The sequence below is a fragment of the Lactuca sativa genome, chromosome 8, assembly GCF_002870075.4.
Source record: "Lactuca sativa cultivar Salinas chromosome 8, Lsat_Salinas_v11, whole genome shotgun sequence".
Classification (NCBI taxonomy): Eukaryota; Viridiplantae; Streptophyta; class Magnoliopsida; order Asterales; family Asteraceae; genus Lactuca; species Lactuca sativa.
Window position 1 is genome coordinate 277,021,880 of NC_056630.2, and position 72,089 is coordinate 277,093,968.

At 36.8% G+C, this 72,089-nt stretch overlaps 2 protein-coding genes and 1 long non-coding RNA gene across 7 annotated transcripts; 1 reads left to right on the forward strand and 2 right to left on the reverse strand.

The window, feature by feature from the left end:
- The first annotated feature begins 5,755 nt into the window (after nucleotides 1–5,755).
- On the forward strand, nucleotides 5,756–16,216 carry LOC111902114 (uncharacterized). Of its 2 annotated transcripts, XR_002853679.3 has the most exons (3): nucleotides 5,770–6,178; nucleotides 7,250–15,866; nucleotides 15,966–16,216. It is a non-coding gene; the product is annotated as an uncharacterized LOC111902114 (long non-coding RNA). The 2 variants fall into 2 exon arrangements; XR_006185432.2 differs by lacking the exon at nucleotides 15,966–16,216 and having other exon boundaries at nucleotides 5,756–6,178; nucleotides 7,250–7,575.
- Nucleotides 16,217–20,770, reverse strand: LOC111902115 (uncharacterized). 4 transcript variants are annotated; one of them, XM_042896964.2, is made up of 5 exons: nucleotides 20,000–20,767; nucleotides 18,747–18,850; nucleotides 18,513–18,656; nucleotides 18,376–18,421; nucleotides 17,079–18,295 (listed from the first exon to the last, which is right to left on the reverse strand). In XM_042896964.2, the coding sequence occupies exons 1-5, from the start codon at nucleotides 20,136–20,138 to the stop codon at nucleotides 18,291–18,293; spliced, it is 438 nt and encodes a 145-aa protein (XP_042752898.1). In that variant the 5' UTR covers nucleotides 20,139–20,767; the 3' UTR covers nucleotides 17,079–18,290. The 4 variants fall into 4 exon arrangements, with proteins under 4 accessions (XP_023753758.1, XP_042752898.1, XP_042752896.1 ...); XM_042896962.2 differs by having other exon boundaries at nucleotides 18,376–18,656; nucleotides 20,000–20,770; XM_052766010.1 differs by having other exon boundaries at nucleotides 17,079–18,421; nucleotides 20,000–20,768.
- An 18,039-nt stretch (nucleotides 20,771–38,809) lies between these two features.
- On the reverse strand, nucleotides 38,810–39,319 carry LOC111902124 (cytochrome b561 and DOMON domain-containing protein At5g47530). The gene has a single exon (XM_023897997.2). It carries the CDS (start codon nucleotides 39,317–39,319, stop codon nucleotides 38,810–38,812), a length of 510 nt encoding a protein of 169 aa, XP_023753765.1.
- Between the last annotated feature and the right edge of the window lie 32,770 nt (nucleotides 39,320–72,089).

A 72,089-nucleotide genomic window follows, 5' to 3' on the forward strand; every position in this document is an offset into this window, starting at 1 on the left:
TGCATGTGCACTATAGGAATGTTGTAATGCTCAAAACCCATCAAAAGTATTCGATGCCAAAGCCAACCGAGGTCAGAAGTAGCCTTTGATAGAAAGAAAACAGAAGGAATTCCAACTATTGGTTTTATGTCTAGAGTGAAAATATCACCTTTCCTCTTCAACTTAACAAGACTTCCTTTGTAGCTTTGTTCGATATCACGCTTCCTTCCACCTCAAAAAGAACTTGGTTCTCAATACCAACAACGAGTTGAGCTACACTTATAAGGTTGTGCTTCTAACCTTCGAAATAAGCGACTCTGTTCACAGTAAACTTCCCATTCGTAACTTTCCCATATCCTTTCACTTTACACTTTTGGTTATTCTCAAACTTCACAACTCATGCATTATTCATCTTCCTAAAATCTGTCAGATTCTCCTTCCTTTCTATCATGTGATGCGAGCAACCACTATCGATATACTTCCCATTCGTAACTTTCTCATATCCTTTCACTTTACAGTTTTGGTTATTCCCAAACTTCACAACTCATGCATTATTCAACTTCCTAAAATCACTCAGATTCTCCTTCCTTCTGACACGAGCAAACACTATTGATATACCAGTTTTCGTTATATTGCTCATCACATAATACCTATGATTATTCAATGAGATTTAGGTCCCCAAGACTTTTTGGGTCATTGGATATTAGTGTGAAAAATTATGTGCAGTGACGAATTAAAAATCAAACTACGACTTTTGTTTTGATTTTGTCAATTAAATCAATTTCGTAAGTTTTGGGCACAAAAATATAATCATTCATTTTCAAAGTTTCAACTTTGATTTTCTCTTTTTTTCATCCTCTTTCTTAGAAAATCAACTTTTTTTTGTTTTAACTTTTTGCCATTTTGACATTTTTGACACTAATTATTGGGATGAAGTACTTCCACTCATCAAATCATTCAAGTAATTCTCATAAACCTTTTTGACTTGTTCTTGAGAATACTTATTCGATTGAAATTGCTTTCTTTTTCCTCAAACCAGTGACTGGAACTTTTCATTTCATTTTTTCCCTTGACAAATGAAACATTCGATTTATGCCTTGAATCTAGATTTGGAAAACACGGACCAACAAGTTTGAATGGTACATTTTTCTTTAAAACATTTGTTGGTTTTGAAAAACTCATTTGTGAAAAAGTTTTGTGTGATTTTTGCTGAAACAATTTTGATATCCAAAATGAGATTTATGTTGAAAACCATTTTGATTTTGTGAAAAATTCTTTTGAGCATTTCTTTGAACATGATTTTGCTCTTTTTGATCTTGTTTCATTTTTGAACTTTGATCAACATTCGTCTGTCGAGAAAAATCATTTTGATTCTTGTTATCAACCTTGTTGTTAACAACTTTGGGATAAACGTTCGAAGGTTCTTTTGGAACTTGAGTTTTAGGTTTTTGTGAAAACTTCTTTTCCTGAGTTTGTGGCGATTTTTGTTTCGGTTTCTTTTCTTTTTGAAAATCTCTTCTTTTATTCCAATAAGCTTTATTTTTAGAAATTTCGTCTTCTAAAACAGTCTTTTCATCACCATTACTTTTCTCTGCTTCGCCTTCGACATCAGTCTTGACAATTTTCACAACCCAAACACCATTTTTGTTATTTTTGTTTTCTTTAGGAAAAGATTTTTTTTACTCTTTTGACGTTGGAAAGTTTTTAACCCTTGATTAAGATTAGTTTCCTCAACATTTGATTAGAATAAAAACCTTCATCAGTCACTTTTGAATTATCTTCTTTTAATAATTTATTGAATTTAGGATTGGCATTATCCTCATTTCCTTTTGTAACGAAAACTTGGTTTGGAAGTCCTTTAATGAATGTTGGATAACGAACTGAGTTTGTTTCAAGAAAATGTTTTCCTTTATCTTTCAAAACTTTCGTGAATTCCTCAGAATCCTCAAATACTTACAACTTGAGGAATTTCTTTTTCAGATGAATCTTCATCACTTTCACTTTCATTATTCGTTATGTCTTCGAAAACTGGCTCTTAAGAAACACCAATGCTGGTTGAAAAAGATGAATCATCGTTTAGCTTCATTTTTGAATCATCATTTTCTTTGCTTTTAGCTAACTAACTGATATTAATGACTGACAATTTTGTGCAATCAACACATTCCTCTTCCTCAATTTCATTGATATTATCAGAATCATCTTCGATATCAGCAAAAATTTGTTGAGTACCATGTGTCGAATTCTCATTTTTTTTTTAAATCTTTACTTGTTCGTTTTTAGACAAGGTACCATTCATAATATTAACCAAATCATCAACATCTAAGCAATCATTGATATTAACAACACCATAAGCATAAGAATAATTAGGAACTTGGTCGTATTTAACTACTTTACTCTCACAATCAAAAGTAGTTTCATAAACTAATTCATGTTTGAAATTTATAAAACAGGAGTAACTTAATATGCTATTCCTTGCATACGTCAGATGAATGATAAATTTCATTTAATTTCCCATACAGATGTTTAGCAATGTTGCGATAAATTTTTATTTGCTTAATCAACATGCTATAATGACATTTGTGATTTTTAACTCTAAGCCTTCAATCCTAGTGTTTTTCTCTTCCAATTTATCTCTTGTTTCGTAAATCATGATCTTAGTTTTTGCCGCTTCCTTACTTATAGAAATCAACATATCATTAGCGAAAATATCATCAAAAATAAATTTCCTTTAGACAAAACTTCAAACATGGTCCCTATGGTATCCGAAAATATCAAGTTTAGTCCTTAAGTTCAAAAAATCTCACAGATGGTCCCTATAGTTTCAAAACTTTTAACAAATGGTCCTTCCGCCTAACTCCGTCAGCTTTCTACCGTTAAGTGAGGGGCATTTTCGTCATTTCAATACACAGGGACCATTTATGAGGTTTTCTCTATTTAAAAAAAAAAGAAAAAAAATATAATTATTTAATTAAAGGGCCCTACCCCTCTCTCTCTCTCTCTCTCTCTCTCTCTCTCTCTCTCCTGATTTGTGACCCCATCTGCAAAAAAACAATCCCTGTGTCTTCTTCACCGTTTTCTTTTTACCATTGTTGGATCATTCTAGCTTCAAATGAAATCCGGTTAATAAGTTTCGACCAAACAATCACCCACATCATCTTCTTCCTCGCCACTACGACTCAAAAATAAAGAAAACCCCAAATATATTTTTCCTCTTCCTCTCTCATACACTATCTCACGCAGGATTTGGAAAGTCAATCATCTTCTTCCTGGATTTGGTTTCACGTAGGAAAGTCACGACCCATAATATGGGTCTCTTGTGTCGACTGATCAAGATAAGTGAACCACAAAATAAATATAAGGAAACGATGGTGGTGGTGGTCGAATATTCACAGTGGCAGGATGTGGTGGCCAGTCGAAGTCCTTACGGTGGCAATAACCCAAAAAATGGTAGCAGGTGGTGATGGGTTGTCGAGCTCTGGCGAATCCAAGTCGCCGCCACCGACGAGTTCAACAAACTGAAATTCCTATCATCTTCATCCTCAACCACCTACACAATCAATTTTGATTTGGTTTCTTCGTCAACCACAGGAAATGGCCTAAATCTTCGCCTCCACCAAGCACCAAACATCACCGCTAATTCGGTGACAATCACCATGACCACTGATTTCACTTATGATCAACAATGTGTTGTTTATTTAGTTTTTTTTGATTTGGGTGTTTGATTCATTTCCACCGGTGTAAATTACTAGCACCATGTTCTTAGAAAAACCTAAAACCTCCAACAACAATGGAGGCAAAACCAAATCCAACAGGAGAAAAGAGTTTATCTAAAGCTCTATCTGAAAAACTATCTGAAAAATTGTTACCTGTATCACCTTTTCTTTCCCCAACTTTGTAGTTTGTAACCTCACAAGATTCCAACAGTTAAAGTTCTTGTAACAGTAATGATAGATTCTGAAAACTCATTGGATCTTGTAATCTTTGACAATTGCTTCAAAATTGGGATTTTATCATAATCGGATCGAATGAATTCTTTTAAGTCCTTTGAAACGAATCATATTTTGATTTGGTTGTTTTTTGTTCATTTGGGTCTAATTTTCTAGTGAAATGTAAGGAAGAAGAAGACGGGTTTAAATTTCATCTCTAAAACTTGTTCTCCATCTCTAAAACCTGTGAAAGAACACATATTCCATGCAGATCTTCTTCTTCATCTGGATTCTAAAACTGATCATGGATCTCATCACTCTGTTCTCCCCTCTGTTTTATTGGATTCATCTGGGCCGTTCGTGGTATACGCTTTTGGGTATATGTGTGATCGAGTTAAAACTAGGTGTATGTGTGTGTGTATGTTTTGAGTTATAGTTGTGTGTGTCTTTTTGAGTTGTAGGTGTGTGTTTTTTATGAGTTGAGGTGTATGTATGTATATGTGAAATGTTTGTTTAAGCTTTAATGTGTTTTGAAAGGGAAGAAGATGAAGTGCCTGTGTATGTGTATGTGTAAGAGAGAGAGAGAGAGGGTGGGGCCCTTTAATTAAACAATTATATTTTTTTCTTTTCTTTTTTTTAAAATAGAGAAAACCTCATAAATGGTCCCTGTGTATTGAAATGACGGAAATGCCCCTCACTTAACGGTAGAAAGCTGACGGAGTTAGGCGGAAGGACCATTTGTTAAAAGTTTTGAAACCACAGGGACCATCTGTGAGGTTTTTTGAACTTAAAAGACTAAACTTGATATTTTCAGAAACCACAGGTACCATTTTTGAAGTTTTGTCTTTCCTTTATCATGTTTCCTTTCGTACTTTCTTTCTCTTCTTTTTGTTTTCTTTGATTAAACTCGGGACCATTTATGAGGTTTTAGGTTTTTCTAAGAACATGGTGCTAGTAATTTACACCGGTGGAAATGAATCAAACACCCAAATCAAAAAACCTAAATAAAAAACACATCGTTGATCATAAGTGAAATCAATGGTCATGGTGATTGTCACTGAATTAACGGTGATGTTTGGTGCTTGGTGGAGGCGACGATTTAGGCCATTTCCGTGGTTGACGAAGAAACCAAATCAAAATTGAATGTGTAGGTGGTTGAGGATGAAGATGATAGGAATTTCAGTTTGTTGAACTCGTCAGTGGCAGCGACTTGGATTCGCCAGAGCTCGACAACCCATCACCACCTGCTACCATTTTTTGGGTTATTGCCACCGTAAGGACTTCGACTGGCCACCACATCCTGCCACTGTGAATATTCGACCACCACCACCATCGTTTCCTTATATTTATTTTGTGGTTCACTTATCTTGATCAGTCGACACAAGAGACCCATATTATGGGTCGTGACTTTCCTGCGTGAAACCAAATCCAGGAAGAAGATGATTGACTTTCCAAATCCTGCGTGAGATAGTGTATGAGAGAGGAAGAGGAAAAATATATTTGGGGTTTTCTTTATTTTTGAGTCGTAGTGGTGAGGAAGAAGATGATGTGGGTGATTGTTTGGTCGAAACTTATTAACCGGATTTCATTTGAAGCTAGAATGATCCAACAATGGTAAAAAGAAAACGGTGAAGAAGACACAGGGATTGTTTTTTTGCAGATGGGGTCACAAATCAGGAGAGAGAGAGAGAGAGAGAGAGAGAGAGAGAGAGAGAGAGAGAGAGAGAGAGAGAGAGAGAGAGAGAGAGAGAGAGAGAGAGAGAGAGAGAGAGAGAGAGAGAGAGGTGGGGCCCTTTAATTAAATAATATATTTTTTTAAATAGAGAAAACCTCATAAATGGTCCCTGTGTATTGAAATGACGAAAATGCCCTCACTTAACGGTAGAAAACTAACGGAGTTAAGCGGAAGGACTATTTGTTAAAAGTTTTTGAAGTTTTGTCTTTCCTTTATCATGTTTCCTTTCGTACTTTCTTTCTCTTCTTTTTGTTTTCTTTCTCGTGTCTCTCTACGTTCCCCATCAACTCTATCGCCGTTCACCACCACACCACTGTGTACCGTCGTCGTCGGCTTCGCATTCGCATTCGCCTCTCACCCACCTCCGCCTTCATCCTCTCCACCGGTTGAGGCTACTTCGCCACACAACCATCGCCACCATCTGCCTCCACCACGACGCCACCTTCCTCGCCGAAGAGAGCATCACCAGTGTCGACGACATCTCTACCATTATTGCCAACGACAGCCTCCCTACCACTCCATTTTGGGGATTTTTATCGTAAGAACCCTAAATTCATAATTTTTTGGTTAGATTTTAGTAAAATCTTTGTAATTAGTTTTTGGTTTTTTGTTAGTTATCAATTTCTATGTTTCATTGGTTTTGAAACACTTTGATCAAGGAAGAGCATCGATGATGTACTTTGAATCTTTCACAACTGATTATTTGAACTGAATACCGTAATAAATTTTACTTCACGTATTTACTGAATTTTTTGATTTGGGGTTAGAAGAAACCTCATCTCAGTTCATACCTACTAGTTTCCAATGTTAGATTCTGTTTTTTGATGCAATACTTAACACAAACAATTATCAAATTAATCTGCACTCTGCAGCACTTTGTAAATACATTATTACAGCCAGCAGTTTCTCTTGATTAAAAATTCATCATAGAAAAGATTGCCCATTTGACATTCAAATTTTATGTTGATAACATATTGTTCTTACATGAACAAAGTACTTATTATTTATTGGCATTGTGAGAAGGATAAATTGTTTTGGAATTTTGTAAGCCATCTAATGAATTAGGGTAGGTGTTACTAATTATGAAATAAGTGCTAATAATAGGATTTTTTTTTTTGGTCATTTCACATTTTCTACATCCCAAATCCTTTGTATATATACAAACCAAACAAAAATATACAAAAGACCGAGTTTGAATTCCATTTCATTTCCTTCGAACCAAACACATTGTATAATTGAATTTCTTAACATTAAATGCATGATAGAATTGATCAATCTGATTTCAATTAAAAAAATCATCAGGATCAAGTAACTTTCATGTCTTAACCTCCCAAGTGTAGAATTGAGCTGCATTGCACTAATTCATTTATGCTATTATGGATCATGTTTCTTCATAGTTCTAATGCTCAATTGTTGAAAAGTCTTATAACTGAAAATATTTATATAATTATTATGCATGAGGATTATTTATTAATACCAATAAAATGAAACTTATGGTCTTGATGTCATTATAGCTTCTCTTCTTGATTGCTAATGATAATGGAGCTTTTGTAGTTTCTCCTCTCGATTGCTAAAGAACATTCCATTTTTTGTTTCTTTGGACATGCAGTGATAGTATAACAAGATGGATGACAATGATAGTCATTTTAAATCCAAGAGAATTGTTTTTGTGACTGAACAAGTGAAAGAAGAACTGTCAAAGAAAGGATACACCCACCTTGTCATTCAAATGGGTCATGAATCTCCTACATCCCCCAAAAGGTATATTTAATTATGTTTTTATATTAATTTACTTTTAGTTGATTGAATTAAATTGAATCTAATTTGATTGAAGCCATATCTAACGGACTACCGGATAGAGTTTGACTTTTACGTGTTTGAGTTGACTTGCAAGTTGCAATCAACAGCTATGTAAAAAAATTGTTAATCCCTCAATTGCCATTTCATTTTGATATAAACATATATCGCTTGAGTACTTCAATATTCAAAGCATATTACCAAATACCAAAGCATATTACCTCAGTGAAAGTTGGATATATTATTTCTTAGATCAAGGACTCGTTGCATTATTTGGCCTTTTATGCTTAGCAAACAAAATAAACTTGAACTCTTTTTCCTTCTTTTTCAAACTAACCATTGGTCCTGGAGGTATAATATGTCTTTAGAGTAAAATTATATCACATATTTCATTGTAGAAGGGTTACAAAGGGTGGTTGAATACAATATTTAGAAGAAAACATAATATTTGTTGTTAATAAACTTTAAAGGTTAAGTTGATGACTTGTCGTATAGTATATTTAGCTTTTAGATAGATGCCCTTTTATGTAATTTTACATATTTCAAAAGCTTCTATCTACTTTTGCCAAACACTCGTAACAAAAGCTCTAGCTTCTGGTTACCAGCTAGTTTTGTCAAACACGCCCTAAACCTACAAGCATTTAAAAATGAATTGTTTTACCAAGTGTTACATGATAAAAAAGAGAAACAAAATATAATAAAGATTTTAAGAAAGCATATATACATTATGCCTTTTTCCAACCTTTATGTTGTGTTTACGTATATACATGCCACTTTGTTACTTGATAAACATGAAAGATGTGAATAGTTTAGAACTTATTCTTAGAGCCGAATTAAAAAATCGATTTTGTTACTTGATAAACATGAAAGATGTGAAGACTTATTCTTAGAGCCGAGTTAAAAAATCGATTGTTTGATAAAGGTTATGGATATGACTCCTAATGGCAAAGACAAGCATATGTGGAATTATAATTACGTTGCCCATAATAAAGTTTTTAGAAGCAAAGTATTTACATATTTAAAAAACTGCATAAATTTATATTTGTAGAACAACAATATAATAAAATCCACAAGCACATATCTCTAGATTTAATAAAGCATAAACATCCACCAATAAATGATCTTTAGATATAATAAATCATAAACATTCCGAAGCATTTGATGTATTACCAGCAAAGCAAAGGTTAATACAACTATTTCGTAAACAAAGTACCGAATGACAAATTCATGCATTACATGTATTTGGGTATGTTGTACATAGAAGCCTAAAGATATAAAGTGATAGCTTGATGTGTGTTATCTAGGTCATGATTTGTGTACAATGTTATATTATTTGCCAACGTAATAACCGGGTGTCATACATGATTATATAAACTTGATATAGGTTTGCATGAGACATCATCAATTTGATTTTGTTTCTTTAGGAGGTTAACTTTTGATGTTTAGAATTGAAGTATGTAAAATACTTATGGATTTAGAACTACTTATATGTAAGTCTACCAACCTTTATTGTTAGTATTGATCAATAAAGATCTATCTATAGGAAGTATCATCTATGTACCAACTATTAATTGCTGTAATTTCTAATATTCGGAGGATACTACCAGTAAGTGCCACATGTATCTAATAGTTGAGTTGAGCATACAAAAACAATTGTATCAAATAAAATATTAAAAGTTTTGCCTTAAAAGCTATTGTAGCTTTACCCTACATGTAGATTTAGAGATCCTTTTTGTAAATTTTCCTAGTTTGACCACCCTCAAAGTCCTTTCTGCTGCCACAACAGCCCCCGCGGTGTGCAACTTGCATTTTTTCTTACATCATTTGAAATTTGAATTACTATACCACGTGACCACATAAAACACACTATTATCAAACATTTGGGAAAAAAAGTAGTGTACTATTGAAATTGATCAATTGAGAGGAGGGGCTCTTTATGCATTATATAATTAATATAGCAAACTAGTCCACTTATGTGAATGGACTTGAATCCTCAACTTTAGGAAGGGAGCACAACACTAGTAAATTTAATGGGTTACTTTTGAAATCACATCATTTTGTTGATTTCGGTTTACAAAAACGGAAGTCCTATATGAGTGGTAAAATAGTCGTTTTTTTCACTTATGTCGTTTATTCAATCCATAAAACAAATATTATTATTATTATTTTTATACAATACTTAACTACAAATACACAATATTTATCGATTCTAACACTATATTCACACAATAGTTAATGAGAAAAACAGAACAGAGCTTTTAGATGTCAACAACTAAGTATTTGAAATGGTTGTGGATTACAAACTACTTATAAATATTTTTAATTGCCATTGTTGGCATTAAGCTATGAAGATTTATGTACGTGTATGGCAACATTAGCTGGGAGCGGGTAGCTTGTAGCGTTTTGTTAAACGTTACATGAAGTAACATTTGGATTTGGAACGTTTTATTTAAACTAAACGCTAGAAGCTTGTAGTGCAAAACAAGGTTTTTTGTTCAAAATGGAGCGTTTTGTCAAACGCTAGAAGTAGAAGCTCGCAACCGCTCCATGCCAAACACGCCTTTGTGGTACAATTTAATTGCTACCCTTCATGGTAATAAACAGACATATGAGGTGTTTATATATAATAGATGTGAAATTAGCTTACTATAATTGTTGTAATTATTAATATTATTAATTTTAGTCGGAAAAGCCACCATAAAGAGAACTTGCAAAGCATCAAAACATTTTTTCCCATGAATATAATTGCTACGAGTGAGTGCGTTTTGTTTGCTTTTCTATATGTTGCACAAATTTGATCCTACAAACATTTGAAAAAATGAACTATTATACCAAGTGATCACACGACAAAAAAAGGGAAACAAAAAATAACGAGGCATTTCGAAAAGGGCGGTGATCCGTACACAAAACTTTTTAGCTCTATACAACAAATTATGTTTTATACAGTTATACAGCACAATCATATAAATCATAAATTGTTGTGTATGGTTAAAAAGGGTTATGTACAAATCACTACTCTTTTAAAAAACATACCCATATAGGATCGAGCCAAGAGTTGTAAGTATTAACAACAATATATGCATTTTGGCACGATGTTTCACAACATTATAAAATATGTGAATAATTGTGAAATTGGAGTGATCATCAAAACAGAATACACGTTGCAATTAAGTGTTGAAACAACATATCAACAACTAATAAGGAATAAAGTCGTGCTACTTAAATGTTCGAGTGGAGAAAGTGTAGTTAAATCTCCTACTTAATGAAGGGCGAGCACCATAAATCTATCATTTCAAAATCCACTAATCTTTGATACCATATGTTTTTCTTTAAAATTGGATTTAGGTATACAATGTCAATCACTTACTTACAAAACAAAAGAATTCAATGATTTACCATCTCATTTGAATAGCTATTTGATTGAAAAAAGATTGAGAACTTATAATAAATATGTAGGGCCATACCTAGTTAGAGTCCCTTTAACCATCAAATCCAAATAGAATAACAATATGATCTTTAAAAACTACCAAAACAAGAGGTCGTTCTGAGCAGAAACTAATTACTTAAAGAGTCATCCTGTCATGTGGTAGTTATTGTGACCATTTGTTGGTTGTTGAAGGCATCTAGATGTGTCTAGGTGATGCAAGCAATAATCAGTTCATTCATAACTATTCCTTCTACCTCTTTCGGCTTCGTGTTATTAATAAAAAATCTCCCTAAGTATTTTATTCCTTTGTTAAACAATAATGTCAATTTTTTTGCACTTACGAGTTATTTTAAATTGTGTAGTCGGAGGAGTTTACACTATTGTTTAATGAATGAATAAGATGTTTAAGGAGGTTTCTTATTAATAATACGGAGCTGAAAGAGGTAGAAAGAATAGTTATGGATGACCTGTTCTTTTTCGCATTACTTAACTGTATCTAGCTAGGTGCCTTCGATATCTAACAAAATAGCCACAATAACTGCCATATGACATGTTAGCTCTTTAAGCAATTAGCTTCTCCTCTGGACGATTTTTTATATGGGTGTTGTCTATACGGATCATACTATATGCTATTTGGATTTGATGGTTATGGAACTAATAAGACCTTACGTATTTATTAGAATTTTTCAACCATTTTTTTTTCAATCAACATGTAATTCAAGTGATTTGGTAGATCAATGTGTTGAAGTTTGTGCTTCAGCTGCTGTGTTTAATTTCCAACATTTTAGACTTTCTTTTTATTTTTCTTATTAGTTGTTTGACTGCTTCAAATAAGTTGGTCAGTAGTTGCTTATTTTTAGGAAGTTTATTTGGTCATGGAAATATTCCATGTAATCCCTTTTTTCACGTATTATCTGTTAGTTTTTTTAGCTGTATTTAAAGTCTCTTCTGGCTCAATAAAATGTAAACTACACAACAATTTTTTATTATTCTTTCTCTTGTACTTCCATTTTCTTCAAAACTCCCCGATAAAATTGGTATCAAAGCTTTCTTCCTAAGATCCCATGGATTCAGAAGTACCTTTCACTTTATTTACTCCACAAGCTTTCAAAGGTGAAGGTTATCATGTCTCGGAAGCAAGGATGGAGGCTTATCCGGAGGCAAATGATCTCTGGGAAGCTGTTGAAGAGGACTACGAAGATCCCCCATTGCCTGCAAATCCAACCATGCCGTAGATAAAGGCTCATAAGGAGAAGAAAACAAGAAAGTCAAAGGAAAGAGCTACGTTATTTGCAACTGTCTCACAAGAAATTTTCCTCAGGATTATGACACTCAAATCGACATTTAGGGTTTGGAATTTCTTGAAGAGTATAAAAGAGATGAAAGGATAAAAGGAATGCGTATTCTCAACCTCATACCATAATTTGAACTTCAAAGGATGAAGGATTCAGAGACAATCAAAGAGTATTCAGACAAATTACTCAACCTTGCTAACAAAGTAAGACTACTTTTGAATTTCCCGATTCCAGAATTGTTCAAAAAATTCTTGTAACTGTTCTTGACAGTTTTGAAGCAACTATTTCCTCATTGGAAAATACAAAAGATCTGTCAAAACTTAGTTTGGTAGAATTGATAAATGCTTTGCAAGCATATGAACATAGAATACTCATGAGGTCTGAAGGATCTGTTGAAGGTGCATTAATTGTGAAAGCTTAGTCCAGTCAAGGAGGAAAAGGAAAAAATATGAGAAGAACAAGAAGGGACGTTCAGGTTATGATTCTCTTAACACCAATAAGGGATCAAAATCTGACTGCTCTCCTTGTAAACATTGTGGAAGAAAGGGTAATGGACCTTCCAAATGTTTTTTTTTTTTTTTTTTGAAAGAGCATGGACCTTCCAAATGTTGGAGAACCCAAACTAACAATGTGAAAAATTTCAAAAATGGGACATCATCAAAGGATTTGCAAAAGAACATCCAGCAAAACACAGTCATACAAGAAAATTTTCAGCAAAAGAATGTTGCTCAAGTTGCTGATGAAGAAGAGGAGGAGCAATTCTTTGTAGCATCTTGCTTCCAAGTAGTCATTCAAGTGAGAGATGGGTCATTGATAGTGGTTGTACATATGATGACTTATGACCAAGAACTCTTCAAGGAATTGGATACTTCAGTGGTTTCCAAAGTAAAAGTTGGTGACGGAAAGTACATTATTGCTAAGGGGGAAGGCACTGTGGCAATCGAAAGCATTTCAGGTACAAAACTTATTCAAGATGTGTTATTTGTACCCGATCTAGATCAAAATTTGTTGAGTGTTGGGTAGTTGATTGAAAACGGTTTCAAAGTACACTTTGAATTAGATCATTGTTTAATCCAAACTTCAAATAACAATGATTTACTCAAAGTAAAGATGAAAAGGAGGAACTTTGCACTTGATCCACTGGAGGAGGAGCAAGCTGTTTTTTATGCATTCGGAGTCCAGTGTTATCGATGGCGATAGCGAGGGCATAGCGACAACCTATCGCCATGCTATATAGCGATAGCGATGAAATAGCGATGACTATTTCATTTTTAGAAAATACCTTCACCTAATTAGCAATTATAACTAATAAATAAGCTAAAAACCCCAAAGACTATTAGTTCAACTAAGTTCTAAAACATGCATATTACAAAAAAAAAAAAAAAAGAACAAGTATTAATCTTAGACTTTAAAATACGATTCACAAATCATCCAACTCCTCGTATACGGGCTCATCATCCACTTCTTCTTCTACAACCTCTTTATAAGCCCCAACATCATTTTCAAAAGCAAGGTGCGGTTGTAGATGTAACTATTGACCGCAATTACTCTATCAAGTGTCTTTTTAAGATGAGGTAGTTTAAATATGTCATCACGCATCAAATCGATGCAATGCGCCGCACACGGAGTCTAATAAATATGTGGATATTTTTCTTCCACAAGTCGACCGGCTAAAACGTTGTTGCTAGCACTATTGTTACAATCTGAACCACATTTTACGGGCCGTTTTTTTTTATGATTTGGTCAAACAATTTGAACAAATATTCACCTGCAAAAAACAGGAAAAAACCGGCCCGAAAAACGTGGTGAATATTTGTTCAAGGAATTGGATACTTCAGTAGTTTCCAAAGTAAAGGTTGGTGACGGAAAATACATTATTGCTAAGGGGGATGGCACTGTGGCAATCGAAAGCATTTCAGGTACAAAACTTATTCAAGATGTGTTATTTGTACCCGATCTAGATCAAAATTTGTTGAGTGTTGGGTAGTTGATTGAAAACGGTTTCAAAGTACACTTTGAATTAGATCATTGTTTAATCAAAACTTCAAATAACAATGATTTATTCAAAGTAAAGATGAAAAGGAGGAGCTTTGCACTTGATCCATTGGAGGAGGAGCAAGCTGTTTTTTATGCATTTGGAGTCCAGTGTTATCGATGGCGATAGCGAGGGCATAGCGACAACCTATCGCCATGCTATATAGCGATAGCGATGAAATAGCGACGACTATTTCATTTTTAGAAAATACCTATTAAAAATTAATATTACTTTTATCTTCACCTAATTAGCAATTATAACTAATAAATAAGCTAAAAACCCCAAAGACTATTAGTTCAACTAAGTTCTAAAACATGCATATTACAAAAAAAAAAAAAGAACAAGTATTAATCTTAGACTTTAAAATATGATTCACAAATCATCCAACTCCTCGTATACGGGCTCATCATCCACTTCTTCTTCTACAACATCTTTATAAGCCCCAACATCATTTTCCTCTTCATCTTCGTCTATCAATTGTGGTCCTCTAGATCGCGAGCTCGACTCGGCGCCCTCTTTCCTCCTACTCGTTCTTCTTGTAGCATAAGGCTCCTCATCCACCCCCATAGCCTCCGCAACTACATCCCATGTCAAGTTATCAGAAAATTTGAACAAATTTTTTCCTGTTTTTTGCAGGTGAATATTTGTTCAAATTGTTTGACCACTTCATAAAAAAACCGGCCCGGAAAATGTGGTTTAGATTGTTACAGATAGTGCTAGCAACAACGTTTTAGCCGGTTGACTTGTGGAAGAAAAATATCCACATATTTATTGGACTCCGTGTGCGGCGCATTGCATTGATTTGATGCGTGAGGACATATTTAAATTACCTCATCTTAAAAAGACACTTGATAGAGCAATTGCGGTCAATAGTTACATCTACAACCACACCTTACTCTTGAATATGATGAGAGATTTCACGGGCCAAAGGGATATGGTTAGACCCGCAAAGACCCGGTTTGCGACTGCCTTCATAACTTTGAATTGCTTTAGAAATCATAAGAAAAATTTGAAGAAGATGTTCGCATCTGAAGCGTGGAACAAAAGCAAGTTCCCGGGCGAGGCGTGAGAAGGAGGAAGTCAAACGGCTAACTCTATATTCTCTCCTAGTTTTTGGACCAATATAGATATTGCGGTCAAAATTGGTGACCCTTTATTAATGGTGCTTCGATTGGTAGATAGTGAAAAAAAGTCTTCTATGGGATACATCTATGAAGCCATGGATAGAGCAAATGAAAGAATTGCCTCGTCTTTCAACAACAAAGAAGACAAGTATAAACAAAATTTTGAAATAATCGATAAGAGGTGGTATTGTCAACTACACCAAGATTTACACGCGGTTGCCCACTATTTGAATCCGGGATTATATTACAACAACAGGAGTGTGGAAGATGATAGTGAGGTAATTACGGGATTGATAGCATGCATATATAAATTGTCACTGTCAGAAGAGGATGAGTTGAAGATTCACACTGCGTTACCTATATATAGAGGTGCACAAGGGATTTTTGGGATTCCGATGGCTAAAAGAATGAGATCAATGCTTTCATCGGCGGAGTGGTGGATGCAATATGGATCGTCCACACCGACACTTAAGAAGTTTGCTATTAAGGTGTTAAGTCTTACATGTAGCTCATCAGGATGTGAACGTAATTGGAGCGTATTTGAACAAGTAAGTTATAATAAATAATATTATGTTTAAAATAATTATAAATATACAAATATGTTATAATAAATAATATTTACTAATGTTTATTTTTTATTTTTATAGCTCCATTCCAAAAAAAGAAACCGACTTGAATGGAAAAAGCTAAATGATTTAGGTTACATAAAATACGAGTAGGAGGAAAGAGGGTGCCGAGTCGAGCTCGCGATCTAGAAGACCACAATTGATAGACAAAGATGAAGAGGAAAATGATGTTGGGGCTTATAAAGAGGTTGTAGAAGAAGAAGTGGATGATGAGCCTGTATACGAGGAGTTGGATGATTTGTGAATCGTATTTTAAAGTCAAAGATTGATACTTGTTCTTTTTTTTTTTTTTTTTTTTTTTTTTTTTTTTTTTTTCTTTGGGGGGTTTTTAGCTTATTTATTAGTTATAATTGCTAATTAGGTGAAGGTTAAAGTAATATTAATTTCTAATAGGTATTTTTTAAAAATGAAATAGCCGTCGCTATTTCATCGCTATCGCTATATAGCGTGGCGATAGGTTGTTGCTATGCCCTCGCTATCGCCGTCGATAACTTTGATTACATCCAAAGGCCCTTTCACGGATCTTTTAGTGGTTGCAGTTGAGCCACTCGACGAAATACGCCTCTTGCCTTTCTATTGGAAAAACTCACTATTAGTTGTAGCTTCTTCATCTTCATCTATATCTACAACATCATCATCAAAGTGGGGTATTTTGTTCGTTGCTTCTTTATCTTGTTTCTTTTTATCAGAAGCATCTATAAAAAGTTTTTGTATTTCTATCGGAACTCTCGGACATTTTAGTACTTGGGCGGAATCACCAGCAAGGTGGTGCTTGTGTCTTGTAATCCCACCCTTGGTTGTTTTATTACAAAAAGTACATATCATCTTCTGATTACCCTTTCCTTCAACTGCTGTCCCGTATTGCCATCCCGGATCATTACTAGCCATATCTATTTCAAAAACAAATCAAAGATAAAGTTACACAATTAAGTGATATTAATGACAAGTATATAAAAATTAGATACATATCGGTTAATCAGTTAATAAATACATAACTGATTAAGTTAATAGATGCATAACTAAGTAAGTTAATCAGTTAATTAGTTAATAAACAAGTGAATAATTGCATAATTAGCTAAGTTGAGACACAATCACTACATTACAATATTACATTCATGCATATTTCAAAGAAACTTCCTGCATTGCATCTTTCATTAACAATACAACTTTAATTAAAAATTCAGGGTATCAATGTATCATATACAACATTAAACTAATACCTATACTAAAGTAATACTAAACCCATAACTAAACAATTAACTACACCCATACAGAGTATTAAGATTTACAGTTGAAGGCTTGATTCTTGAAGCTGATGGAAAAATACACACCTTTGCAGCTGATGGAGAGAAGGACCGGTGCAAGTCAGTTGGGAGACTTGAAGTGTCGACTGAAGTCACTGAACCGGAGAAATCACAGAGGAACTGCCGATCAGAAGAGGGGCGATCGCAATTAAAGGTCGACCGGTCGAGAAAAAAGATGCGACTGAGAAGCGAACGTTGGAGACTTGTATCGGATGCTATTTTGACTTAGTCAACAAAAAACCCTAATACGGGCCTTTTTATACCATTTAAAAAAAAGCCACCGATCGCTATGGTCGCTATACAGTCGCTATGGAACCTATGGCGACACATGGACGCCTCGCCTCGCCAAACGCCATAGCGGGCGCCATGGTCGCTATTGATAACGCTGTCGGAGTCCATGCTGAAGTCTGGCATAAAAGGCTAGGACATTTCAATCATAAAGCTGTGGTGAACCTCCAAAGAAAGGAGTTGGTTCAAGCTCTTCCCTGCCTTGAATCTCAAAATTATAGATAGTGGAACTTGCCAATAGGAAAGCAATTGAGACTTCTATTCAAGCAATCAATCTAGAGAGCTACTGAAAAGCTTCAATTGATACACACAGATGTGTGTAGACCTCAAAAAACCCCATCTCTCAATGGAAGTAGGTACTTTCTTATCTTCATTGATGATTTTTCCTGGATGTGTTGGATCTACTTTCTCAAATTCAAGTCAGAGCAAGGCTACTGGTGTATTTTGGAAACTCAAAAAATTGGATTGAAACACAAAGCGACCATAAATTTGAGCTTTGAGGTCTGATAATGGCAAGGAGTACACCTCCGATCAAAGTATTTGGATGCTTGTGTTTTGTTTATGTTCCTCAGATTAAAAGGGACAAATTGGATAAAAAAGCACAAGCAGGGATCTTCATTGGCTACAGCACAACCTCCAAGGCTTATAGAATTTTCCAGCCAAACACAAAGAAAATTCTAACAAGTAGAGATGTGCATTTCATGGAAAATGATGAATGCAAGTGGGAAGGAAATCAGGTAGCCACTGTTCCAGATTAACCTTCAAAATCACAGCTCAAAGAAGATGAATTAGTTGATGATACTCGTGTAAGAGGTATGAGATTACTTTCTGATATTTACCAAAGATGCAACGTGACTTTACTTGAACGAAATGATTTTTGGGAAGCTGGGAAGAATCCAAAATGTGTTATTGCAATGAAGGAAGAACTCATGATGATCGACAAAAATAAGACATGGAAGTTGGTAAAAAGACCCACCGATAGAAAAGTGATTGGAGTCGAGTGGGTATTTAGAACCAAATTGAATCCCGATGGCTCAATCAATAAACTATGGTGTTGACTTTTCTGACACTTTCGCTCCTGTTGCAAGATTAGGTACTCTAAGATTGTTACTAGCAATCGCTGCAGAAAAAGGATGGAAAGTCTATCAACTTGATGTTAAGTCAGCCTTTTTAAATGGTTACTTGGAAGAGGAGATTTATGTTGCGCAACCTGAGGGATTTTCTGTAAAAGGACAAGAGGATGATGTGTAGGCCTTGTATGGCCTGAAACAGGCTCCAAGAGCATGGTATAGCCGAATTGAAGAACACTTGAGGCTGTTAGGGTTCAAAAGAAGTCTAAATGAAGCAACTCTCTACATCAAAGGTGATAAAATCAATTTTATGTTCAAAAGTTGGTCGGTAGTTGCTTATTTTTAGGAAGTTTATTTGGTCATGGAAATATTCCATGTAATCCCTTATTTCACGTATTATCTGTTAGTTTTTTTAGCTGTATTTAAAGTCTCTTCTGGCTCAATAAAATATAGACTACACAACAATTTTTTATTATTCTTTCTTCCGTACTTTCATTTTCTTCAAAACTCCCCAACACAATGTTTCTTAATTTTCGTATAAGTATAATGTTGATAACGTATACCTCATCCAATTTTGAGGAAAAAAATACGACATTTTTATGGTGTAGTCACTTTAATAGTTTACTTTTCAAAAGCATGTAAGATCAAATTTGTGCAACACAGAGAAAGACAATTGTTTTCAACAAATAAACACCAAAAACATATAGAAAAAGGATTACAAATCAGCCCGACGATTATTCAATCAAAAACACATAGTAAAAAAGATTTCAACAAATAATCTAAGGTTTACATCTTTCCCATGATTATATCTATAAAAATCAAAATGAAGGAACAATTATTCAATCAAAATCAAAATTAGAACAATAACCAATAACTCATTTAACAATTAACAATATGTGAAAACTAAAAAATGAAAAAAGTAACCTGAAATCAAAAGTGATTAAGTCAAGTGAAAACAAAAATAAAAAATAAAACAATAACCAAATATATCTTTGTTTTCAGTTTTGTTTGAAGCATAACCAAATCAATTTTTTTTCTATTCCTGTTCGGTGTCCTAGAGCTTACATTAAATCATAACTGTCAACGATTAATTTAATCCAAAACTTTCAAGATGTAGTCATGTAGACATATCATTATGCTTATTTATTACACTGTAGCTAGATTTAGAAAAAGGTTATTAATTGGCAAATTGACAGCCAAGTTAAAAAAAAAACTCTAATTCCTAATTTGGAGTTTGGACCAAGAGAATCAGAAAAAAAAAGTAATGGAGAGAATTAGGGAAACTCAAAAACAGCAAACATCAGCAGCAATACAACACAACAATCAATAATCAAAAGAAAGAACAAGAGAACTAGAAAAGAAAGAACAGGATTCGGGAATCGGGATTCCATACCTGATTTCTGTGAATGGCGACTTGGCGATGGCAAATGGCAAGAGTGAGACCAGGCGGCAGGCGAGACAGCAACACAATCACACAAACGAGACAGCAACACAATCACACAAACGAGACAGCAGACAAGAAAGCGACACATCGATTGGCGAATTGGGCAATTGGCATGAATCGATTTTGATTTCTTAAAGAATCGTCGCTTGGAGAATTCGTCTATTGGAGCCTGTGAGGAATCGGGAGGGGCCAAAGCCTAAGTTTGGAAATAGTAGGCCTTTAACTATTTTTTTAAACTATAATTTCTACTTCTAGCCCGGGGAGGCCACTACCCCTCCTGTCCCCAAAGAAACTTCGTCCCTGAGCCATACCGAAGACCTGATGATTCAAAGGAACTGGCGAAGAGTTAAGGCTCAGCAAAGAACCTTTTATGTTTTGAGTTACACCGAAGAGGAGGAGTCGACCGAAGAATAAAGATTGCTTAGTTGTCTTTTCACAGATAGTACAATGATTAGCTATATGCTGACATTTCTTGTAAGACTATACAAATCAGTCGTAGGCATGGGCAGTATGGCCGCCCTAGCTATTCTTATTTTATATTTTATCATGTACTTTTTTTCTCTTTAAATAGATGATCATGTTGATCAATCTAAACACACCGGTTACTCTTATTTTATATTTTATCATGTACTGTTTTGCTCTTTAAATAGATGATCATGTTGATCAATCTAAACACACCTTCACTTCCATTATACTTCCTGTGTGTATTTGAAATATTGAAATACAAAAGCCTCTTTCTCAGATTATCTCTTATCTTATGTTGTTCATCAATTACTAACTTGGTCTTGACTGCAAGCCTTGTTACAATTCAACTAAGTTTTATTGTTTAGCTTGTTAAAAAAATCCATTGAGATTAACTTATTCCACATCTATCTCAAATATTATTCAAAAGTTAAGTTTTTCTTCTCTCAACAATTGGTATCAGAGCAATATTGGTTGCTTTTTAATTTTCTTTTAAAACCGAACTTGTTTTCAAAAGAAAAACTTTGATTTAAAAAGCGTTCTATACCGTTTAGCTCATCTTTTTAAATCTAAGGAAAATAGCACAAGCTTATTCTATAAATATATTTAACTGAGGTTCAGATAAAGCTCCAATACTCGTTGCAAGTGAATACCATCATTGATCTTAAAGAATGGAGAGATATCTAAGAAGACTTGGAAAGGACATTTGAAGATCTGTAGAAGAAGGACCACATGTTCATATTCTCAAACCCATTTTCACTGACGGTGTCCAGGTTAGGTTAGACTTGGAGGAGGTCAGATCGCCATGACTACACCCACCAACGATGATATTAAAAAAATGGAGAAAGATTCTATAGCCATCTATGAAATCTCATGTGGTGTTTCTCCAGATAGTATCGATATCATCATTAATTGTAAATTTGCAAAAGAAATTTGGGATATACTAAAAAATCTTTATAAAGGTATTGAACAAACACAAGACAAGAAGCTCACCATTGCACTCAACGAGTTCAACAACTTCAAAGCACTACCTGGTGAAAGTCTTGATGATTCCTTCAAAAGATTCAACCTTATTGTTACAAGATGTCAAACGTTGGTACAGTCAGAAGCAACAATGAAACAAACCTATGATCTTAGAATTATAAAAATTTTCGCCTTCTCTCTCTTCTTTCTCTCTCTTCCCCTGATTCTCTCTATCGGTGGTGCGATTTAGTTTGTGTTTCACCGGTGCTGTTTCTCCGGTGTTCCTCTTTTCATCGTTGAAGCATTTTCTCATCCCATTTCTGGTGTGCTGATGGGTGCTTCTTCTAAGAAAGACCGATTGAAGGATGTGAAAGTGAAGCCTCCTGATAAGAGTGCTGCTGTTCGTTTTGTGATGACGGAAGTTGATTTGAGTGAGGTTGTTCCGCCTGGGGTGGTTGAGCAATCTTCAGCTACCATTTACATATCTAGAAGGAAGCCAAGTGCATCGGGAGCTGTTGCTACTAGTATTAGCAAGTCGGAATGGAAATTTGATGGGAAGGTTTATGCTGAAAGGAAATTGAGGCGAAATGGAAATGATAATAGTAGTCCAATGGAGGCGGTGGAGTATTATAAAGAGGAAGTTTCTGAGGATGAAACTGAGGGTGATTCAGATTCGGTTTCATCTTGGGAATCAGATGCTAGCATTTCGGTATCTGGAAATCGCGCTATACTGAAGGATCTTGTGGCGGGTGAAGTAGATGTGTTGAAGACTGTTGGAATTAATGATGCCTCCATTCCTATAGTGTTGCCAAGGGAATCAAATGTGAGTTTATCGATGGCTGGAGATCGTGTTATTGCTCAGGAATCTAAAGATGTTGAGTTTATTAAGGTGAAAGGGGATGGGATTTGTGAGATTTCGATCCCTTCAGGTAATACTGCTGCTTTATTGAAGAATTGGAATGGATCTAAGTCTGATGAGGTTGTTTTAAGTCCTAATTCAGAGTTAAATCTGGTTACGAATCAAATGATGTTGGCTAATCCTACTATTACTGTTGTAGATGAGTCTAAATATGTGAATTCTGAGTCTGGTAGTGGAAACACTGTGGAATCTAGGGGTGAGGTGGTTGGAAAGGGTAATATCAAGTCGAGTGATGAATTTGTTCCTGGGATAGGATTTAGTTTTCTTAATGATTTGAAAAATAATAATGCTAAGCAGGAAATGATGCAAGTGGATTCGAATGTAGTTACTAAAGATGATCTTTCTTATTTGAATAACCAAGTTATTTGGAATGAAAGTGGGAGTGTGATTGTGGAATCTGAGAGTGATTCTAGTGATGAGGAAGATTTGATTGATGATGGCAAAGGAAATGGTTAGGAGAATTTAGAATCTTTAGAGTTTTTGAAGGCTGGCTCAGTTATTAATAGTATTAATTTAGAGCCCTCTATTTTGGGAGATGGAAAGAAGATCAATAAAGGTGTTGTTGATGGGAAGATTGGTTATGATAGAGAACAGGTAGAATTGGGGATTGATATGAAAATGCAGTCTTATGCAGGGGTGTTAAAAGGGAAGGTCCATAGAGGGAAAATTGAAGTGAAATTTATGCCTCAAGTTGATGGAAATGCTGATGGTCCGGTGATTATTCCTATAGAGAATTTGAAGAAGGCAAGTTTACCTTATTCTAATACTCTGTATGGATATTTGTTAGACAAACGTATTTCATTTCCTGCTGTCCAAAAAGAGTTAAAGAGAATATGGAGGAATTGTGGGCTGGAAGATATGTTTATGAATAGCAAAGGATTTTTTTTCTTTAAGTTCAGTGATGAAGTTGCTTTGCAAAACATTTTGGATGGTAGTCCTTGGATTTTGTTTGATAAAATTCCTTTATTTCTGCAAAGATGGAGGCCGGGACTTACCCTTACCAAAAATAGTCATGACAAGATTCCAGTTTGGGTTAAGATTTTTGACCTTCCTTTGGAAGTTTGGAGTGGGGAAAATCTCTGCATTGTTGCTAGTAAGTTGGGTATTCCATTAGCTTTTGATTCATTTACTGAGGAGATGTGTTTGAACCATAAGGGACGAAATGCGTATGCTAGAATGTTGACTGAAATGTCTGCTGATATTGTTTGGAAGAATAGCATTGATATTTGTACTTGGGATTTTGTTACGGAGAAGGTTGTTAGTCAGTGTTTCCATGTGGAGTATGCTTGGAATCCTTCTAGATGTTCACATTGTAAAGTTTTTGGGCATGAGTATAAAGTTTGTGCTGTAGCTATGATAGTTGATAGTGTGACTAAGGAAGGTGAAAAGATCAATAATAATAAGGAGATAAAAGGTAAAACAATTATGGATGAAGAGGGGTTTGTTGAAGTTTATAAAAAAAGAGGTAATGGAGGTAATGTGGTGGGGAGTAGTGGAGTAAAAGATAGGGTTCACACTAAGTATAATCAGTTTAATGGGGCAAACAATGGAAGTGGTAGAAATGGTAATAACAATAGGGGGAGAGGTGGATTTCAAGCAGGTAATGGTCAAGGGCAGAATAGGAATTGGGTGAATAGGAGTGTAAGTCAATGGAATATGGAGAAGAATAAAGTGTTTGAAGATACTACTAACTTGGTGAATGAGAGTTTAATTCCGAATGTTTCTGTGAAGGGCAAAACTGGAATGAATTCATCGAATAATAATAATATGGATAATAAGGAGAAATTAAAGGATGGTATTATTGTGAAGAAGGGAGGTGTTAAAAAGAGTATATCAAATAATCGATTTGATGTGTTAGGGTCGATTGTGGAAGATTTTTTGGAAAAAATGGAAGAGGATGATGTGATCTCTGGGAAAGGGACATTGGGTTCTATGAATCTGAATTCGGAGTTGAATAGCAAGGATGTGAATAAAATGGATGGGGTTGTTTCTCAGGCATTAGAGGAGGTTAATGCCAATATTCCAATTATTGTTTAATGATGAATATCGGTGCTTGGAACATTAGAGGGTTAAATAAAAAAATTAAACAAAAAAAGGTGATTGAGGTGATTAAGGGTAATAAACTTGGGATATGTGCTGTGTTGGAGACGCATGTGAAGGATTGGAATCTGTCTAGTATTTGTTCTAGAGTTTTTGGTAACTGGAAGTGGGTGTCGAATTCTTCTGAATGTTGCAGTGGAGTGAGAATTATTGTTGGATGGGACTCAAATCTCTTTGATGTGATGATGCTGAGTCAGTCGGATCAGGTTATGCACTTTTTTGTGAGATTTCTAGAAAATAATTGTGAGTTTTTTATTTCTTTTTGTCTATGCTGCTTCAAAATACATTGACAGAAGAGTGTTATGGAAGAATTTAGAAAAACATAGAGTGGTTGTTGATAATAAGGCTTGGGCTTCATTGGGAGATTTTAATGTTGCTATGAAGCTTTCTGAGTGCTCTATGAGTTCTTCTAAAATGCCAGAAGGGGTTGCTGATTTCTTAGATTGCATCAATGTGATTGAAGTTGAGGATATTAATTGTTCTGGGCTTCAATTCACTTGGTCTAAATCTCCTAAAGGCGGGAATGGCATTCTGAAGAAATTGGATAGAGTGATGGCTAATGTTAAATTTTTTTGATGAGTATCCTATGGCGCATGCTATGTTTAAACCTTATAGAATTTCGGATCATAGCCCGACTATTTTGAATATTCCTTTGAATTTGCATAAAAGATATCATTCGTTTAAGTTTGTTAATTTTGTTGTGGATAAAAAGGAATTTTTGCCATCAGTTAAGGAAGTTTGGGAAAGAGATGTTAAAGGGGGTTTTATGTTTAAAGTTACTCAAAAGCTTGGTATGTTGAAGAAGCCATGTCGTAGATTGTATTATATGTACAATTGTTCTGGGAAGAGATTGCATGATTTAAGAAGATTATTGGATGAGAAGCAAGTTGAGTTGGATGGTGATCCTTTTAATTATGTCATTAGGGAGGATCATACTAGAAGACTGACTGAGTATTTGGAGGTTTTTGAAGATGAGGAAAAGATTTTGCTGCAAAAATCTAAGATCAATTGGCTCAAAGAAGGAGATAGGAACTCTAAGTTTTTTCACAAAATTGTCAATTGAATAAGAAGCGTATTTCTGCGGTGTTGGATGAAGAGGGAAGATGGGTTAGGGGTTTGGGCCTAAAAGAAAGATTTTTGGGTCATTTTAAAGCTTTTTTGGGTTCGGAGCATTTTGTGGATTTGGATAGTCTTGATGATAATTTGTTTATTAACTGTTTGGATAAAAGGGTTGCTATTGATATGATTAAGGTGGTCACAGATGATGAAATCAAAGCTGCAATGTTCGAGATTAATGAGAATCGTGCTCCTGGTCCAGATTGATTTTCTTTGAAATTTTTTAAGTCAGGATGGTCGATTGTTGGTCCGGATGTTTGCAAGGCAGTGAGAGAAGTGCTGTGGACTGGGAAGTTACCTAGATGTGTGAATGCTATGAGAATTGTGCTGATTCCTAAGGTGGATTGCCCTAGATTAGTCACTGATTATCGTCCGATAGCCTGTTGTAATACGCTCTATAAATGTATTAGTAAAGTGCTGGTGAATCGGATCAGAGGATGCTTGGATTCTATTGTTGATTCTAATCAGTCAGCGTTCATTCCAGGAAGGTCTATTTTGGATAATATATTACTTGCTCAAGATATTCTGGTGGGTTATAATAAGAAGGCTGGAGCTCTGAATTGTACGCTTAAAATTGATATCCAAAAGGCTTATGATACGGTTAATTGGAGGTTTCTTGAGAAGGCTCTTAATGGGTTTGGGTTTCACTATGTTATGGTCAAATGGATAATGATGTGTGTGAAATCTTCGTGGTTCGTGATAAGTATTAATGGAGAGGATAATGGATTTTTTGAAGGAAAACGGGGTCTAAGGCAAGGTGATCCGTTATCGCCTTACTTGTTCACTCTAGTCATGGAAGTTTTTAATCTCATTATCAAAAGAAATATTGAGATGTGTCCGTTGTTTAAGTATCATAGGAAGTGCAGGTTTCAAAAAATTACTCATATTTGTTTTGCTGATGATCTGTTGGTGTTTTGTAGTGGGTAGACTAGATCTGCGAGGATTATTAAAAATTCTTTGGAGTTATTCAGGGATGTTTCGGGGCTTAATGCTAGTATGACTAAAAGTCAAATTTTTTCAGTTGTGTTAAACCGGAGTTGAAGATTTCTTTGATGGGTATATTGGCATTTGAGATTGGTAAATTTCCTTTTAGATATTTGGGAGTGCCTTTAGATACTAATAAGATGTTTATAAGGGACAGTAAAAGGTTGGTCGACAGAATCAAATTCAGAATTTTAAGTTGGAAGTTCAAAACTTTATCTTATGCGGGTAGACTTCAACTTATTGGTTCAGTTTTGAATTCTATTTATATCTATTGGGCTTCAGTGTTTAAAATTCCTATAGGTACCATTAAAGAAATTGAAAGCATTTGTCGTGGTTATTTGTGGGGTGGAAATGCGCCAGCTAAGGGGAAAGCTTGTAACACCCAAAGTTTTGAAGGCCAAGAAAGGAAAGAAAACCTTAATGTTAAGGGGTGACTCGGCGAGTCCAAGGAGGAACTTGGCGAGTTCGAGCGGGATCCGGGTTGAGGAGTAAGTGACCGACTCGGCGAGTCGGCCAAGGTGACTCGGCGAGTCTGGTCTGTGCATGGAAAACCCTAAATTCGGGACTTGGAGCCTATATAAACGTCTTAATCTCCTTCCTAGGGTTCCTTACTGCCTCTTAAGCCCTGGATATCAAACCCTAGCCGCCATATCCTCTATTTGAGCCATTTATTGCCTTTAAGAGTGCATTAAGCTTGGAGAAAGAAGAAGAATCTTGAGAGTGCAAGAAGGGGGCTGTAGATCCGGGATTGGGAAGACATTTCTGAGCTTTTGGAGGTATAAACTAGTTCCTGGACCCTTTTTGCATCTAGATTTATGTGTGGTTGTTGGCTCTTTAGCCATAATGATATTATCTTGAGTTAGGAGCCGGATCTGGAGTTGCTACTTCAGATCCAAGTGTGTTATGGACTGGAGAAGCATAAAGTATCAGCCCTTGAGTCGATTTTGAAGCCCCTTGGCCTTAAACCCTAGTTTATGGTGCTTTTTGCCTAGATCTCCCTCTCTACACGTAAAGTTTGCAACTTTTCGTGGGGATAGGCTTGGGAAGGGTAGATCTACAGTTTGGAGTCCATGCATGACTCGAAAGTCCTCTGCATGTATGTAGATCTTAATGGACTCGGCGAGTAGCTTGAAGATGAGGAGAAACTCGACGAGTGGGATGAACAGCTCGTCGAGTCGGATGAAGATGGGTATGAACTCGACGAGTTGGATGAAGATTGCCTTGTGCTCGACGAGTATGCTCTTGGACTCGACGAGTCAGGTCGCGTAGCCCCAAACCCTTCGAGTTGATATTCGAATCAGTGAGTCGGGTGGAGACTCAGCGAGTTGGTTAGGTCAGGACTCGGAAATCGTGGGACTCGGCGAGTCATGGACTGACTCGGCGAGTCATGTCGCGAATGGAAGGACCCTGAGTATGTGAACTCGGCGAGTCAGTAAGTGGACTCGGCGAGTAGGGTTGACCTGGAAGGGTTGACTTTGACCAGGACTTTGACTTGACCAGAGTTGACTTGGTTGTCTGTCAGGGGTCAGTTTGACTTAGTGTTGTATTGATATTGGTAGCTCGGGGAGCTAGTGGAGCAGCAGTTTGGAGTCAGTGGTCAGGTAGCGGTCAAAGGGATTAGCAGCAGCAGTTCAGCAGTATCAAGTGAGTTTCCCATTGTATGAATGGGTCTACGGCCACAATGCCGGCCCATGTAGTTATGAGTAGAAGACCCGGGGGGTTAGCCCTAGGCACAGTATGCTAGTATGATACTCGGGACGAGGTCCAATGATAGAGGGCGGGTGCCCAAGGAATGGTTTATGTGATAGTTTATACTTGTTGTCTGTGTGATACTTGTATGTGCCTGGTAGGGAGGTGAGTGTGGGCGAGGTCCCGTATCTCACCAATAGTAGAGTGTGGATGATGTTCCACATCTCAGTAGCAGCAGAGCAGGGGCGAGGCCCATGTTAGGAAAGGAGTGAGTGTGGGCTGGGCCCGTATCTCACTACCAGTAGGAGCATGGACGGGGTTCCGTGACTCATCAGTAGCAGGTCAGGGGCGGGGCCCAGAGATAGGCGAGGCCTTAGGACAAGATCCGTTAGTATGTGTTTAGCTTATGTGAGATGTTTATGTGCTATTATATGTTAGTGGGAGAGGCCCTGTGACAGGCGAGGCCTACGTGAAACAGATCTGTATCCGAGCGGGGCTCGAAGCAAGGCGGGGCCTGGAGCGGCGGGGCCGTTGTAGCGGGCGAGGCCCGAGGTAAGGGGCGAGGCCTAGGATAGCGGGCGCGACCCAGTATGTGCAGTATGTGGTTATGCATGGTATGTGGTAGGGTGGGGAACTCACTAAGCTTCGTGCTTACGGTTTTCAGTTTTGGTTTCAGGTACTTCCGGTAGCTGATGATGGAGCTCGGGATGATCGCATGGCACACACCATAGCTTAGACAGCCTAGGAATGTTTACTCTGATAACGAATATGTATTTTGGAAACTAATACTTTGTTTATAATGGAAAACGATGAATTTGCTTAATGTAATGTTTTATTAAATGAAATTTTTAGTCTTGAATTTTGGGACGTTACAAGTTGGTATCAGAGCCTTGGTTTGAGGGATTCGGGCATACTCTCGGGTGTGCTTGAACTCAAACTGAGGGGTCAGATAAAAAGTTTCCAAAAAAATGAAAAGACAGTTTTGTAAAAAAGAATTTTTGAGAACGAAAGACAGTTTTAGAAAAGCAAAAAGAATTCAGAAAGAGAAAAATTTTGAAAAGAGAAAAAGGGGTGTGGTGCATGCAATCAGCCGAGCTCAAGTAAGTACCCCAAAATACCCATACCAGTTTATGTTATGATTATCAGTTGGTAGAACAACATGCTAGAATAGGACTAAGGATCTAGGGATGGTGCCTTATGTGCCTGTTATTTGTGCTTTTGAGCTGCATGATAGTGCTGATTAGACAGTAGTAGGATAGCCTGTTTAGGTTATGCCTGAGTTTATGAGTTTGTGTTGCATGCTAGTTCAGATTCTTGCTATGTAGATATGATTGCTTGAGTATGTTATGGTTAGATTTTCCCTTGTCCGAATGCTGCTTGCTTTGTGCATTGTGGGATTCTGAGTGATGGGAGTTAGCCATTAGGTGGATACGACACGCCACATGTGATCAGGGTTGAATAATCTCAGAGTGTTGGATTTGGTCCTATTGCGCAGCTCTTGTTTGAGTCCAACCATTATAGGAACGAGTCTTTTACTTGAAGGATTATCTGAGCCTCGTCACATGTGACGGTATCCAGGCGATGGCTAGTTGGCATCACAAGAAGACCTTCAGCAGTTGAGGACTGGTTTGGGTTGAGTCAGAGGTTCCCTAAGGGTAAGCCTAGGATGAGGTAGTGCTGGGAGCAGTAGAAGTGGTTAAGGGACCTAGTGGAGTCGAAGCAATTCCTGAGGAAAGTACGGATAGATGTGGAAGGTAGTATGGGCCCATACTACTGAAAGCAGAGGATCCGTACTCGATTCAGGAAAGGCCGAGACAAGACCAGGAACCTGGTGGGGTATGGTTGGTCTCGCATCAGGGATGAGTATTCTGATAGTGGTTGTGTTATATGTTTCAGCATGGTGACGTTGCGAGAGAGACCAGCGGGCGGATCAGGCACCGGAGAGGGATCGGGCTCGGGTTCAGGGGCCGAGCAGCTTGAGGAGCAGATGAGAGAGTTGATATCAGCTGAGGTTACACGCACTATTCTAGCTCAGACTCCTGTGATCTTTGGCACGGTCAAGGAGGGTATATTGGAGATCTTGGATGAGAGGCTGGGAGCCTTCCGTACCGAGATGATAGCTTTGTTGGGAGCGTGTACCTTGACATTTCGAGAGTTCAGGGCTTGCGGGGCACCAGATTATCATGGGGCTAGGGACCCCATTGCTAGCAGCAGATGGTTGGCTGATGTTGCCAACGCTTTTCGTACGAGCAAGTGTCCCGAGGGGGACAAGGTTAGACTCGCCTCCTGTCTTCTGAAGGACAGAGCGAGGGATTGGTGGGAGGAGATTGGTCATGCTTTGGGGGATGATGCCGCGTTGGACGCGATGACTTGGAGCGATTTCTCGGCCAGGTTCAGGGCGGAGTTTTCGCCGATTATAGAGGTGCAGCAGCTGGCACGAGAGTTTCAGGATTTGACGCAGACTACTGAGACTGTGGCGGAGATCACCGCCAAGTTCAGAGAGAGGGCTCTTCTTGTACCGTAGTATGTCGCGGATGAGGAGATGAAGAAGGCTCGGTACCATGAGATGTTGAGGGATGACATCAGGGAGTTCGTGAGCAGATCCAGCTGTAAGACGCTGGAAGATATGATTTCTCGGGCTAGAGAAAGGGAAATTGATCTGGAGCAAATCCGGAAGAGGAAGCCGGATGAGGTTCAGGTAGCTGCAGGTTCGGGCAAAAGGCCCAAGGGATCGGATTCGAGATCGAGGGATCATCAGGACCGTAGTCGGTGCGGAAAGTGTGGCAGGGCGCACGGGGGCGCGTGCAGGAATGGTAGCGGTGGTGAGTCTGGCTGTTTCAAGTGCGGTTGGACTGGTTATTTCAGCAGGGATTGTACTGTTACCGCCGCGCAGGGAATAGACTTGATATGTTTTCACTACAACTAGCGGGGCCACAAGAAGGCCCAGTGTCCCAGTTTGTTTTTAGCAGGATGGGTGATGGCACCCGCCCCTGCAACTTTGAGGATCACGGATGGCCGCCAGGGCCGGGTAGAGGCACCTGCGGCAGGGAGTAGGGGTTTTCAGATGACTACCTTGGAGACGCGAGGAACGCCGGACGTTGCAGGTATGCAATTTTCCCATTTTCAGTTCTTTTATTTGTGCATGATTTTATTGTTATGGTTCTGCATCATTATCGGTAAAAGTATTTTATTTTGAGTGGTTGATTGTGATCGAGTATATGCCATCTGCATGCCTCGGATATTGGTATGGTAGTTAGGGGATGTGCTTTATTGGAGAAGGTTTTGGAGGATGCAGTAGCTATAACATGCTTGGGAGAGATTTGGTACGTCTCGCTAGTTCGGAATGGTGCAGTGATTGTGATGGATTGGCTAAATCCCTAGCTATGGCGGGCTTGGGTTCCTCAGTAGATGGGTTATGGAATGGTAGCAAAGATCGGGATCTCTTTTGAGTATTGAGCAGCAAGGGGTAAGCAGGATCGAAGTGGGGGAGAATCCTCCGGGTGTGCCCAGAGAGGAGCACGCAGACCCAGAATGAGTACGTGACCTCCGAGAAGGAAGAGAAGTAGTTCAACGTTTCATGGATTGAGGATTTCAGGGTTGGGAGTTTGAGAAACTCCCCATCAGCTAGTGCTTGTGATGGTAATGGTTAGTTTATGGTTGAGAATTCAGGTTGTGGATCGCTCGAAGGACTCGAGGGAGTCGGAATGAGGACCTTGAGAGCTAATGGCACATGGGTGCCTTCGTACTAGCAGTTAGCAATGGATGGTGATGTAAGACTATGGGTAAGCTGTAGCATTCCTTAGCAGTTTTGTTAGTGGAGTTGAGGCGAGGCCCTTATCTCCTAGTGATCAGATAGGGATCAGGAATGGGTAGTGGATGAGAATGATATGGAGTTTGCCTGTATAGCCCTAGAGAGGTGAGACCTTGGGAGAGGCCGCTCCAGGATATAGTTGGGTGAGACCCGTGGGCGAGGCCCGTATGAGATTAGTAGTGTAGATGAGACCTGGGAGTAGGGTTGCTCAGTAGTATGGTTGGGTGAGACCCGTGGGTGAGGCCCGAGCGAGAGTGATTAGACTAGTGAGAATAGAAGGATAGAGGCGGGTGGGACCCGTGGGTGAGGCCCGTGAGTTTTAGCAGCACAGGTAGGACCTGGTAGGGACCTTAGTGTCAAGTTAGGGGATCGAGAATCCCAAGTTTGTAGTGCCTGAATGGCAGAGTAAATTGAGCAGTTATAGGTGATCGAAGTCCTTTGGAAGTCGCTGGGAGCGACTAGCGGTGGTGTTAGGACTAGCTACCGGTAGGAGCCGGTAATCTAGTCATTGATAGGTTGGTAGGGACCAGGGTGGTCTCAGTTCATCCGGAAGTCAGAAAAGGAACAGCTGAATTGTCAGGCAGTGGCAGTGCGAGCGTGCAGCGGATGGTGGAATTCAGTTAGTTGATCGTGGGGTGCTCTGCACCAAACCATAGTAGAAAGAAATGCCCAGTGGATACTGGCGATAATGACCCGTACTGGTAAGCGGGGGTGATGGAGTTGGTGAAGGATAGGGCCTTCACAGTGACAGAAGGAATAGTTGGTTATGGGGATTTGCCTTGGGAAGGCAAGGAATTGTGCAAGGAAAGAAGGGGTGAACCCCTATAGGTTCAGTGCAGTACTCGGTGAGTACCAGGCGGATTATCGGTTGAGTAAGTCGTGTTTCCAGAATGTTCAGGGTCAGGGTTGACGCAAGATGATTATCCGCAAGGTTTGATGTTCGTCAGAATGATCGGGCGGTAGGCCAGCGAAGGAAGGCAGCTAGTGTTGGGATAATTGGTTGGGTATTGTAGGCAGATCGCAGGCGGTGGGCCATAGCAAACTTCGAGGACGAAGTTTAGTTTAAGTGGAGGAGAGTTGTAACACCCAAAGTTTTGAAGGCCAAGAAAGGAAAGAAAACCTTAATGTTAAGGGGCGACTCGGCGAGTCCAAGGAGGAACTCGGCGAGTCCGAGCGGGATTCGGGTCGAGGAGTAAGTGACCGACTTGGCGAGTCGGCCAAGGTGACTCGGCGAGACTGGTCTGTGCGTGGAAAACCCTAAATTCGGGACTTGGAGCCTATATAAACGTCTTAATCTCCTTCCTAGGGTTCCTTACTGCCTCTTAAGCCCTGGATATCAAACCCTAGCCGCCATATCCTCTATTTGAGCCATTTATTGCCTTCAAGAGTGCATTAAGCTTGGAGAAAGAAGAAGAATCTTGAGAGTGCAAGAAGGGGGCTGTAGATCCGGGATTGGGAAGACATTTCTGAGCTTTTGGAGGTATAAACTAGTTCCTGGACCCTTTTTGCATCTAGATTTATGTGTGGTTGTTGGCTCTTTAGCCATAATGATATTATCTTGAGTTAGGAGCCGGATCTGGAGTTGCTACTTCAGATCCAAGTGTGTTATGGACTGGAGAAGCATAAAGTATCAGCCCTTGAGTCGATTTTGAAGCCCCTAGGCCTTAAACCCTAGTTTATGGTGCTTTTTGCCTAGATCTCCCTCTCTACACGTAAAGTTTGCAACTTTACGTGGGGGATAGGCTTGGGAAGGGTAGATCTACAGTTTGGAGTCCATGCATGACTCGAAAGTCCTCTGCATGTATGTAGATATGAATGGACTCGGTGAGTAGCTTGAAGATGAGGAGGAACTCGACGAGTGGGATGAACAGCTCGTCGAGTCGGATGAAGATGGGTATGAACTCGACGAGTTGGATGAACAATTCGACGAGTTGGATGAAGATTGCCTTGTGCTCGGCGAGTTTGCTCTTGGACTCGACGAGTCAGGTCGCGTAGCCCCAAACCCTTCGAGTTGAGATTCGAATCAGTGAGTCGGGTGGAGACTCAGCGAGTTGGTCAGGTCAGGACTCGGAAATCGTGGGACTCGGCGAGTCATGTCGCGAATGGAAGGACCCTGAGTATGTGAACTCGGCGAGTCAGTAAGTGGACTCGGCGAGTAGGGTTGACCTGGAAGGGTTGACTTTGACCAGGACTTTGACTTGACCAGAGTTGACTTGGTTGTCTGTCAGGGGTCAGTTTGACTCAGTGTTGTATTGATATTGGTAGCTCGGGGAGCTAGTGGAGCAGCAGTTCGGAGTCAGTGGTCAGGTAGCGGTCAAAGGGATTAGCAGCAACAGTTCAGCAGTATCAAGTGAGTTTCCCATTGTATGAATGGGTCTACGGCCACAATGCCGGCCCATGTAGTTATGAGTAGAAGACCCGGGGGGTTAGCCCTAGGCACAGTATGCTAGTATGATACTCGGGACGAGGTCCAATGATAGAGGGCGGGTGCCCAAGGAATGGTTTATGTGATAGTTTATACTTGTTGTCTGTGTGATACTTGTATGTGCCTGGTAGGGAGGTGAGTGTGGGCGAGGTCCCGTATCTCACCAATAGTAGAGTGTGGATGATGTTCCACATCTCAGTAGCAGCAGAGCAGGGGCGAGGCCCATGTTAGGAAAGGAGTGAGTGTGGGCTGGGCCCGTATCTCACTACCAGTAGGAGCATGGACGGGGTTCCGTGACTCATCAGTAGCAGGTCAGGGGCGGGGCCCAGAGATAGGCGAGGCCTTAGGACAAGATCCGTTAGTATGTGTTTAGCTTATGTGAGATGTTTATGTGCTATTATATGTTAGTGGGCGAGGCCCTGTGACAGGCGAGGCCTACGTGAAACAGATCTGTATCCGAGCGGGGCTCGAAGCCAGGCGGGGCCTGGAGCGGCGGGGCCGTTGTAGCGGGCGAGGCCCAATATGTGCAGTATGTGGGTATGCATGGTATGTGGTAGGGTGGGGAACTCACTAAGCTTCGTGCTTACGGTTTTCAGTTTTGGTTTCAGGTACTTCCGGTAGCGGATGATGGAGCTCGGGATGATCGCATGGCACACGCCATAGCTTAGACAGCCTGGGAATGTTTACTCTGATAACGAATATGTATTTTGGAAACTAATACTTTGTTTATGATGGAAAACGATGAATTTGCTTAATGTAATGTTTTATTAAATGAAATTTTTAGTCTTGAATTTTCGGACGTTACAAAGCTTGTGTTGGATGGGTGGTTTCCGGGGTTGTTAGATGGGCCTTTTGAATGGTTGGAGTGATTTCCGGGGTTGTTGGATAGGCCTATGTTTTTGAATGATAGGACTAATGGAGATGGAATAGTTTGGAGGGATAAAGAAGGAGTTAGACAGTTATTTTTCTTGTAAACAAGTTTGGAAGGATTTGAATAATTTTGGTCCAAAGGTTCCTTGGTGCAAAATTGTTTGGTTTAGTAACAATATTCCGAGAAATTCCTTCATTCTTTGGATGGCGATTTTGGAAAAATTAAAAACTCAGGACAAGGTTATAAACTGGGGAATAAATGGTAATCTGCTTTGCCCTTTTTGTACCATTGGGGGATTCTATTTGGGTATGATCTTTAGTGAGATTATCCGAATGGAGTTCCCTAGACATGTGATTGACGCCATGTCTAGAATGCAACTTTTTGACATTGATGGTTGGTTTGTGTTTTTTGTTGCCTGTTTTTGGATGAATTTTATGCACAGGTACAACTCGATGATTCTGTTGCTTGGGAAGAGTAGGAGTTTGCTTTATAGGAGCTGTGAGAACAAGGATTGGATTGGTTGGCTAAGAAGTAAAAGATGGAGGACTGAATGCTGGAAGCAGTCGAATAGCAATTGGAATGAGATTTTATGGTTTCTTTTTATACATATGGTGGGAGAGTTGTGTAGTTATAATTTTGATAGACATGGTGTTTATGGTAGTTTATTCGTTTTGTATTGGTTGTTGGGTTGGGTTCTAGGATTAGTCTATTGGACAGTGGGTTTTTTTATGGGCCTTTCCCCTTGCATTAAATTTTTTGGTTTGATGTGGGCTTGGTGGTGCAAGGGGTTGAAGTTACCTTTTTTCCCACATAAAATAAGTCTTTGGACTAATTCTAGGATTTGTAAGGGTTTTTGGGGTAAAGGTAGGGGTTATTTGAGGATTAAGAAATGGCTTGGTAGTTGGCTTTGGATTGGTTGGACTTGTTAGGGTTGGGTTTTGTTGTTTGTTGTTTTTTTGTTTGTATTCTTTTATTTTTTATTAAGTTTGCTGAGCTTCGGCTCTTTCCAAAAAAAAAAAAAAAAAAAACAATGAAACAAACCTACAATTTCTAAATGGCTTGGGTAGAATAGTGGATTACAACAAAGATGATCGGCTAAGGAGATATCAAGATCAAAACGCTCTCTCTGTACAAACTCTACAGTGAGCTCCAAGCACAAGAGTCTACGGTGATGAAAGACTGCGTGGATCTCGGTGGACCACTAGCAGTTGTTGCTCAGACACCTCAGTTTCCCAAAGGATCTCAGTATCCTTATACCAGAGACTCCTCATATCAAACTCCATATGACAACTGTTCTTAGTCATATGAAGCACATATAGAGCTAGAAGATGAAGAAGCTTTTCAAAATGCTTTAGCTCTTGTCAGTTAACAACTCAACCAACTTCTACCACCCAACTTTCACAAAAACCAACAGTTCACCGGACCACCTTTTAATAGAAACTACACGACCACCTTTCAATAGAAACTACACGACTTTCAAAACAATCCATCTCACCATCCAAATCAAAGATATCACAGAAATCCACCTTATCAGTCTCACTCTCAAAAACACCTATGATGATCACAAACTCCACTAAACACCACATGAAGACAAATACTTAGATATCAACATCCAGGAAGAGAAAAAGGATGGAGTTCTCATCTGTTAGAAGTGTTATAAAGAGAATCAATTTGCAAGGGACTGTAAAGCCAATGTGGTCAAGGACAAAACATTCTACCTCAGAATGGCTCAGGAGGTGGAATATAAAGAAAAAAGGAAAAGCGTTGGTAACTCAAGTTCGAAGAGACCACCAAGTTTGGTCTTTAGGAGATGAAGATGATGAACCTGACAACAAGAGAAGAAGAGGAAATATATGTCTTGTTGCAATCGAGGAATATGGCTCAACTAATCTGAAAAAGAACTATTGTTACATAGCCAAAGAAGGAACTCTCAGCATCGTGGAACAAGTAAAAATTATGATTCAATTAAATAATTATAACATGCTTGAATGTGAACATAGCGACCCAAAAGCTGTATCACTTGAGAGGAAGACTAGAGGACAACAAACTTAAGGTCGCTAAGCTAAAAAGGAATTTGTTATTAGAAAAAGATGCTAGACTACTTTGTGAAACTCAACTAGATATAACTTTCAATCAATAGGATTTAGCGCGCAATAAAATTATACTTTTAAATCTTTTAATAGAGAAACTGTTTAATGAAAGCGAGGCTATGGAGAACCTAGTGAACAATGGATTTGTTGATAACTCTTATTACTGGGGATTGTCCAAAGGTTATCCTATCGGAGAGAAATCTCCACCACGGTTTGACGCTGATCATCCTTATGTCCCACCTGACTGGACCTTTCACTATCCCATTAATAGCAAGACCTTTCCTGAGGACTTAAGGTGTCATTTTGGAAAACTTCATGTCCTTAACAATAACTATGTAATAGAGGAAATCGTCCCATAGGAAACCTCTAAAAATTACCAGTTGCTACCCATCACTGGAACAATCCATTCAGGATCTATTTCCGAGGTAGATGAGGAAATCATTGTAGAAGGACCTAATGCACCATCAAAGTCCATCGAGGACTTCGCCATCTCATGCTCTGCGGTACCCCAGTCCTTGTCCAAAATAGAAGTCTTACCGAAGACCTCTGTTAAAACTACATCCAAAATTCAACCTCTTCCTCAAGGGGGGTAAAAACAGACAAATTTGAAATTGGTCAATGCTCTCGATGTTATGAACGTTATAGTTCTATTGACTAATCTCCCAGACCTATACTGAAGAATCAACTTTTCAAAGCAAGAATTTCAAGGAAAAATGGTTTATCGAAACCCCTAGAAGAAAAAATCTTTTCAAAATCATTCTGCGGAAGTCAAATCATTTCAAAATCACTCTGCGGTGATGCCATCACTCCATACCAGCCAGGTGATGCCATTCCGGTTGCTAAACTAATCAATTGGTATCTGGTATCTGGGTTTTCCTTCAGGTTGATCAAATCAACCTGTTGATATATTTATTATGTCCATTTATTGAATTCTTGAATACTCTTTTCCCCTTAAAAAACATTGTAAAAATTCAAATGTAAATATGTTATACCTCATGATTTTTTTAGTCATAGAATGTTGGATCCCTTGCAAATTGCAATCATCCTTTTAAAGGTCGAAATAAACAACTATTCAAATTGGTCTTATCAATAAAATAATATACTTTTTTTGTAATAGTATACCCAAATATTTCCATCTTTGTCATTATAGATTCTTTTATAGAGATTCAAACTTCACTTAAATTTCGTAAGATTCGTTTGCGGAATTTGAATTCACTTAAATTCGTTCAAAGAAGATTCAAACTTCACTTAAAATAATATGTTTTTTGTAACAACAATAACACCCAAATACTACCATCTTTGTCATTATGTACAAACTTCCTATCCTATCTATCTATGTTTTTCCTCATCGTACAAGAAATCAATTTCCCCTGTTGACTGAAGATTTTGCTGTGAAATCGCATGCATTTGAGGGACATCATTCAAAACCAAATTCCCACTTTGCCACACTTGATTAACAACAGATCCACCTGAAAACGGACCCACATCAGCAAAAATAGTAATCTCATTAATCGATGACTCAGCAGATAAACCTGAAACTTGAAAGCTAAGATTTCCTGGCACCATTGAAGGACTGTAATTATTTATCAAAGTTGTATAAACTGTCATACTTCCATTACTATTATGAAAAGCCACAAGTGCTTCTGACCCAACCATGCCTATTTGGTTCGGGTTAACCGCCCATGCAACCCACCCACGTGGGCCCTGGCGGGCGTGGTATGCGATCTGGGCTATGCCCGTTGATGAATTGTAGGTCCAATGAAGTTGTGCAGATAGATGGGGTAGATCCCTACAAGAACTATAGATTCTTCTTGATGTGAATTTGTATTCTGAACACATTTGAGCATATGATATATCAAAATGGGATACAAGAAAATGAAAATATATAAGTAGGGCAGAGCTTATAGTTATGGCCATTGATGGAGTTAAAAACTTAGGTTATTGATCTTTGTTTATGTTTAATAACAATTCTTAGTAAGTGTATGTAGGATTGTCATGAAACATTTGTTTACTCATAGAGGTGTATCATGTGTGATGAACCAACTACTTGATGAGATCAAATCAGTAAATGTGTGAAAAATCATGACTTTACGAATCACAAAAAATAGGTTTTGCGTTGAGATACTCTTGTAATTATGCCATAGCTAGATTTAATAGTTTGAGAATTGTTTTCTTTTGGGGTATAAGTGGTTGTTAAGAGAGAGAGAGGGAGGAAGCTACCTTTTTCCTTGAAAGGTATTTACTATTTATTGATGCTTGGGAATAAACATAATTTCATGCTTGTAATTAAATAAAGAATTTTAATAAACTCTTTTTCTAAATCTGTAGGTGATGGTGTAATACAAAAACTGGGATGGGACTTGCACCAGCCCTCTTATATGTCATATTTGTGCTAGTTTTTAGCTTTTATTATTATACATTTAGCTTTATAACTATAAGTTGACAAAGCCTACCAATATTAAAAATCGTAGCTCTTTTCGTTGTAGCTTCAAATTAAACATAAGATCACATTTGGTTATGAAATATTCTTACGCATGGGTGGTCTTTTGATTTTTGTAGCAAAGATCGAGGTTGTTGTGTTGAAACTAACATGAGTCACCATAATTGGATAAATGATATATGATAAAAATGTAGAAACGATGTATGACTGTAAATGCAGAAACGAACTTAAAGGAACTAAGCTAATATTAAAATAAAATTTTATTTTATAATAAACTTTGTTAGTAACTATATTTAAATTCCAATTGAAACTTTCTTAGTAACTAACATACATGAGTCATAATAATTGGACAAACGATATATGATATAGATGCACACATGATATATGATAATATTAACAATAAAATATTATTTTATAACAAACTTTGTTAATATCTATATATTTAAAGGAAATCTAAAGAAAAGTTTCAATATTTGGATCAGTTTATGAAAGTATTGAATTAATTATTTTTTTTACAAAAAAGTTGATCCTAAAAGCCGGTAAAATGGAGCTTTCTGATCATTTTCCCGGTTTAGTTGGTAACAAATTAATTGAGACTACTTCGTAAACTGACCAAAAATATTGAGATTTTTTTGCAAAAACCAAAATGATGGGAGTATTTCGTAAACTGACCCAAAATATATATAAAAAACATTTTTATATATTTTTACACCTTAAGAAACGTTTTCACACACACACACACACACACACACACACACACACATATATATATATATATATATATATATATATATATATATATATATATATATATATATATATATACTAGGTTATAACCCGTGTGATACACGATTATTAAATTAATATAATATAAATAATAATTATAACAAAAAGATTTTGACAAATTTATAAAAGGTAATTAAAATAAAAATAAAATGAGAAAAAAATTAATATTTAAAATATTTTTTTTGGTGTAAAAAAGAGATTGAAAAATAGGGTGAAGTTTTATATGAATCACTATTAACTATATTTCTCACTCTAAAGATGGAATAAAAAACAAAATGTGATTGTAGATGGTCTTAAAAAATCTAAATAATTAAGGACTTTATTTTTTGTTTGTTGAGAGAATAACACAAATTAAATTTAAATAGAATATAATCTATTGTTCAAGTTAAAACAAAAAAAAAAAGTTTAGGCCCATAAAAAAACATTTTGTCTTTATAGATGTAAATATGAATCTTAGATTGTGTCTAAATATTGTTATGACATATTTATTATTTACTATTTATTATGTCTATTGTTACTGTTATACTATTTATTTGGATCTCACCCACCTTCACTTCCTATGGAGACCCGAGTTTAAAAGTAACAAATAAAACAAATTATGTTATTATACGTAACTTTAAAAGGTTTAAAGTATCATATGATACATTTAGGAATATCTTAAACAAATGGAAATACTTTTTTTTTTTTTTTTTTTGCATTCTATTATTTGGCCAGTGAGTGTAATTTTATTTATATCCATTAGTTTGTAGGTGAGAAGGTAAAAATAAAAAGAGTTGATTCGTATACAACAATTTTTTCTTTTTATACAACAATTTGTGTGTTAAAGTGTTGTATTTTACAACTCTATAAAAAATAAATTGTTGTGTACGAATCATTTTCCTAAAAATAATGATGAATAAATCATTCACTTAAGAGGCTTAAAATAACAAAGTGGTTTTTATATTAAAAAAAATTTATATTACATAAATGGTAGCAATTCAAATAGAAATTACATGAACAATCCTTTATGAAAGCATTTTGCTGTAATTAAGAATAGATTTTATTTTATTTTTCACAAGTGTCACATACAAACATACGAAGTAACACACCATTACATACACAAACATTCATATATACACAAAATAGTCACTGATATATGAAATTACAAAAATGGTCCCTCATTTGAAGGAATTTTTTTTTCATTTAGAAATCATTTCCCCCCTTCTAAAGTTGAATCAAATACATGAATTCGAGGGAATTAGAATCTTTTTCCTATAAATTTCATTCATTTCTTGCCAACCAAACAACATCTTACTCTATAACCTATAAAGAAGAGTATTTTAGATATTTTGACTACAAAATAACACTTTTGTTGGGAGCAAATAGAAAACAATGGTTACAGAAATCACACATACGCATTACACAGTGACAGATACATGCAAATAACACATACTTTTGATGTTGAAAATTTGTAGTAAATTTGAAGATATTATAATTATAGCGGGAATCAGTTAAACCAAACTTTATTCGTTTACGTCGATTATTAGTCAATGTATACCGCTTTTCTAAGTTAAGTTTTGAATTTAAGACAAATTTTACATCCACGAAAGTTTTAGAAAATATTCATCATCAAAACTTAGATAAATAGAAGTACAACCTATAACATCAAAATACTTGGAAAATAAAATTTTGGTCCTTATGGCATGCTAATTTGTATATTTTTTTCAAAGGCAAAACCAGTTATTCTTGGAATAGCATCCAAATAGTTTTACTTTAAGATTTAAGAACCAAAATCATTATTAAATTACAAGATAAGGACCAAAACCGCAAACAAAGTCCTTTTGAGACCAAAACTGGAAAAGGTGCTAAAGTGGGAGACCAAAAATTGTAAATTACTCTAAAATCATTTCTTTGCAAATATGTTATTTATGCTAATGTTTTTCCATGAGAAGAATTGATGATGGATTACAAACTTTATTTTTATGAAACAGAATATTCCTGTTGTAAAGAAGAACGATAATATACTATATACATTATAAAACAACTAATGATTATGATAATTTGATTAATTTTCTTAAATTCAAGAAGTGTTACCTGGAATGCAGCTTAGGCGCTTACAAGCCAATGAATTGGTGCATAACATATCAACTACTTCTAAATATTCACAACAAAAGGACCTGGGGCATTAAGAAAATCAAACATCTTCCTTAGAAAATCAACATTGTTTTCCTTTTAAGCACCATTGGGTGAGAAAATACTTGTTTTTGGAAGCCTTAAAGTTTTAGATTTCACACCAACATACAACCTTTGGCTAGTCTCCTGCAAGCATAACAAATCATAAAATAAGTTATATCCTGTTTTGGAAGCCAATATATAACCTTTAGCTACTTTCTATTTTCATACCTCATAAAAGAAAATCAAACCATATACTTGTATTATCACAGAGGAGCGTTGTAAACATGTCTAGTTCCTTTTGTCGATAACGAGTTGCTATTCATGAACACTTATTTTTTAGTTTGCAAGCTCTATAAAGAAAATCAAAAGCCAATGTGTTCCAAAATTTTGAAATACAAGAACAAACTTTGATAAAAAAAAGCCAAATAGCTGATGTTCCAAGTCGTGAAAAAAATACCATACTTATGTCTTCTACTACAAAAAATGCATGATAAAAACCTATAATACACATTAACATGGATCAGGTGTAATTACATAAAAGATGGATTAAGATACTAATAGCCCTTATAGATTCAAACATGTAAGCTATAGATAAAACTAATATTCGAGACAATGAATTAGGTGTGTACTTAAATAAAATGATAGATTATTACCTTCTTGTTGGTAAAGAAGAAACATCTATTATGCAAAACAGTTGAAACAATTTCAGCACACCATGTTCATCAATCACATGGTGTGCTGAAATTGAAGCAATTCATGGAACACTTGATAAGAACAAAAAATCTCATGGTAATTTTATCAAACACAGAGTGCAACATGCAGTATGTAAGGTAAAAAAGAGAAGCACCATGTTATTTTTAAAGGTGTGCTAATACAGAACCTTAGATTTTGCATATAACCCTAATTTCAATAAAAAAAACAAATAAAGCATCATCGTATTCGAAAAAAGTCCCATATCAATATGAACAGTTAAATAGTAAAATAAAAATTGAAATTGAATATGTAAAATACACTTACATGATTGAGTTATCAATGACCATTTATGTCAGAATTTTAGTAGTCAGCTTGTAGCCTTAAAATCAGATTTTAAAAGAAGAGGAAGATTAAAGTCTCATATTTTTAGAAGAGAACAAAATGCTAAGGTAGGGTTCTGTATGATTATATGGAGACTAGAGAGTACGAAATTATGGTCGTAATTTTGGAGAGGGTTTAAAGTTTCAGTTTGGTTTTACCGAAAGGATTAGAATCCCTGATTTCTTGTGTAATTTAATTAGCAAAGTTCAAAGTGTAGCTAAAATGAAGGAGCGTAAAAGAGCGGGAAATCAAAGAGGTTGGGGAATATGAGCCTGCCAAGTGGCAAAATAAGTGTAGAAAAATTAACATGTGGCATCTTAACGGATTCTTTTATCAGAACAGAATATATATATATATATATATATATATATATATATATATGAAGCATTCTACACTTGCTATATGCCACATGTCAAAAATTCAGCCTGAAAATTAGGATTTCATTTGAATCCTGTATATCACTTATTCTTTATAAACATTTCACATCCTTGATTCATCTTCTACACCCTCCTTTATCAATAGGCAAACCCTAGATGATAATCGTCATTATGAACGTCGCCGCCTGCCATCACCTTCGTCACCTCTATCACCACCACTACTGACCTTTTAATCCACTGCCATTACCCTTCCTATTCTTCCTCCTTATCCCTCTCTCTCTCTCTCACTCAACACCATCGCAACTTACATCAGAACCTACTTCTCTGGCTAAACATAAGGTTTGAAGCTTCTTTCTTCTATTATAGTGTCAATTCTTTTAAACATTTGGAAGATACAATTGATCTTTTTATTTGTTTAATTTGTTTGTCGAGGCCGCTTTTTTATTCTCTTGTGTTTTAGTCTGTTGTGTTGCCAGAAAATAGGAGGTAATGTGAGCAACATATGTAAAAATTTGTGAGGCATGATCCCGAAACTATATTGGCTTAAATCTTTATATATATTTGCATAATGTATGAACTTTGTAGTGGCTAAATTTTGAGCTTGCAAGTTTTCTTTGATTTTTTAACTGTTTTTTGTGTGTATGTGTGTGTGTGTGTTGATAGGATGTGGAAAGAACATCGACTAGAGGCTATGTTATGGATTTGATTGTGGTTAAAGCAGTTGAAAAGGTATAACATCTGTTTATTATAAAGTAACTAGATTTATGCCAAAGGGTGTATTTTTTTCAAAACACATACCAAGGCTTATTTCTTAGTAGGACTATTTACAATTTGGGTGTTTGATTGATTTATTTTATCTAAATGCTTTGATTCGTATATCTAATTGCTTTCCAAACCACTAATTAAAAATTAAATATATAATTATTATGACTTTTAGTTGTGTTATTGGCTGATGGAAAAGGATTTGGTGCTATACCTCAAAACTCCCAATATGTTGGATGTTTTTTAAACACAACAGTCAATGTGTATGTATATATTTACATGAACAGTAACAGGTCGCCTAAAACGTATTTTATAAACCCTTGAACTTGAATCATCTATTTTGTTGCTATTTGGGGGTTTTTTTATAGTTATTTTATGTTTTGGGTTTTTGTTTTTGGGTAAGTAATTATAAGTCTCGATGGTTGTGTGATTGGTCCAATACTATTTGTGGTCTCTCCTAGCTTAATCATGCATTATCTCGGATATTTTATATGTGGTTTGTGTATCAATCTAATTTATTTTTAGCATATGCCTTATCATTTTTCGAAATATTCTTGATTGATTGAATCGATGTTCTATGTCACTGATTACGGTTGTATTAGACCCTATATAATTATAAATGTTGCTCTTCTAATGTGTATTTGTGTGTTTTTTTGATAAATCCAACACAAATATGTGATTTATATATTATACATTTGGTTATTTTGTATTTGCAGATTAGAATGTGCTAGAAATTATTTGCATTTGTTTGTGATTTTGTCTATTCAAAGATTAGGAAGTGGGTGGTTTGAGACTTTATTCACTCTATTGACTACTGTTTGGTAATCTATTAGAAATCACAACAGATGATCAAAGCCTGATTATGCTTACACAGGGAAGATAACTTTTGTATGAAAGTGATACTGAATCTTCTTATATTTCTTCACCAAACAAGTTACAAAAGCTTGCAATTTATAGACTCTTCTACATTTAAAACTAAAATAAAGTGCTTTAACAACTACTAAAACTATAACTGAAACTTTATTACCAGGTTAATCATAATAAGATAACCGTTCATTCCTTTATTGAATTAAACTCAAATTTAAATTAGAATCAATACCAACACTCTGCCCCTTAATCCTGATTTGTGTCATGCAGATCCTTAACTCCCAACATGTTTCGCATTTCGACAAATTTCACTCGTGGGAGTGCTTTAGTCAAAATATCAGCCTTTTGTTCTTCTCCACTTATGTGCCCAACGCAGATTAGGCCTTTCTCAACACATTCTCGAATGAAATGATACCAGGTGTCGATATGTTTACTTCTACCATGGAACACGGGATTTTTCATTAGCTCAATTGTTAACTTGTTGTCCACCAGTAACTTGACTTTTCCTGCTTCTTTGATGGTTAAATCCTTCAACAAACTTTTCAACCATAGTGCTTGGCAGGCCGCTGCATTCGCAGCCATAAATTCAGCTTCACAAGAGGATAGAGCTACTGTACGTTGTTTCTGGGAACACCACGTGATCAAGTTACCGGAGAAGTAAAATGTTGTTCCTGTAGTACCTTTCCCATCATCCCGATCCATGTTGTGACTACTGTCGCTATACCGAATCAGCTTTCTGTCTCCACCTGGTCTATACACCAAGCCATGATTAATTGTGCCCTTTATATATCTTAGAATCTACTTTACAGCTTTGAGACGACTGACTCTTGGTGTTTCCATATACATGTTGACCACTCCAACAGAATATGCAAGATCCGGTCTCGTATGTATTAGATATCGTAAGCTTCCAATAAGACGCCGACATTTAGTGGCGTTTGCCAATTCCCCCTCTTCATCCTTTGTTAAGGATAGCTTCGGTTCCATGGGGTACTTTGATTCATTGCAGCCATCCATCCCGAAGAGTTTTAAAATTTTCTTTGCATATCCCGCTTGACCAATTGCAATCCCATCTTTACTTTGTTGCACTTCGATGCCTATGTAATAAGAAAGCTTCCCCATATCGCTCATATCGAACATCTTCCACATCCTGTTCTTCACTTGATCCTGTAACGATCAAATCATCGACATATATTCCGACTATAAGCGTGTACCCTAACTTTTGAAGCTTGTACACGACTTGTTCTTGAGGACATCTTTGGAATCCCAAATCTTTGAGTGCCCGGTCAAGATGGATGTTCCATGCCCTTTGGCACCTGTCGCAGCCCATAAAGGGCTTTGTTTAGACGATAGACTAAGTGTTCCTTCCCTTTAATCACAAAGACATCCAGTTGGGATACGTAAACTTCTTCTTGCAACTCGCCATTCAAGAAAGTTGATTTTACATCTAAGTGATGAACTCTTCATCTCTCCTTAGCTGCTAAAGCTAGTAACAGTCGGATGGTTTCCAAACGTGCTACCAGCGCAAAGACCTCTTCAAAGTCTACCCCTTTCTGTTGTACATAGTCCTTCGCGACTAATCGGGCCTTGCGTTTTATAATGTTCCCATATGCATCCCTTTTGAGTTTAAATACCCACTTTAATCCTATTGGTTTTTGCCCTTTCGGAAGATAGGCTAGTCTCCAGGTTCGATTCTTATTAATTGAATCAAGTTTCATCTTCATCGCTTCTAGCCAAGCCTGATTAATCGATGCTTTTGTGTAAGTGGTTGGTTCCTCACCAACAAGTAGTAATTCTTCTGGTTCAAATTCAATTGGCTCTATTTCGTCATAGAGTTCAAATAAGTTTCGAAAACCTCAAGTGGGTGTGTGATCATTGATGGGTTTTGGTCATAAGACATCCTATGTGCTCATACAAACCCTAATGCTTGGATCTAGGTTTCTCTATTGTACATGCAAGTTATCCAAGACTATAAACCCTAATTCTAGCATTCAAGTAATCATATTAACATGAGAATAGGTTTAAGATGTTACCTTGATTGTTATGTAGCAATAACAATCCCAAATCTCCTTGTATTGACTTTAGAAAGCTTAGAGTCACAATTATCACTCCTCTAATGGTTCACAAACACCATAAGCAAGAGGATGAAGAGGAGAGAGGATGGAGGCTGCCCAAAAACGTCTACAAACCCTAGAGGAGTCTTGGCCACGTTTTTGGGTCATAAGGGTCTTATATATAGTTAGGCAATTAGGGTTATCTAACAAGGAAACCCTAATTTGGATGCTTAAGCCCTAAGCAACCCATGGACTCCTTTAATTAGGGCCTTGGACGATTTCCTGATGGGTTTCCCATAGAATTCATCCACTCCTTAACTTAAGACAATCCATGGCCCAAATTGCAATTATCTTATAATTACAATTCCAGTCCCTTAAGTTTAATTAATCTCTTTTAGTCACAAAACTAATTACCAATTAATTATTGAATAATATTAATTAAACAATATGATTTCTCCTTTAATATATTATTCTCATAATATATTAATAAATCATATTTAATCCTTTCTCTCCATAATTCATCCTATCAAGTTGCTTTGGTGAAGGCAACACAAAAGGACCATGCACCATCGGGTCAAGTACATACCAAAATAGTTATGGACTTAGACACTAATCCAACAATCTCCCACTTGGATAAGTCTAATAACTATTATGTGTATGACTTCAAATCCTGATCTGCAATCGTAGCTTTCCAAAGCCGCTATCAACTTTGATCCTATCAGATACGCGTGTCCTTAGATAAGGGATCATATATTCCTGCATTCTAGATATCATATGAGACATGATTTCAAATCATTCTCTTTGTACTATATCTCGATTCCGGATTTATGACGACTGACTAATTGAACAAATCAAATTAGCCCTAGCCCAGCCGAGCATTTACGTTTGTCATCACAAAATCATCGAGGGGCCCAAAGATATCGCTTTTATCCTACTTTGGATAAAAGGAACGGATAAACTTTGATACAATGCTTGCTTGCACTCACTCACCGAATCACACACAACAATATGTTTTATAACACCAAGTTACTAGTGCGTTTACATATTATCTATGTGCAACCGATTTTCAAGATACAACTCACACATCTCGGTTTCAAGAATATAAGATGTTATCGTCTCACCAATCACTCGTGATACAATTCATGGAGTGATCCAAGTGAGCGTGGGTTTAATCATGTAGATGTTAGTTGTAAAAGTCGAATAGTGTGTCTTGTAATGATTCGCATTTTGTAAGTTTCCTATAAATAGGGACTTAGGCTTGAAGTAGAGATACGAAATCGAAACACAAAATCTCTCTTCAGCTTACTCTGTAATCAGTCTTAATAAAACGAGATCTGATTAATATTTACTTCGTGTGTTCTTTATCTTTCATCATTCAAATATATTGTTTCATATATTAATTCTCGATAACAATTCTCTTCAATTGGTATCAGAGCAGGATTCAAACTGCTTAGATCTGATTTTCGTATAAGAATCATTTGCTTTTTGAGTTACAAAATTTACTCAGAATTTTCCGCGCAATTTTGGTTTTGAAAATCACTTTTGATCTTCAGATTTGAATTGATTCTGCATTTGAATTGTTAAGTCGAGTAATCGATTAGTGATTTTTGATCAATTCGTTTGATAGAATTCTGAAATTCGTCAAGTTCTCAAGATTTCAGAGATTCTTTTGTTGTTCATTAATGGCAAACTTCAACATGAACACAATGACTTCATTCTCTCATTTGCTTGGTTCTTCAACCAAAATTCCGATGTTAATTCCAGAATACTATGATCAGTGGGCTGATAGAATGGAAGATTACTTAAATGGAATTGATGAAGAACTTTGGAATTGTATCGATGGAACAGTTCAAGCTCCTGCAAATGTTCAACAAATTGGTACATCCACTGGATCTCCTGATGTTGAAGATCAACGAAAACGACTGAAGGATAATGAAAAGAGGTGCATGAGGGAACTAAGAGGTGCTCTTCCTCCTGTGGTTTACAATTACATTCGTAGTTGTAAAACAGCAAAAGACATCTGGAATACTCTAAAAGAGAAGTATCAAGGTAGCGAAAAGACGAAGATCAATTATGTGAAGCAATGTCTGATTGAACTGAAGGAATTCAGACAAAAGGATGCAGAAACTCTCGAAAGTTACTATGATCGTTTGTATGAACTTGTATTTCGCTACAATAGGTATGGTATCACTAGATCTATCATGGAATTCAATTTAACTTTCATTATGGGACTTCGCAAGGAGTGGCGAAGTGTGAGCATGATGATTAAGAATCAACAAAGTTTTGATATAACCAAATTGAATGATCTTTACAATCAACTGAAAACACATGAATCTGAGGTCTCAGAAATGTATGAAGAATCAAAATTAGCTATTGGTGGTCCTTTGGCTCTAGTTTCAAAGGTATCAGAAAATGATGAAAAAGATGGATCAGATGATGAAGCTGTAGCATTCTATTCAAACAACAGAATTAAAAAGTTTTTCAAAAAGCCTTTTAATCCAAAAGGAAAGATGAATGATGCGAAGAATGTTACCACAAGGACTGGAGGGGATGAGAGAAAGAAGATGGAGAAAATTGAGGAAAAACCGAAAAAAGTGAATGAAGAGAAAAAGTTGAAAGGTGATTCAGGAATCTATTGTCATTATTGCAATGGTGCGAATCATTTCGCAGCTGAATGCATGTTGCAAAAGAGAGAAGAGAAGCAAGAAAAAGTCAAAGATGAAGCATACTACTCAGAGAAGATTGAAGAGTTACCTGCTAAGACCAAAGGAGTGTCATTGGTTGCGAAGGGAGAAACTGCTGAAGAAGAGAGTGGGACTTATCAGATCTGGTCTTCAGGATCTGATGATGAAGAAATGAGGCATCCCACACATGGAGCAATGTTCACAAGTTTTGAGGATTGCGAAGAGAACATTTCAGGGAGATGTTTTGTGTCGAAATCCACTGACAAGTCACCCATGACAACCAAGGTACGTACAATTCTTGAATCTTTTAATATTCCTTTATCTGCTTATGATGCTGAAATTGTTTCATTTGATGATACTGTGGCTTATTTTGATTCTGTTATTGTGTCTGCTAGTAATGAAGCTAAGAAATTAAATGTGCAACTTAGTGAGACACGAAGAGATTTAGAAATAAAGAAGAGCAGAGTTGAAAAATTGGAATTACAAGTCAAAAATATAGACTGTGATAGGAATAATCTTACTAATGATGTTAGGTTATTACTAGCACAAAGAAACATATATTGTAATTCTGCAAAACGTCTGTATGCAAAATTAACAGATTTACATCACTCTTCTGAGATTAGCAAAGAACAACATAGAAAACTTTTACCTTTTCTTGAGTATGAACGTGAAAAAGTTGATGTTGTTTCTTATGATTGCGAAAACACAATTGCTCAATTTGACAAAATACCTGATGATAGATATGCATATGGTATTGTCAAAATTGATGAATTTCTGAATGCTGATGAGTTAGTTAAAATTGTCAATGAAAGTTTGACAAAGAATGAACAAGTGAAAATCATAAAGAAAACTGAAAATTCAAAGCTTGCCTCACAATTGAATTATGCAGATATTGATGAAAATTCTGATAATGTGAGTGAAATCAGTGAGATAGAAGAGGAAGAAGAGGTTGATTGTTCTCAATTGTCAATCATTAATATCACATCTAAGATCAAAGGAAAAGAAATAATAGTTGATTCAATAGTAGAGGATGAAATTGATAAACCTTCAACTTCGCAACATTGTATGTTTGATAATGTGGAAGTTGAAAGCTGGAAATCTGATGACACAAATATAAAACAAGAAGAAAAGAAAGTTTCAACTGAAACACCTCAAAGGGTTGTAGTTGATAAAGTGTTTGAAAATACAAAAGAATTTGATAAAATTTTAAATGATAAAGGCGCACATTATTTGGAAACCAACACTGTGGTATATCCAAATTTTGTATGTACTGATAAAACTATTTTTCCAAATCAAGTTTTTGTCACTACTGGAAATGTTGAGAAAGTTCATCCTGATTTTAATAAAATGATTGAAAAAGATAATCAAAAGTCCACAACTGAAGGTTTTTTCGCAAATCAAAACACAGAAGAAAATAATTTAACCAAAAATCCTTATGTGTTTCAAAAACAAAAATCAACACAAAAATGGGTGATTAAAGGTGAAAAATCAAACAAAGTTTTTGAAAAAGATGAAAAATCAAAGGTTGAAGTGAAACTAAACTCTCATGAATTCAAATTGATGGTTGGAAATTTTTCAACAGAAAATAATGTTTCAAAAAGAAAAGCAAGAAAAGCAATATTCTGGCAAGTAGTGTCTAAGGAAAAATCAAGAGATGAAAAAGAACAAATTTCAAAAACATCATCAAGTTTTCATAAACAAATAAACTCTGTTGACAAGGTTCCATATGTTGGCAAATATGACAACAATCGAAAAATTGAGAATTCGCAAAAATTTGCAAATAATCAAAAGTTTCAAAATGTTGGCAAATTCACGAATACTTCATCAACTTTGAAGAACTCAACTCAAGTCAAAATGAAATTTTCACCAAAACAACCAAATTTTCCAAATCCTTCAGCATCGAAAACAACCAAAGTTTCATATACAAAAGGAAAATCTGATGTTAGAACGTTCAATCATTGGTGTGAAGGGAAAGGAAAGAAATATCAAAGTGGAAAATTTTCAGAAGAACAAATCAAAAGTGCATTTGCTAAGTACATAAATAATTCTTCAATTGAGAGTGCATCATCTCATAATTCGCAAATTCCAGTTCAAAAATGGAAACCAATTAGCAAAAATGCGAATGTTGTGAAGGATAAGATTACAATTAATGGAAATCCAAAATTAGTGAATGATTATATTTCAAAATCTAGAACTGATGATGTTGATATAATTGATTCAGTTACAAACAAAGTGAAAACATGGTTCTTAAATTCCAAAAATTTGTTTCATTCTACTAATGATGAACCCAAAAAGTCTTGGGTTCCTAAATTTTTTCAATAAATGCAGGTGATATGTGACGAGCAATATGACATGAAATGATACATTGATAGTGGTTGTTCTCGTCACATGACTGGAAGGAAAGAAAATTTGCGAGATTACAGAAGCTTGGAAAATGCTGGAGTTGTCAAATTTGGAAATAATCACAAGTGTCAAGTGAAAGGATATGGGAAAATCACAAATGGAAACTTCACAGTAAACAGAGTGGCATATGTCGAAGGACTTCAACATAATTTGATAAGTGTATCACAACTTGTTGTGGGTACTGGAAATCAAGTTGTATTCAATGAAGAAGGTAGTATCATTTCAAATGTCAAGACGAATGAAATACTCCTCAAATCCAAAAGATATGGTGATATGTTTACACTGGACATCAAACCGATTGTGGGAAAACCAGCTGTGTGTTTACTATCAAAAGCATCAAATGATCTTAGTTGGCTATGGCATAGAAGATTGTCACACTTGAACTTTCGAAATATAAATAAACTAGTAACTGAAGATTTAGTTCGAGGATTACCAATACTGAAATTTGACAATGATTCTTTGTGTGCAGCTTGCGAACAAGGAAAACAACATCGAAAGGGTCATCCGATTGTGATAGATTCAAAAATAGTAGATCTATTGGAACTTCTTCACATTGATTTATGTGGACCATCAACTGTTGCAACAATAATCAAAAAGCGGTATATTTTAGTTGTTGTAGATGATTTCTCTAGATTTACGTGGGTGTTTTTTCTCAGGTTGAAATCTGAAGTTGCTCAGACGATGATTGATTTTATCAAAAAGATTGAAGTTAGTCTGAAGAAGAATGTGCGAAAAATTAAAAGTGATAATGGTTCTGAGTTTAAAAATCAAACTCTTGACAGTTTTCTCATAAGCAAAGGCATTTCGCATAATTTCTCATCACCATATACACCACAACAAAATGGTGTAGTTGAAAGAAGAAATTGATCTCTATGCGAAGCTGCCAGAACCATGTTGACATATGCGAATCTACCTCAATATCTTTGGGCAGAAGCTGTGTCTACAACATGTTTTACTCAGAATCGATCATTCATTCATCGAAGATTTAATGTTACTCCATATGAAATAATCAATAATCGAAAACCTAATGTAAAATTCTTTCATGTTTTTGGTTGCAGGTGCTTTATCATGAATCTAAAAGATAACTTGTCCAAGTTTCAAGCTAAAGCTGATGAAGGCATCTTCTTAGGATATTCGCAGAATTCAGTTGCATACAGAGTGCTCAACAAAGGAACAAGAAAAATTGAAGAAACTTTCAATTTAACATTTGATGATTACTATCTTAAACAAATTGATAGTAAATTTGATAATAAACCAATACTTGTGGATTCAAATACTCCAATTGATAATTTTGAAATCAATGATTTTGATTATGACTTAATTTTTGGAATTCCTGACAGGGCCATTGATGCAGAAAATAATGCTCCTGATAATCAAACATCAGAATCCTCAAAACATACTGATGAATCAACGATAACTTGTGAAAGCTCATCAGATGTTCAAAATCAACAAGAACATCAAGTTGAGGGGGAGCCTTCGCAAAATCTACAAGAATATCAAGTTGAGGGGGAGCATTCGCAAAATCGACAAGAATATCAAGATACATATCATGTTGAGGGGGAGCATGATGAAACAGAGACAATTAATTGATAATAATGAAGAATTTCATGAAGTTAATGATAATTTTTCTATTGCAGGATCTGAAAATGAAGAAATGTTTGAAGATGCACCATTAGAATTTGATCCAAATTTTCCACCACTCGAGAAATGGACAAGAAATGATCCAAAAGAACAGGTAATTGGAAATCTACAAGAATGTGTGTTGACTAGAGCTCAAATTCGTGCGAAAAATGAGGTACTAAATGCAAACCAAGAACTTTGTATGTTTAATGTTTTTATTTCGAAAATAGAGCCAAAAACTGTCAAGAATGCTATGGAACACTCAGATTGGGTTGTTGCTATGCAATCTGAATTGGCAGAATTTGAACGAAACAAGGTTTGGAGATTAGTTTCTAAACCCTCTGATGTTTCAATTGTTGGATTAAAATGGATTTTTAAAAACAAAACCGACAAAGAAAGCAATATTATTCGAAATAAAGCAAGGCTAGTGGTAAAAGGTTATTCGCAACAAGAAGGCATTGACTATGAAGAAACATTTGCACCTATTGCAAGACTTGAAGCAGTTCGCATATTTTTAGCCTATGCAGCTCACAAAGACTTTGATGTTTATCAAATGGATGTTAAATGTGCATTCTTAAATGGAAAACTCGAAGAAACAGTGTATGTTGAACAACCACCAGGGTTTGTAAACAGTGAGTATCCTGATCATGTGTATGTCCTTGACAAAGCTGTATATGGGTTAAAACAAGCACCAAGGGCCTGGTACGCAACACTTACAAATTTCTTGAAACAATCTAAATTTAAACAAGGATCAGTTGACCCCACATTATTTCGCAAGAGAGTTGGGTGTCATCTAATGCTTGTTCAAATTTATGTTGATGATATTATCTTTGGTTCAACTGATCCAGCATTGTCAATTGAATTTGAAAATTTAATGAAAAGTCAGTTTGAAATGAGCATGATGGGAAAAATTAATAATTTTCTTGGTTTAAATATAAGGCAGAACAAAGAAGGAATCTTAATCAATCAAGAAAAATATACGAAGAACTTGCTTGAAAAGTTTGGAATGCTAAATAGCACAAAGATCAGAGTACCTATGGCAGTAGGCACAAGACTAACTCCTTCGTTAGATGCTCCTGCTGTTGATCTAACACTATATCGTAGCATGATAGGGTCTTTATTGTACTTAACTGCAAGTCGACCTGATATTATGTTTTCGGTTAGTTGTTGTGCTAGATTTCAAGCTAATCCAAGAGAGCCTCATTTGACTGCAGTGAAAAATATTTTCGCTATCTCAAGGGAACTGTTTCTTTAGGACTATGGTATCCTGCGAAAACAGGATTCTTCATTCAAGCTTTTTCAGACTCAGATCTAGGAGGATGTACTTTGGACAGAAAAAGTACGACTGGTGGATGTCAACTTTTGGATGGAAAGTTAGTGAGCTGGCAATCAAAGAAACAGACTTGTGTGGCTATATCAACCGCTGAGGCAGAATACATATCTGCGGCTGCTTGTACTTCGCAAATTATCTGGATTCAGAGTCAACTTCGTGATTATGCAATAAACATGAAAAAGATTCCCTTGTATTGTGATTCGCAAAGTGCAATTCGCATTTGTCACAATCCAGTACAACATTCAAAGATAAAACACATTGCTCTTCGATATCATTTTATTAAAGATCATGTGGAAGATGGGAATATTGAAATCAAAACAACTGAACAACTTGCTGATATTTTTACAAAACCTCTTGATGAAAAATCATTTGTTCGAATGTTAGCAGGTTTGGGGATGATTAATGTGAATTCAATTTTGTCATCACAAGAGTAAAAGCTTTGTTTAGTAGCTAAGAGTCGAAATCATTCAGAGGTTACTGTTCATTCAGAAGGCTTCGCATGGCTTCGCAACCATAGTTTTTCGCATCTGGCTCATAATCACTATGGGCTACAATGCGAAGAGGTCATACATTTATGTTTCTATGGGAAGGTATTAAATTTTTTTTATAAACTAGTTAGGATGTCCCTAGAAGCATGCTGCTGTATGTAGACCTCAAGCCTCGAATGATTCTATGTGTGAAAAATGAAAGCCTTGATGAAATTATCTCATGAACATTTCTACCCAGCAAGGCTTGTATTCGCATAAATCAACAAGAGCTACCTTACTCTTCTCAAATGAGTTAAGAGTTTTCTATTTTTTCCACATCATAACAGAGGTACAATTCGATTCTTAAACAATCTTTTTAAACCAAACTGTTCTAAAATTCCAAAATTTTTTTTGAAAAAGATTTGTCCTTGAGGTTTTTGATCAAACCAATCAAAACCTAGACAAATCACAACTCTGTGTTAAAGATCTAACATCATGAGTCCGTGATGAAAGTGAAACCCAAAAATCATATACCTTTAAGGAATTGACGGGGAACTTTGTTCCAGATTTTTACGAAACCTTTGTTTCAGTATCAAAAATTTCGAAACTTCAAATCATATTCAATTCGCATGCGTGGTCTCGATCAAATATTTACAACCAAGAATATTTGTTACCCAACAAGATCCAAAACAAATTTTCTCTTGAATATGATTTCAGTGTAAGTTTCAATCGCAGCTTCTTGTCATGATAAAAAAATTTCACAAGCCAACTTGTCACTGACTACACTGGTCAAACAAGTAATTTCATTTACAATTTCTCACCTTATGTTAAGGCTGATATGTAATGAAATTTGAAACCAACCTAAAATGACTTTTAAAAGAAGCCCTTTGAAACTTCTTTACAAGTATTCGATTGTAATCCACGGGAAACCACACAAGCTGTTGATTATCTCTCTTGATAATTAACGAAGCAACCTTTGCCTGAGGTTTTACTGCATTCATGTCAAAATTAACTTTTTGACATCACCACATTCCAAAAATTCTTGATTCTTATCTTATTTCATTGGCACAATGCACACACGAAATCCTTGAGGTTCTGAGTAAAACCAACTCAGACTGATGATTTCGCAAGTCTGGCATATGACTTCGCTTTAAATCCCAAAAGTGAAAGAGCCTTGCTTCCATGCGAAGGGTTTTACCGGTTCGGATTCTATAACGGATACTTGACAGGATGTATACTAAAAATGGTTGGTATTCTATCCGGTTTTCGAGGAGATGTGACAGTTACTTTTTGCTGCATAATAATCTTTTACAGCAATGATCCCAGATTCAAGGTGCCACATTGGATAACATTAAATGCATCCCGCTTTAATTTCAAATCAAATTTTGAGTAACCTATAAAAGGGGGATGAAGGACACTGTGAACGGTTACGCAAACAAGAATTCTCAAAACCTTCAAAGCTTTCATCTTGATCAACAGTTCCAATTTCTTTCAAACCCTAACAATGGTAGCCACAAACTCAAACACTGATGAGGTCCTTTCTCAATCCTTTATGAAGATTCAAAGCACAAACTATCAAGTTGATCCCAATGTTTCCGCTTATCCAGAAGAATTGAAGATGCTCATCGTGGCTTTGAAACGATCACCATTGTCAACTGCCATGTTCCGATCCTTCCCAGTTCCGATGATATGGTTATCTCGTGCTGCATCCACGGCTTCCTACAATCACACGGCGGATGTGATTACCTTCAATCTCGTCAACAACAAGAGGGTCAAATTGTCCAAGAACTTGTTCGTGGAGTTCTTGCAGATTCCCAACAACCCACCCTTTGTTAAACCTGTAAACTCCCAGATCATCCACATGTTCAATGAGATGGGACATCAACCGGAGTTGGAGAAGATTAGTGATTTCCGGAAGTCGGGATTGCCATGTATCTGGAATTTTCTATTTGGAATTTTCCTAAGGTGTCTTACAGGAAGATCAGTCGGCTTAGACAGAGGAAGAGTTGAAGTGTATGCCATGGTAATGGGTATATACTATGACATCAATGTCGACTATGCAACGCAACTGTGGAAGGAGTTTGTGAAAAGTCTAGAAAATATAAACTCGGAGAAGGGGATATCTTGTGCCAGGTACTGGAGTCTGATCCTGGAGAAAGTATACGAGAAATAAGCAATTCTGATCGTATCAGATGTCGAAGTTGCTGAGTTTTCGCTTTACCAATTTCCCAAAGTGGTAGAAGATGACGAAGCCATATTTACCCGGGTAGCTCGCATTCCGGATGCGATGCTTCGCAAAGTATCTCCCACTCACAAAGTGTTGGTGAGATATTTGCGAAACATTGATACAGCTGATCAGTCAGGTGTATTACCTGAAGTTGCTACTCCGTCGAAGAAGAAGAAGGGGAACAAGAAACCTGCGAAGGGTTCATCTTCACCAACCGTGCAAGATGAAGTAGTGAAGAAAGATGTTTTACCTTCCAAGTCTGGAGTGTTAAAACAGATTCGCAAGGCAGAGGTGAGTAGTAAGGAAGTTACTATTCGCAGCATTCCTGCCCCAGTATCTCCTGGAAAGAAACGACAAAGGGCAGAAGACGTTGCGAAAAACATGCAACGAACTCTGGGCAAGAAGAGGAAGATGGTGATTCGCAATGAATCATCAGACGAAGAAATTGTCCCAGAAACACCACCCGTCACAACCATGGTAACCGTTTCTTTACCAATCTCTCAACCTTCGCATATTTCCACCAATATTTCTCAAACCCAACCACTCGAAATAGTTCTTACCAAGTCAGTTACTGAGGAGGTACCTATTTCGGATATGGTTGTCAACGTATCTGATACGGGGGCACCTATCCCGAGTGTCGCATCCACACTACCAATATCCTTACCTATCACCACTTCATCTATATTCGATCATGCTCTTCAGAACCCATTCACCACCCTTTTTCCATTCCAATCACCTGAGAATCCTCCACCTTCGCAACAAATGTCGGATCCAGACATCGAAGGAGGTGCTTTTGGAGGTGTTCTCGATGACATTTCGTTTGATTCCGATGAAGAAGACATTCCTGATCATATGCTGATGACAGGAAAGCAGTTCAAAATACTGAATCAAAAATTGAAGGCTATTATCCAATCGCAAGCCGATTCTGGGAGAATGTCTTCAATCTCAGCAATGGAGGTGGATGTTATGATCAAAGGAGCTGAGAAAAGAATAATGGAGAAAGTCGATCAGTCCGACAAAAATAACGAACTCCGAGTGCAAGCACAAGGGAATAATTTCACGTCTGCAGTTAAAGATCTTAAAGCTGCTACAAAAGAAAGACATCTTCTTTTTATCCAAGACGTCAAGAAAGTTCGTGAGGACGTCAACTTCAAAATTCAGGAGTTGAAGTCTGACCTTGCGAAGGATCTTCAAGCAGTGCATACCAGACAAGAAGATCTTCACAAGCAGGTTGTGGAAATTTCGTCTCAACTCGACAAACTCAACAACATTCCTGTTGCTGATGATCACAAAGCTGCTACCTTGGAGAAGTTTGATCACCTGATCAAATTGGTCACGGAGCTCAAATCAGCAATTTCGCACTCAACGTCTTCGCAAATCCTTACTCCAGAATTCTTGTCTCTAAAGATTAACACTTTAGAACAAGCTATTCAAAAGGCTCTTGCTCCGCTATCCAATTTCACTTCTTTACTTCCGAAGGGTGCTCCACCTGTTTTCACAGGGGCGCAAGGGGGAGAGAAAAGTCGAAGCAAAGAAGGTGAAGCCAAAATAGTGGGAAAAGTCATCTCGACTCAACTGGTGGCAACTCTTCCAATTCCTACTAAACCGATTTCTTCAACAACAATAACCACAAAAACAATTTCCAAGGGAATTGTTATTGGAGGAAACGAAGGAGGTTCGAGTTCTCAACCTCAGAAAGATGTAACAGGAAAAGGAAAGGGCATCTTGTATGAAAAGTCGAAAGAGGAGATAAAAGATGATGCTGAGGCTGAACTTGAAAGAATGAGACAAGTCCAAAGCATAATGAGACAACGAGCAAGTGATCCTCCATCAATGAACAAAGGTGATCCTACAAAACTTTACTCTTACGAAACGATAGAGTCTAAAGTTGTAGGAAGGGAGATGTATGAGTTCGAGAAGAAGCCCAAAAGAAGTTATGACATTGCGAACTCAGATCACTGTCAGCTGGACTTCCCTATTAATGAAATGTTGTTCATTACGGCTCAATACAAGATCAGTCAGAAATTCGATAATCCGGATGACTACACTCACATGAAAATCAGATTTCATGCTGTTCTTGGGAAGAATCCTAATGAAGTCTGGTCCCTGATGAAGATCAAAAAGGTGCTCACGATAAAGAAGGATGTTTTGTTTGAAGACATGCTTCAAAATTTTCGATATTTTGTCATCAGGGCAGACAACAAACAATACGACTTTACTGTTGCTGACTTTCCATTGATGAACTGCAACGATCTCATTCAAGTTGCTCTTATTCTGAAGCACATGGAAGAGAACAAACTTAAAGGATCAGAAACAGATGTTTTTAAAGTCGGATTCGCACATGTGAAGACTTATATCGACAACTACTTCGATTGTCTTGCACTTACTGATGAGGAGTTAGCGAATGTGCTTGGAAGAGAGGTGAAAGTTCCATGGGAAGATACTTTGACACAATCAGCTTTGTCGAAGTATGTTGTAGGGGAGATATGCCTTAAACCATTTGGCATGGTGTTTTCGGGAAGTGACACTAAAGGCAAACCGAAGAAGTTCTTGTTCAAAGCTTCAGAGATTGAAAGATACAATTCTTCGCAATATACGCACTTCATTGTACGTATGAATAATTGCAAGAAAAATAACGAAGGTGACAAGAAGGACTTGAAGAAGGTGATCTCCTGGTTTGGAGCAGTGCGAAGAACGATTCACTCTACAATTCAAAAGCTCTTAAGTTGAATTGTATCGACTGTTTACAAAGGGGGAGAATGTAGATGTTAGTTGTAAAAGTCGAATAGTGTGTCTTGTAATGATTCGCATTTTGTATGTTATTTTACTAAGTCAATATTATATGCGAAGTGTAGCATGCGAAGTTTCATTGTATAGACTTAGTATACTTTTTGTAAGTTTCCTATAAATAGGGACTTAGGCTTGAAGTAGAGATACGAAATCAAAACACAAAATCTCTCTTCAGCTTACTCTGTAATCAGTCTTAATAAAACGAGATCTGATTAATATTTACTTCGTGTGTTCTTTATCTTTCATCATTCAAATATATTGTTTCATATATTAATTCTCGATAACAATTCTCTTCAAATCCAATGCTCAAATCATATTAATAAGCACTCATGAACGTTGCAGCAAACATTTGCTTATGTCTAATACTCTTTTAGACAATCCACACACCAATTCACGACAGTCTTCATTCATATCTACTTCCAACATATGAACGACTGTGGCCCGTTCGAATAATTCGATTATTCTTAATAAATTCAATTATTCTGGAAGTCAAAACATGCAAATGTGAAACACAAGAATAATACTAATCCCAATATGGCCTCAAACCTTTGAGTATAAATAAAACTCCTTTTATTTATCACCATATCGATTACTCATTATTTGTCATTTCGGGTAAACAACTTCTTACTTGAATTATTACACTTGTCCCATGCTCTTAGTATGCACACAATGTTTACCTATGGTTCTTACTTTTGTGAAGTAGATCAAATTGAATACATTTCCAATCATTCTCATTTCACAACTCCAAATCCTTTTTCATAAGTGTGAGAATATCAAATTCATGTTACTTATAAAATATGCTAGATTCTAACATTCTATGTAATGATCCTTTCGTAATGTCACTGCACCAAAGTCACAAAGACTATTGCCAATGATATTACAAAGTCCTCTATTGGACATTGTTACAAGACAGTTCCTTAGATATGATGTCTCTCACTCAAAGTACATTCCTTTGAACATCCTTTTGCATAAAAGTTTCTAATCTACACATAGATTTTCAATATTCAATTCCCAATATGGACACGTTTCCATATTTTCCATATGACAACTCATTCTTAATAGAATCTTATCTATTCGTAATAAAGTCGATATGGTCCATCCAATATGGAAACATTTCCATAATTTCCATATGACAACTCATTCTTAATAGAATCTTTTCTATTCATAATAATATCGATATGGTCCATCCAATACCATGCTTCCAACTACTCACAAGCGACCAATCCTCGTCAAACTTTGGATTGTTCTTTGATAGTTGTTTAATTATTTTAGTCAAAACCAATTCTAGTCCCTTTTCCCTCTAAATGCGCTCGACATTTGGAAAATTTTAGAATGGTCAAACATTAAAGCATTTTCAATCGATCCTATACCCGAAGCGTATGGGACACGATGCATAATGTTTTATTTGCTATGTTCTCAAAATTCGAATTGTGAAGAGGAATGCCGTAATCATAATCGAAATTTTAAGAACACACTATATACCCTTGACTAAACTTATTAACATTTCTCAACCTAATCCTTTATATTTGAAATGAAGCATAATATTCTCTCCCTTAATTATAGCAAAACAACTTTCACTACTAGAAAAAAGGCCTTTTACGACGCGCAAACCACGACACTCATTGATTTATGTTCCGCAAAAGAGAGTGACATCAAAAAGAGTCGTCTCTTCAAAAAATTTAAGGATTTATGTCACGCATTATTGCGTGACCTTAAATTAGTGTCTCATGTAAAAAAAATAAAAACACGGAGGGCACTTTATCTAAAATGCGCGTCCTTTGTGAATGTCGCTTTATGTTTTACTCAAAACGCGCGTTCTTTAAAGGGGGAAATGAAATCCACTCAAAATTCTTAAATTTTTTAATGCCCCGCTTCAAGATCCCCTTCATTCTCTTCTTCCTTCTCTCTGCAAACCCTAATCACGATACCATCTCTGCTATACACGTCCAACAACTGATAACTCTATTCAACATATGCAACCTATCCTTGATCACGAATAAAGATCTCACCTCGCCTCCCCATGCCGGCAACATCAGGTCCGACGACCTTAGAACTTTCCAGAGCTCCTCTCAACCCAATGCCACTTGTCGTTCTTCTCCTCAGGCTCCTTGCTCCTCTCTTCGCTTATCTGCAACAACCTTCCTTCTTTAACCTCCACCTTTACCTCCTCTTTCTTCAACCCAGGCAAGTCCGCCCTGAAAATGTGCGCCTCCGGCGTCTCCTTCCTGTCGATTCTGGCGTTGGCAATTGCTTCTGTTTCGTGTGATGGTTCGGGAAGGTTGCAGAGAGCACTGGAAAGGCCCTGGAAAGGGTCCCAGATGTCAAGGGAGAAGGGATTGAGTACATTGCTCCCCCTCTTTCTAAATCCCGTTTTCTTCCCGGCTTATTTTTTCTCCATTTGATTTATGATTGAAGGAACAAACTTCCGATTCTTGTTAAATCCCTTTTTCTTCATTTCTTAAATAAAATTTTTATTTGGTTCAGGGGACTGGCTATTCAGTTGCTTCATGGAAGCCCTCACATCTTGCTTTTGCTGGATTGTATCTTTATCAGTTGGAGTCTCAGACATCCACCAACTATCAGCGGTGCACCAGGTGCACATAGTTCTCCCTCTTTATGAATACTATTATTATTTTTATATTTTTTACATCAAATTATTTTTTATATTTTATATATATTATACAGACATGTAGAAAACCTAGTGGGATATGTGCAACAGCAATATATGTTTCTTCTGTGTTACATGGACATAATTTTTCAAGAGGGGATGTTGTACGTATGACTTATATCTAAATCAATGCATTTAATTACCTTTTTTTGTCAATATAATACTATGAATGAAAAGTTTCTAACTCATTTCTTTATATACTTGTATTATTTTCAAGTTAAAACTGTACATATATGTGAAGCAACATTGCAAAAGAAATTGATTGAGTTTGAAAATACAGAAGCTAGAGTTTATCTGTGAGTTTTCATGTGTATATTCATAATTTGTTCATCTTGTAAATTTGAGTTTGATGTGATTTTTTTAAAAGATTGATGAGTTTACTAGTAAAACAAAGGAGTATGAGAAGGAAATGCAATCATGCAAACAGAGTTCAAAGGAGTTAAAGATGCCTGGATTAACAGAAGTTGTTTGTCAATAGAAAAGCAATGCAGTTCAATCAGGTTTTGTGCTTTGTAAATATTGTTATTTGGAGTTTTGTGGTGGACTTTATGGTTCAGAGCCTCCAGCTTTTCAAAGGGCAGAAATGGAAAGATTAGCTAATCAATCTGTTGATAAAAATGATAAAGGCTCCTTAACAGAGGCCCAATGTGCTTGTTAGTTACTTGTATTCTCTTTCTTTCTTCTTCTATTGTTGTTAGGCTATTTTTTTATGATGAGGATGAGGAGGGTGTTTACGTCTTTTTACACAGATGGGTGTATTCTTTCTTTCTTCTTCTCTTGTTGTTAGGTTGTTTGAGGTGTAGGAATTGCAGCGCGTTTAGAGACTAAATTTAGGTGTTTTTTTTTAATAAACACGGGTGTCTTTTTTCTGGTTCTTTTTCCAAAATAGAAATATGAAATACAAGTAATTGATCAACAATAACAACATCCTTAAGTTTCAGCCTTTTTTGAAATAAGCTTTTGATTTCTTGGTTTTTCCCTTTGTTTAAACTCTTCATTCAATTTTAATTGCAGGGAATCTACGTCTTTAAGGTGCAATGACAATTACTACAAAACAGGAAAAGCCATAGTTATCTGCAAGTATCCAGCGGACCCCAAAGTTTCCTTGGGGTATTTGTCCTTTGGTTTTCCTGTTGCCTTAACTTTGGCTGGAGGGTTATCTCTATTTTACCATTACAAAGGGAAGTCAATCCCATGGTCTGCATTGTTCCAAAGCACACGTTTCTTTGTATTTTTCCTTATAGCTTTGTAAGTACACATCACCCTAATCTTACACCTTACTTTCACATTAAAAATTAAAACCATCAATCAAATAGTAACATATATAGTTTTTATTAATTTTGTGACATGTGCACAAGGGTTCAACTGGATTGGCAGCTACAATGCTGTTGGGCACGTGATCTCAAAGATTTTCAGTAACTCCTCCACTAGAAAGCAACACAAAATGACCACAGATCTAAATAAGCCAACAAAGAGAATTTTTTTTCCACAGCATGACTTTATTACAATGACATAGACTAGTCTCCCCACCACCCTCCAAATATTTGACTAACATCTTTCCATACTCTAAGGTAGTGTTTGGTATGTTGTAATTGAGGGAATAGAATGAAGTATTATGGCTCAGTGAAAAAATTAAGATTGTTTGTCAGAAAGGAATGGAATGGAATCAAGCATTACTTTTATTTCTGTAATAATTTAAAGCACTAATGTTTATATATATATATATATATATATATATATATATATATATATATATATATATATATATAATTGTTATTTGATTAAAGTTTATACTAAAAAATTAGAAATTTTGTATATTTGGCAAGAATTCATTTTATTTAGTTTTGTACTTATAGATAATGTTATTACACTCCTTGAAGCAAGTGAAGTTAAGATGAGAATGGAATAGAATAGAAATGATAGATCCATTCCATTCATTTATAGTTACCAAAGAAACAGACATTGAAGAAAAGAAAGGATGAAATTCCTAAAATATTTTTTATTGATTGGGACACCAAATTAAAGGCTTGTTTCATATTAGCCAAGAGAAGAGGAGAGATGTCAACAGTTGTGTTAGTTATTTATTTAGGGTTGGTTTGGTAATAAAAGATGAGGTTTATGTTGTTTGATTGATAATAGATGCTGGTGTCTCCTTGAAGTGGACCATGGGACCAGTTGTTTGGAGGGGGGAATTCTCCAGCCTTTGCTATCGCAGCAGTTACAACCTTTTCTAGTACACTTGTAGCCATCCTGGCTATTCCCCGAAATAGGCCTGAAAAATCTAAAATCCGACATTGAGATACATCCATCCGCCTTCTTTTTTTGATCAAATTCAACAGAGTCATATTAATATCCATCTATATGTACGCATTGTTGTTGTTGTATTTATCTAATCTGGGACTTCAACCAAGATCATTTTAATCTTTTCAGGTGATCAAGCCTTCAAAACTTGTTCATGCCCTGCTGCAACTGTTTTAGTGGAGCGAACAACTAGTCCTGCTGCATTCACCAGGGCAACAGTTGTTGTTGCTGCGAAGTATTCAATAGTTGAAAGACCAGAGAAGATCGATGCAGTCCTGTACCCGGAAATTTCCTCCTTTCTTATGCTTATCAAGGATCAAGATCGGGTAAGTATCTCTATATATGCTGGAATCAGGCGAAGAATGGAATTCTTCATCAACGGAATGGAGAAAACCCTACTCTTTTTTCCCTTATAATTCTATATGTATGAGTTATTAGTATGATCTGTTAAATTTTGATAAACATGGGCAGCATGTTAGGCGTGCAACTGTTTTGGCTTTGAGTATATCCTTCTATTTTATGTTTTCATACTAATCTTCCTATTCTATTTATTAAATGAAAACAAGTGTTAAAATAAAAAGAATGATTAAAAAAGGAATTAATAGGGCCCACATGTTATGTTTCATATAATTAAGGTTACAAATTTTTATATGCTAATTAATTTGGTTAAATTAAATTAAATCTATTAATTGAATGCAGTTGGATGCAACTACAGGCCGAATGAAAGTCTTGTAGTTGAAGTGATTGGATCCATTGGTGAGGAGAATTCAATTGGGAACATGTTGTCATTTTCTCTTCAGAAGTGGTAGTTAAGGGCTAATGTTTGCTATCAGCCTTTTCACTCGGCCAATCTAGTGGTACTTGCTGATCTTCTCTTTTGTGCACCTATTTGATTTGAATCACCAATAACTGTAAATAATTATCTCCATCTTGTAACTTATTTGTTTGAATTACCGCTTAAAATAAAAGAGATAATGTCTTATGATTGCCTCTACTAGTTTGAGATAAAAGCTTTTGGTGGATTACGCTTAAATCATTAGATGTGTCGTATAAGTTGTCCAACATCCGTGATTGTCATTGTTGATATCAGGTAAATCATATTGTAGTGTATGTATTCCAAATCCCACATTCTTTGGATGGAGAAAAGGGTAATTTTGTCTTTTACCACTAACATTCATGTTTGATTCTTCTAATACTTATATTATCATATTAATTTTTTAACTTTTATTTGATCAGGTCACAAGAATTATCGGAGCATGGGTTCAACGAGTGTGGTGTATTTATTCCAAAGCCCACTTGCTTATAAGGTACTTCTAAAGTTCCAGGTGGCAATCCAATGACACGAAGGATCCAGTTATATAGTTAGGGATGTAGTATCATGTTATATAGTTAGGGAAAACCCTTTAATAACAATGTACAATTAGATCCCCTTAATATCAATGTATTAAATTTTTTTGATAACTTGTTTGACATGATGTTATTGGATGAAATTGATTGTTTCGGTATATATTTGTTTACATATTTTTGTATTATGCGTAAATGAGTATTGTAAAGACGCGTCGTAAATGCATATGAAAATGGTTACTGAAGTTTACGACACGCAAATGCGTGTCATCTTCATTTATGACAGGGGCTTCCTTGATACGCATTGCGTGTCATAAAACACATGCGTCGTATGGTTACGATACGCATTTGCATGTCGTCTTCCTTTATGACAGGGCCTTCCTTGATACGCATTGCGCGTCATAACTGCGCGTCGTAATTGCGTGTCATAAATGCACGTCGTCTATAGACGAAGCACAAAAGTGCGTCGTCTCTCTTTATGACAGGGCCTTCCTTGATGCGCATTTGCGCGTCGTCTGAGTGTTTTACGACGCGCAATGAGCATCGTAAAAGGCCTTTTTCTAGTAGTGTTTACAACCCTTACGACTTTGCAAGGTATAACTCTTATTTTCTATAATTAATATTGCCAACTTGCAATATGTGCCTTAATAATCATACAATCATAACTTTTATGTTCCCACTATCATGATGATTATTATAAACATAACACTTATGCTCCCACTAGCTTCGACATGTATTCAGAAACAGCTAACTTCCAGAAGAACAATACCTATTGAATTTCTTAAGTCCATGTTTCTAATACTTAATGATTTGATAATCTTTTATCAAGGCCTCTTAAACTTATACACCTTTGCCTTAGATAGTTCATATGTGTGTCTAAACAATTGCCAAACCTCACAATTCAAATTATGGAAAGGGATATCGTAACCATATTTGAATTCGAGAATGCAATTTTACAATCAGTATCTTCTTAAAATCTTTCTTAGTGAAAGTATTTCCTCACAATCATTTTCATGAAGGAGGAAATCTTATGATACTTAGATTTAAACGGTGTATTTGTTCCTATCCATGTGAATTTGTCAAAACCAAGGTTTACAACAAATTCAAACTCATATGGATCGAACTTTCTTAATCTCGATTTCTTGCCTTATGGTAGCACAGCTGCCCACCATTTCTTCCAAGTAGTTAAGCAGCTCACCTTTTCTTATCAATGTACTTTCCATTGATCAAGGTCCTTGCCTTTTATGCATTCAAATGATAACTTATAGGACTCACATGCATAATTAACTCTATTGGAACGGCATAGAAAGAAAATAATGTCAACACGATAGGTTGTAAACCTCAACTTGTGTGCTAGTGATGATCAATAAGGTCTATTTTGATTTGTTCTTGAAAACCTTCAAGACCATTAAGACTCCCACCGACTCCTTGACATATAAGATTCTCTTGTCAATAAACATTTCAAAACAAATATTCAAGAGTTAGTGTAGTTCTTTTTATCAAAACACTTCATAAATTGGTACTAGTTGGTCTTTGTGTAACATCCCGAAATAGCAAGAGTACAGTTGAAGGGCCAAAGTGTTAATTGGGAAAGAGTGACTCGGCGAGTCCATGGATGGACTCGGCGAGTAGAGCCGCGGCTTGACCGCGTGTTAAGTAGCCGACTCGGCGAGTCGATGAGATGGACTCGACGAGTAGGAGCTGGGTGGAGAAAACCCTAATTCTCGGGGTTGAGCCCTATATAAGGAACATTATGTTCCTTCCCCTGCCTCTTTACTTCCCTCTTGAGTTCTAGAAACCCTAAATCGCAGAGGAGCTCCATTGTTGAGTGGATTGAAGCTTGGAGAAGTAATCTTTGAAGGAATTTGTGGGAATTGAAGGCTTGGGGCAAGGGGCTTTGCTTGGAATCAACTTCATTGCAGTTGGGGGCGTCCATTGGAGGTAATATCTCGTTCTTGGTTTGATCGTATGTTGTTTCTTCATTTTGGGGTTTGTGGGATCTTGCCTTTGGATGTAATTGGAAGTCTAGAGGGTAGATTTGAGGTTGCTACCTCAGATCTGGAAGGGAGGAGAATCATAGAGCATGAAAGTCCCTATGATGGAGTGTTTAGTGAAGCTTGCAAGCCCCAAACCCTAGTTATAAGTGATTAAGGCCTAGATCTCTTGGGATTCACGTAAAGTTTGCCACTTTACGTGATGGATGAGTTGTATAAGGCTAGATCTATGTTTTGGATCATTTGCATGGCCTATAATGCTTCTGAAAGGATTCAGATCGGTGGTACTCGGCGAGTCACATGGGTGAACTCGGCGAGTTGCTTGAAGATGAGTTGGGACTCGACGAGTTGGAAGAACAACTTGGCGAGTCGGATGAAGATAGCCTTGAACTTGGCAAGTTGTATGAACAACTCGGCGAGTACGTTGATGATAGCCTTGGACTCGGCGAGTTTGTTCTTGGACTCGGCGAGTCTTGTCGAAGAGTTCCGATATTCTCTGGTTGAGTCGAGAATCGGTGAGTCAAGGGATGACTCGGTGAGTTGTGTGCGAGTGGACTCTGAGTTGTTGGACTCGGCGAGTCTCGGGGTGACTCGGCGAGTTAGGTCGCGGATGGAGTGAAGTCTGAGTATGGGAACTCGGCAAGTCATAGGGTTGACTCGGCGAGTAGGGTCATTCAAGAGTTGACTTTGACCTTGTATTTGTCCAAGGGTTGACCAATGGTGTCCAGGGGCATTTTGGTAATTATTGTTTGTTGTTTTGAGTTCAGCGCATTGGTGGTTGACCAGTGGTGGAGATCGTATCAGTGATCGGAGTAGCTTGGATTATCTGTTCAGTCGGCAGCTTCGAGGTGAGTTATCCTCACTATATCAACGGGGTCTAAGGCATCAAGGTCGGCCCTTATCGGATTGAGATCCGGGTAGTCGTTTTATGTTACTGCTTTATCATGTTTGCATCCTGTGAGTTAGGATGGTATATGCTAGAGACCTGATTGAGATCAGTATCCAGAGAGATAGGGAGATGCTATGTTAGTGACCTGTTAGGTCGGTATCCTGGTTAGGATAGTGGCATGTTATGTGATCTGTTGATCTGCTTGTTATTTGTGAATTGTTAGATGATTGTATGTATATGTGCATGGATGTTTGGACTAGATTTGGGTTGAGGCGAGTCCTGCTGTGTGCAGTAGGCCAAGATACCCAGGGCGGACCGGTTGTCCCGTAGGCCCAGCGAGCGGTCCGGATAGGCTGTAGGTCCCGGTAGGGGCGGACCAGACGTGCCGAAGGCTCGGAGAGTGGACCAGACAGACTGAAGGCCCGATACGGGCGGACCAGTCATACTGTAGACTCAGAGAGTGGACCATGTGGATTGAAGGCCCGGGAACGGGCGGACCAATCACACTGCAGACTCAATGGATGTGGATGGACTCATAGGGTGGACCATGTGGACTGTCGGCCGGTGCGGCGGACCAGTCACACAGTAGACCCGGAGAGCTTGGCTGTTCTATGATCGGATATGTTATGGCATGTTATGCGTGTATGGTATTTGTGGTTGGTATTTTGGGGGTATCTCACTAAGCTTTCGGGCTTACAGTTGTGGTTTCATGTTTTTCAGGTTCTTCAGGAGATCGTGGCAAGGTGAAGGCGTGATCGTACCGCTCCTCATAATTTTGTGGTGTTATGATTCTGGGAATACAATAAACATTTTGTATTGAAAACCTTTTTGTAAAGAATTATTGGAATTGAGATGTTTTTGAAAAATTAAAAATTGGTTGTGTTTTTCGGTCGTTACAATTTGGTATCAGAGCCTTGGTTTGAGTGAATTGGAGAAACACTCGTGTGACTCCAGTCTCAAATCGAGGAGAGTTTTTGAAAGAGTAATTAAAAAACGGTTTTCAAAAATGAGTAAAGGAGGACGCGGAGGTACGATCAGCCGGAGCCAGTAAGTAACCCCAAAATACCATGCATGTTATTTGTTTTTGAGCTTTGATAGAACAGCATGCTAGTATTAGGCTAGGGATCCTCAGGATTTCATGATATGTTGCCTGATTTGTGATGCCTGTAGCCTAGGGTCCCTTATGGGAGATTCTCAGTGTTTCTCTAGTGGTGAGGGTTGATTATTGTTATGCTTGTTCTCTAGGGTATCGTGGTAGTACTTCATACAAATGTGGGTAGGTGTGGAAGGTAGTATGGGCCCGTACTACTGAAAGCACAGGACCCATACGCGTATCAGGGAAACCGTGATCTCTAGGGTGGGTTGAGAGAGAGTTGGA

Coding starts and splice junctions, on each gene's coding strand:
- LOC111902115 (XM_042896962.2), bottom strand. CDS start 20,138: ATGTGTCGCTTTCTTGTCTGCTGTCTCGTTTGTGTGATTGTGTTGCTG. Junction 18,851..19,999: donor TCGCCATTCACAGAAATCAG/GTATGGAATCCC, acceptor GAACCCTAACAG/CCTCAAGTGTTCTTCAATTC. Junction 18,296..18,375: donor AAAGTCACGTTGCATCTTTG/GTAAATATCAGA, acceptor GTGATTTTGAAG/GTTAATCTGGAACAGTGGCT.
- LOC111902124 (XM_023897997.2), bottom strand. CDS start 39,319: ATGTGTTCAGAATACAAATTCACATCAAGAAGAATCTATAGTTCTTGT.